The sequence below is a fragment of the Cricetulus griseus genome, chromosome 2 (assembly GCF_003668045.3).
Source record: "Cricetulus griseus strain 17A/GY chromosome 2, alternate assembly CriGri-PICRH-1.0, whole genome shotgun sequence".
Classification (NCBI taxonomy): Eukaryota; Metazoa; Chordata; class Mammalia; order Rodentia; family Cricetidae; genus Cricetulus; species Cricetulus griseus.
The window spans coordinates 160804440-160876528 of record NC_048595.1 but is presented as its reverse complement, the minus strand read 5'-3'; positions in this window follow the sequence as shown (position 1 = coordinate 160876528).

Below are 72089 nucleotides of genomic sequence, written 5' to 3'. Positions count from 1 at the left end.
CCCAGACAGTACCATCTAAACTAGTGTCAAGTCTTCAAATACATGAGTCTATAGTAGACATTCCACACTCAAGCCTTAATAAATTGCTGGATGAAATAATTAAATAACGGTACAATTTCTAGCTTGGGAGTGTGTTGAATTTGTGTGTGGGGAAAAGAAACTGTATAATGTAAAGAAGGTCTTACACTAAAAACGCTATATTTACACCAAAAACTCATTTAATGAAGCAATCAGGGATGATGAGGCCATGGAAGAGCAGTCATGCCTACTCTGAGGAGGAGACAGGAACTCAAACAAAAATTCTGTGGGCTTAAAGACAGATGAAGTCTATTTAGAACACCCCAGCTTGCTTCTGTGATAGTGGCAAATGCTCTGCAGGATACATCAATCAGGCTGAGTGGTCGGTGTGAGCTCCCTTAATGCAAGCAATAGAGTATTTTTCTTCTAACTAGACTTTCGTGTGTGTGTGTGTATGTGTGTGTGTGTGTGTGTGTGTGTGTGTGTGTGTGTGTGTGTGTGTGTGTTTGTGTGCTTGTGTGGACCCATGTGGACCCCAAGAGGATGGTGGATACACTGGAACTGAAATTACAGGTGGTTATGAGCGGATGATTGAGTCAGGTTAGTGGTAGAGCACCAAACATTCTTAGCAACTGAGCCATCTATGCATCTATACCCCATCTGTTTGATTTCAAATACAATTTTCTTTAGGGTTCCTGGTTTGTTTCTAGACACTATTGGGTGTTCTTGCAAAAGCCTGTGGAAATGGTCACCATGTGAAAGAGAACATGTTATACCTCCAAGCTCTACACAATAGGATTTCTGATTTATACTGTTTAAAATACTTTCCCATGTTTTACTTCATTTAGTGTTATAGAATCATCAATAATAGCTGGTTATAAAATATTAGATTTTGCAGGTGAGCAGACTGAAGCTCAGATGATGAATGATGTGGGCCGGGTGGAAGAAGAGTCATGTAACGATAAATTTCTCCGCCAAGCCTCCCGAGCCCCGACATCACCTTAAGCTCCCAAGTAACACACAGACACTTATATTAGGTACAATGCTGCTGGCCAATGACTAGGATTTCTTATCTGCCATCTCTCTGTCTTAAGTATCAACCATAATTATTAATCTATATATTTTATAAGGACTCACCTGATTGAGGACACCAATGGCATGTGTCCTCTCTTGTCAGGCTCACATGGAGGCTCCTGTCTTTACTACATTTCTCAGAATCCTCCTTCTCTCCTAGTCCGCCTAACTTGCCTTTCTATTAGCCAACAGTGCTTTCTTTATCAACCAATAAGACAAATATATACACAGAAGGACCTCCACCATCATCTCCTCTTTTCTGTCTAAAAAAATTGAAGGGGCTTAACATTAACATAGTAAAAATATAACAAAACAGTTATCAAGTAAGAACTATAGTTACAATATTTAGTTCATTAGTATTTAGCAATATTTAAAGAAAATATTCTATCATATATCCTATCTTTGTGAGTCTAAGGTCTTATATGTAATTTATCTTTTATAATAACTAAAGAAAACTGTAATCATAACTATCTGTCTTCAACTCCAACAAAGGATAATATATAAACTCTAGAACTGACAGAGATATCTCGCTGCCTGGACAGTCACCCGAAGTTCCTCTGTAATGTTGGGGCATCCATCTTCAGCCTATAGGCCACACTGTGTCTGGCAGATTTCTCCATAAAGCAGGAACCCTTCAGAACTGTGAGTTCAGCAGTCACTTTCTTGTGGGTCCTGTATGTCCAGTTTATACAGTAACAAACAGTCAGGGTAAGAGCAGTTTCTTGCCCAAATGGATAATCTTGCCATGTTGAAAGCAAACTCCATGAAGAGTTTCTTCGATGCCCATCTTCCTCTCAGACCTAATTGGTATGCCAGGAGCAGTTATGTCTCACGAAAAGCCCTTGAAAAGCCCTTAACCATTTAAATGCCATACATTTTGTAGGGCTTTGAAAGGTTTAAAGAATATCTATCCATCTCAAAAACATCTATGTATATCTAGAAAACATAACTAACCTAATTATAAATTTTGACTATTTTGACTATTATAGGTAACTATATAATCTGTATTTAATTATGTATTGCATTTTAAAAGGTCTGTATAAACACAATACCTAAACAAGAAGATATATATATATATATATATATATATATATATATATATATCACAAAATTGACCTTAAAGTTGTATCAATAAATGAAAAACCCATACCAATACAAAGTATTCATTTCTAAAGCCTATTCCACTTTTTCCTTTAAAAAGAGATTGACTGTGATCATTACCATTCATAACCAACCCCATTTAAATGAAAACAAACATTTATAAGCAATATTTGACAATTTGGGCGTCGTTCATTCCAAACTACTTCCTGCTGGTTGGGGGTGATGTCCATGCCATGGGGATCGTGATAAAACACAGAACTCTTGGTGTAGACATCTATGACTGCAACATCTCAGCTGTTTTGAATGTAGGATCAGTTGGGCCACTGCTTCAGGCAGTCTTGCTTGATCAAACCATATTAGTCTGGAAGGAATCTATAGCTTTACATTTTCTGTAGAAACAGAAGCAAAAACTCTTTTCCCAAATAATCTGTCCTTATATTTAAATTCAGAAATCAAAGCATTTTAAAATATGTGAGTTGGACTAATTTAGCAGCACTTAATAATCATATGTATTTTAGCAGTTGTGGCTCTTTCCTCAGCAATCAAAAACAATTTAAAGATAACAATATAGCATATAGTATCCAGACTCTCTGTGAATTTTCCATTTTTGTGTGGCTTTTTCATTACTCTATTTCTTTTACTTTTATTTTTTCCTTTTATGAGATAATGTTTCTCTGTGGAAATCTGCCTGCCTCTGCTTCCTTCAGCAAATCCTACTAGCATGTACCACCACCACCAGCTTCTCTTTCCTTCCTTCCTTCCTTCCTTCCTTCCTTCCTTCCTTCCTTCCTTCCTTCCTTCCTTCTTTCTTTCTATTACTTTATCCTGTTTCTTTTTCTCTCACATGCCTACATATATTTTTAAACACATTGTAAACCTGTAGAGGTTTTTCTTCATCTTAATCTGTCTTTACTGTAAATCTTTACCATTTTCTGGCTGTGCAATCTTTTATCTGCTAAAGAACATTGCTAAAATTAAAGCGGTGGCTGCTTTAGCTGCTGTCTTTCCGAGATGGCAGGGGTATGTTTACAGCCAGCACTGAGAGCTGTGCTCATTGCCTTAGACTATGCTGCCATCAAGGAGCACACTGCCAACTTGGAGATGTGGTCACTGCCACTGCCAGCTGCTTGTACGCACCTGTGTTTTTTTCCCCTTATGCTGAGTCAGGAAACCTCTCTTAGAGGAGGTGCTAGAGTCTCTGCTTGTCTCTAGCAAAACAGAGACCACCTGAAAAAAATCTGCTACCAAGAATTCGTGCTTGTCTCTCTTCTTTTTCTTCTAAAATCCCTTTTTAAGCTTTTGTGAAGTTTTTATGTGGAAGTACTTAAAACTATGTCCTGATACTATTTTGTAAAAATAAATCTTTATGCCTGCTGCCTGAACCCTGCCACCACTTTAGGTCCCAAGTAACACACAGACACTTATATTAGGTACAATGCTGCTGGCCAATGACTAGGATTTCTTATCTTCTATCTCTCTGTCTTAAGCACCAACCATAATTGTTAGTCTATGTATTTTATAAAGACTTATCTGATGGAGGACACTGATGGCATGTACCCTCTCTTGTCAGGCTCACATGGAGGCTCCTGTCTTTAATACATTTCCCAGAATCCTCCTTCTCTCCTAGTCCCGCCGAACTTGCTTTCCTATTGGCCAACATTGCTTTATTTATCAAACAATAAGACAAATATATACACAGAAGGACCTCCCCCATCAGAGTCCAGTATAGAGAGAGGTAAAATTTGGAGATTGATTACATAGCAGAGCTGGCTTGTTTACACGTCTATAAAGTTTTAAACTTTTTGATTCCTTTAGTAGTAATTCTATGTTGATTTTTAACAAGCTCAATACTGTGCAGTAGTTTAGGATATGACTCAAGATATGTCACACATTTAAACACGTGTGACCTCTTAAAATGCCCCCAGTGATCACCAGCCTTCACAACACATCTTGTTTCTGCTTTGGCAAATTTTCCTGAAATTGTTTATTCTTGAGGATCAACTTAGGCCTCTTGGAGATTGCACTGAAGACTTGGGAAAAAATGCCATGGATTTCACCCATGATTTAGTGGAACTAAGTGTTTGGGATAAATGCCGGTGATTGTCAGCTACCACCTCTCTAGCTTCAGGGATTATTAGTCTCCTGCACTTCAGTTATACTATCCACAGGCTGACTTCAGTAAAAATATATGCCTCGTGTGATTTAATAATTCACACTAAGTACGTTAAAATTGTGGGTGCTGAATAGATACTGGCAGTTATAATTTTAAATGATTTTTTTTTATTATTTTGAAATAGCTTTCTCTTTGTTATGCAGGTTATCCTGGAACTACCTTTGTAGTGTAGGCTGACCACAGACTCAAGGTAAAACCCCTGTTTCAACATCTTGATTACCACTATAATATATTTTAATCAGAAAAAAAAAATGAGGTCCCCAAAGGTCTCTTACCCTTGGTCATAATGAATTCAATAATGTAGTACAGCCAAAGCTCAGATAGCTTCCCATTTTTTCACTTATTTTCTTTACAATTTCCATTAAAAGATGACTTCCTGCCTGGTGTGGGTGGATTACGCCTTTAATCCCAGCACTCAGGAGGCAGAGGTAAGTGGATCTCTCTGAGTTCAAGACCAGCCTGGTCTCCAGAGTGAGTGCCAGGATAGGCTCCAAAGCTACACAGAGAAACCCTATCTCGAAAAATCAAAAAAAAAAATGACTTACTTTGTGGGATTCAGGAAATTTTTGTATTATAAGGTATAAGCAAAGTTGACCATCTTTCCAGTCACTTATCGCAGATACATATGGAATTCTGATTGCTACACTCTGAGTGCCACCATTTACATCCAATTTTGACAATTGTGCCCATTTGGTTTGCATAGGTTATGGCCTCCATGTGGGCTCTGCTTCTCTGGGGCTTCATTACTGTAAATGAAATTAGGGAGCCCATGTTATTTGCAGTATCTCCTGCTAAAACCTCAGAGGACCAATACCTCAGAACTTCCACTGCTTTGGACCTTTTATGACACAAAGACTATGAAGAATTGATTTTTTTTTATAGTAAATGAGGCTAAACTTTTCCTTCTGGGCCACATATCTTCTTTATTCATTTGGAAGTCTTGTCTCTCAATGGAGGAGTGCTTTCTCCAGAGAAACAGTGGTTTGATTGACTAAAGTGGAAGTTGAAGCTGACACCTGATATTTATGCCATAGAACAATGTAAAAAGTTTATTTTACTGACTAGATTGACTAATTTCTACCAAGGATAAAAACAACTGCTTTCCCACAATAGGATAGAGGGGGCTGTTTCTGAAGCTTTAGCGTTTCTGAGAATGTCTCATTGCTTTCATTCCCTAATATTAATGGAAATTCAACAACCAAAAAAGATGGATTATAGTTTGTGGGAATGACAGCTTGGTTTATCTCCCAAATAGAGGATTCCTATCAACTGTGGTGATGGTTGAATATGGAAAAACAGATAGCACTACATCCTGAGTGATGGATGTAATATCAAGCATAGCTGTGTGTTGAGTTACAGTTAACTTGATTTCTTTATCATTGCTGCATTAAACATTTCTCTCCCCCCCTACTATTTCATATAAGAAGCATCAATCACAGATAGTTAGAAAGTTTAGCATTTAGCTTGTAGAACAGGTTGAGACTAAGACTTAACTGTAAGTTCAAATATTGTCACCTGGAGATAGAAACTGTTGGAATTTTGTGTGATCCTTTCATTGGGCAAGAGTCAAAGTGTCTGAATCCACATAAAGAATGATTGTGTTGTAATTAATCCATTGGCATTGTTCAGAAGTCTAAACATAGAAAGGTCAGAGTAGCCATAGGGCAGGATTTATTAGGTTTTAACTGTCCTGTGTGTCAGTCCACATTCCCTACTCTGTATGTTGTTCTAGATTGTGAGGGTTCAGACAGCAAACTACATTTCTCAGTCTTCCCTGACAGCCAGTTTTCTGTTAGGTTCTCCAATAGAAGGGCATTGTGGAGAGAGAAGAACTTGGTGATAGTAACATCTGAATTTCCTCCTTCCTGAGCACAGGCTTGCCTTGAGTTAGATGTTGCATAATTTTCAAAGTCCTTCCCCTGAAGATGCTGCTCTCTTGCCATCATATCTAAGTTTTAATAGCATACCACTCCATGCTCAAAAAGCCTCTCTTTGTTCCCAACTTCCTTAATCTAATGCAGTCATTATCACCTGCTTTAATTCTTTGAGTAACAATTACTTGAAAAAATGTTATTTACCAACAAATCCTTTACATTTACTAGCATGAAAACTCCATGAAAGTAAGGGTCTCTTTGCTAGTCTGAGTGTCTGTTTGTCCTTCTCTTTGATATGCTGCTCATCAGTTTTTCCCTCCTTTATAAAATGTATTTATTCATCTGATAATGTGCATGTTGTACTCGTGTGTGCACATTTGCGTGCATGTGTGTGTATGCGTGTTGGCGTATGCACTAAATAACCTGGGTCTCGGCATGTGGAAGCTAGAGGTCAACATGGTATCAGATGAATTCTTCAATCTTTCTCCTCTTTATAGAATCTCTCACTGAATCATGAGTTCATCATTTCAACTGACTGGCAGGGGAGCACCCAGGATCTTGCTTCTATCTGCTTTCTCAGAGCTGAGGTGACAGTTGTATGCCACTGTGCCTGGCTTTTTTTGTGAGTGTCCAGGATTGTTGAGGCCCTCATGTTTTCCAGGTAAGTGCTTGGTCCAGTTTGTGAGCTGAACCAACCCCAACAGCCTTATCCTCCTCCTCCTTTTGAAAAAAAGAATAGGTGAGCACAGCCTTTTAGAAATTACACAACGAAGATACTGCAAATTTTTATTTTTGCAAATTTTTATTTTTCTTTACTAATACTTTCCTTTTTTTCTAGATTGAGTTAGCTTCAGAATTATCATCTTCATTGTCATGGACCTCAATAACAGTGGAAACAAAATCCAGGATGCTGTTGCTGGACTCAGAACTCTTGTACCAATAGTCTCTGAGTTACAATGAGATGTGGGAGAGAGAGAAATGGCTCCCTTACAACATGAGAAAGCAACTAGAGCAAGTGAGCATTAAGGTTCCAGGCTCTGAGGACACTGAAATTGCACTTAACTGATCAGGGAAGTTCTCCATTCAAGGTCTTTACTAATTTTCATATTATGGCACTAAAGCTAAACAGAAAGCTTCAGATGGGAGGCCTTGGCAAGCCCACAAAGCTAGGAAAACAGAAGTTTGAGTTAAGAGCTGTCAAGATAGTCGTGATTTAAGGGAATAGATCTCACACACAGGGCAAGCACAGGGAGGAGTGCTTGGACACTTTTTGCACAATTTCCCCTAGAGACAGTTGTTTACTCCATAGTAGTGCATGTGGGAGGGGGCACTCTCAATCAGGGTGCAAAATCCTGCTGCTCAGAGGCAGAAGTTTGCAGACTTTGACAGTTAGGGTATACTAGAGAGTCAACATTTGAATTTGAAACATATCAAGGAAGCTGGGCTCTGTTGAGCAAACACCCAGGTTTTAAGATGTGATACCTGGAAGGGCTTCACCCAAGAAGGAGAGCTTGCTTGATGAAGGCTAGTCTCTAAGGGACCACACATATATGACTACTTTTTCTGAACAAAGACATCACATTGGCACACTGTAATTCCTAATTAAACATACCTTGCTTCAGTGAAAGTTGCTAGTAAGAGAGAAGGCAAAACAACACTGAAAGAGTCAAAAATTCCTCCATGGGTTGGAACCTATATGATTTTATTAGGATTAATGTATTCAGTATAAAATTAGCAAACAATTGTGACCCGTAAAAGATAAAATGAAATACCAAAACTGAAGTACACAGCAATTAAAATGGAGAATATTATAGTAGAGTGATGTTTTTCAACAGTGCCTATAAGCTATTACAGATATAACAAATTAGAAATATCACATTAGAACCTACCCAAAATAAAGTACACATAGAATTTAAAATATGATAATATGGAAAGTTTTTTAAAGATCATTATAAAGATAACATATATGCAGGAGTGTGGAAGAAGACAGGGAGAAAGGAAGAGAGGGAGAGGGAGCAAGAGAGAGAGAGAGAGAGACAAAATAGGTGAAGAGATAATATCTGGTAATGTCTGAGCTTGACAAAGACATAAAGTTTTCTATCTAAAAGTACTAGAGAAAAACTTCAGAGAGTGCCTTTCCCGAATAGTACACCAGCTAGGGCGGTAGTTAAGAGCACAATGGTAAAGCTACATACTACTATGGGTTGAAAGTTTGGCTCTTAAATTCATATGCTGTAAACTGAATCTTCCAAGTGATATACTCTTGCTATTTAGAGGCAAGCCTTTTGGGATATTTCATGGTTTAATGGCATGTCAAGGGAGTGACTGCTATAGAAACCAGTTACTTCAGGCACAATTATCTCATACAACTACAAAATTCAGTGTCATGCACAGGGACATCATGAATATCTTTCTAAAATTCTATCTCATTATGAGGATACTGATCATATCCTTATTAAGGATGGGAGAGTGTCCTAATAACATCTTTGAAAACTTGATTACTGGGGGCTGGAAAGATGGCTCAGAGGTTAAAAGTACTGGCTATTCTTCAAAATTTCCTGAGTTCAATTTCCAGCAACCATAAGATGGCAAACAACCATCTATAATGAGACCTGGTGCCCTCTTCTGGCATGCAGGCATACATGCAAGCAAAACACTATACATAATAAATATAATTAGATTTTTAAAAAATAAATCTTGATTACCTCATCAAAATTGTATTTCAAAAGAAGTTATCTTCTAAGATAGCAAGGGTTAGAATTTCAATAAATCTTATTTGAGGAAAGAAGTCCATGCCACTACTTGCAGTTTATTTGAGTAGCAGAGAAGCAACAAACTGCAAAATCTTTTTTATAGCTCTATACTTTAAGTCCTGTGATTGTTTTACAATTTTTTTATTTAAGTTAGAAACAATCTTACTTTACATATCAATCCCAGTTCCCTCTCCCTCCCATCCTCCCATACCCCCCACTAACCCCCACATCCCATCTCCATCCACTCCCCAGGGAGGGTGGGGCCTTCCATGGGGGATCATCAAAGTCTGCCAAGAGATCTGGGACAGGGCCTAGACCCTCCTCCCCCTATACTAGGGATACTAGGCTGAAATAGTATCCCTCCATGGGGAATGGACTCCCAAAGTTCATTTATACACTAGGGATAAATACTGGTTCTACTGCCAGAGGCCCCATAGACTGCCCAGGCCTCCTAACTGACACCCACATTCAGGGTGCCTGGCTGGGTCCTATGCTGGTTTCCCAGCTGACAGACCGGGTTCCATTAGCTCACAAACTGAAAAATTTTAAAGCACACAGGGACTTGGTGTCAATTAGTGTGAAAGTGCTAATATTAAGGCAGAAAACGGCCTGTATGAAACCAGTAATGCAATGCCTGAGAGAAAATGGTTCTTAGCCTACAGTTCTATACATATCAAACACCTTTCAAAGATCATTATGAAATGAGAGATTGTTTAGGCGAACAGAAGCACTAGAAGAAATGCTACATCAGGCTTTCCTGAGAAGACTAATGCTGGTAAAGGGAAGTAAAGCATAACAGGAAGTATAAGGTATGTAAGTAGTTCTAACTCAACATAGATGGTGTAAAATCATAAGGATATCTGGTAATATGTGTCCTGAAAATTTATGGTAATAGTAATGTAGAACAAGGGGAACATATTAAAGCTTGCAAGACTCTTTGTATTATTAGGAAGTAATGCATGTTATAAACCCTCTGAAAATTACTTCCACAACAACAATAATAATAAAAGAATGAATAACACAGAATGAGATTATGGTATGGAATGGTAAAAATAGAATTCATTTAAAGGAGAGCTAGAAAGTAGTAGAAAAAGGAAGAAAATAATGGAATAAACTGAGATGTTAGCCACAATATTTAATATAAATAAAATAAGCATTTGAACAAATCTAAAACTTTTTCTCAGAAAAGACAAATGGCCTCTTCCATGGCTGGGGAAGGAAAGCACCAGGTAGGCTGAAGTCTTGTAAAGAAATGTTCAGAATATGCCAAGGCATCTAGAAAGGCCAAAAGAGCAAACTTGAAAGGTTCTCACTGGGAAAATATGAGAAAACTTAAGCCTAAAATTAATGATGATAGTTAATAATCATAGCCAAATAAAATAAGAATATACCTATAATATTGTGATAAAAATAAATGGACAATGTTAAAATGGAGTCTGGAATTGAATGTCTGACAGTTTTATCAACTGGTTTAAACAGTAGGCTAAACTCTGAGGGCTATCAATATTTTTGTATAGCCTCATTGTTAATTAGTTACAAGTGGAAATAGAAAAGCTTTATAGAGGAAAACCCCAGAAGACAGTCTCAGCAGGAAATTGGAAATGATGTCACTAGTACCAATTTGTACCCTCTATCAAGCCACATTGAAATGAACACAATAATATTTCAGTAGTAGTCTTGCATAAAAACAGACCCCAAATTTTTTTATCATTTTTTATTTGAATTAGAAACAAGATTGATTTACATGACAATTCCAGTTCCCTTCTCTCTCCTGTCCTGCCCTACCACCCCCCCAACTAAAACCCTACCTATCACATACCCTTTCTTCTATTCTTCACCTGATTTAACCTTTCTGCTCCCTCATGAACTTTGCATCCTTCCTCTTCTTCCCTTCTCATTCTCGTAGTTCCCTCCCCCCTCTTATCATGCTCTCATTTTGCTCAGGGGATGGTGACCCTTTCCCCTTCTCCAGGATACAATGTTTGTCTCTTTTAGGGTCCTCTTTGTTTAGTAGTTTCTCTGGTAGAGTGGATTGTAGGCTGGTAATCCTTTACTCTATGTCTAAAAACCACATATGAGTGAGTACATATCATGGTTGTCTTTTTCAGACCCCAAATTTAATCAATCAGAAAACTCATACAATCTAACACAGAATGTTTTGTTCTGTAACATTCAAATTATTATGGGCAAGCAAGAAATAATGGTATTGTACATTTACATATTTTCCTTATTCTTTCTTTAATTTTTCATGTGATATATATATATATATATATATATATATATATATGAAATTTCCTAACTCCTAACAAAAGCACAAAAAGATAACAAAAAACCCAAACAAAACAAATTTTTTAAAAAGCCTTCAAAATAACAACAACAAGAAAACATGGAGTTTGTTTTCATAGATTCACCTTCCTCTATCCCTCTCAGTTCCTCCCCACCTCCCCCATACTCTCTCACTCTCATAAGGAAAAGAAGAGTCATCTAAGAGATAGCAAGCAAACATGACAAAATAAAATATAGTAAGATGAAGCAAAAACCATCGTATCAAATTTGGACATAACAACCCAACGCTCAATGATTTGGTTCTCTCACATGGTGAAGCATTTATCTAATTATTCTTTATCAGTAAGAACTTGGGAGTCAGATATCAGGGTAAGAACACGAATGTTTAGAGAAGCATGCAGAAAAGTGACCAATGACCTCCTATCTCTGTCGTTCCTCCACCCATGAGGGCTGAGACCCTCTCTAAGCCTCATGCTACTACTTTCTGTCTATCTTCCCTCAGTCCTCAAACCTCTATGGTTACTGTGGTCAGCTAGCAGCTAGTTCTGCCCTCTGATTTCAAAGCAAACTTTATTGTCAGGATGCAATCAAAATGTCACACAACAACATAGACTTATTTGAGTGTCCAAAGTGTGATAAATCAAGTGGAAGATATCTTTGGTTACCCTTGTAGATGGGAAGGTGCCACCAAGACAATTTGATAGACTTTGTTTAAGCATTGTGAATCACTGGTAAAACTAAGATCAGAATCTGTATTGTAAGTCAAATGTTTTCATGTCTAAAATCTTGCTTATTTGCTGTAAGAAATAATACTAGTTTCCATCCATTGCCTAGCAATTAAAGATAATAACACATGAATACAAAAGGTATTTTACTGAAAATATTTTGGTGTGGTTAAATTGCCTTATCTAGAAACCAATAGAATATTTTTACAGTTAGAAATTCCTCAAGTAAGCCAAATAACTGTAACTCATGCACAGATATTTAGTCATATTTTCTTTGCAATTTTTAAATAAAAATCACTTTATTGTAATGAACTTATAATTAAAAGCATCACACAGACAGATCAAGGTGGCCACTCAAACCCTTGTCTAGTCACAAATTCTGTACACATCTGTGCAGTTAGAACACCAGGCTGAAGTTATAGAGCTTCATGTTGGACTTTACACTTACACTATCAATTATATTTTATATATTTACCCCCCAAATGAAAAGATCATGACAGTATTAAATCTAGAAAAGCAATTAGCTTAATAACTTCTTTCATGACTAGTGTCCATTTGTGCCCAGTCGCATCACCAAATATGACCTTTTCCAGGTCTCCTTACTGAATGTGATATTATACCCACACTCTATTAGAGTAGATTCTTTAACCTTATAAAAATTAGTGTGAGATGGTTCAAAGACCATAATTTAAAATTCAAGATGTTTAAAATACTGGAACAACATAGGAAATACCCTGGAAGACATTGGGGTGGGTGGGCAAGAACTTTCAGAAGAGAACTTCAGTAGCACAGGAATGGGACTCAATTATCAGTCAATGCAATTATCAGTCAGTGAGACTACCTGGAATCAAATTCTGCACAGCAAAGAAAAATATCAGCAGAGCACATAGACGATAGCTCATAGAAGGCCCACAGACAACCCATGGATAGCCCACAGATGGCCCACAGATGGTCCACAGAAAACCCACAGACAGCCCACAGATAACCCTTAGACAGCCCACAGATGGTCTAAAGAATGGGAGAAAGTCTTTACCAGCCACACTTAAGACAAGGAGCTAATATGCATAATTTACTAAGAATTTCAGAAATTAAATACCAAAGAAATAAAACTGACAATCAGTAAATGGGCTAATGAATTGAACAATTTTCTTTTTTAATTTATTTATTTGTTTGTTATTTTATATCCTGGCCACAGTTTCCCCTCCCTCCTGTCCTCCCAGTCCATCTCTGCACTTCCTCTCTGTTCCCACCCCCAATCCACTCCTCCTCTGTTTCTGTTCAGGAAAGGGCAGGTCTTCCATGGACATCAACAAAACACTGTATGTCAAACTGAACAGTTTTCAAAAAAATAAACACAAATAGCCAATAACTATTTTTTAAAAGTATTTGACATTTATAGCCACTAGGGAAATGCCAACAAAACTACTTTCAAATAACATTCACTCCAGATAGAATGGCTATCATCAAAAAAATTAACAATGAATGTCGGAAAGGATAATGGGTGGGGGAAGAGACCCCTTTTCACTACTGGTAGTGAAAGTACCAGTAGGCATTGATACAGCTATTATGGCAATCAGTTTGGGAGTTCCTCAAAATAAAAATAGAGCTACCATGTGACATCCAGCTATTTCACTCCTGAGCATATACCCAGAGAACTCCATATTCCACAGAGAGATATTTTCACCCTCATGTTTATTACTACTTTATTTACTGTAGCAGGGAAATGGGACCAACAGAATGGATAAATAAATACTGATACATACATATAATAGTATATTTTTCAGCTCTAAAGAAAAGTGAAATAATAAAATTTGCAAGGAAGCAACTAAACATAGACTGTGTAATATTGAGAAGTTATCTATAAATGAAGGTTTCTTGTCACACCTATCAGTTCCCGAATAACCACTTAGAGGCTTAATTTGTTTGGCCAATGGCTTATGCTTCTTACTGGCCAGATCTTCCTTAATTATTAGCCCATTCTTATTAATATGTGCATCTCTACATGGCCTTCACTTGCCAGTGATGACCAGGTCTCTTGACTACCTGGCTGCTACATAGCATCTTTGTCTTTCTTTTCCCTGCCTCTTTGTATGGAATTCCCGCTTAGCTAAATCTTGCCTGTCCATTGGCTAAAACAGCTTTATTCATCAACCAATAAAAGCAACACATATTTGCAGCATACAGAAGGACCTCCTACACCAGTCAGTTAGACTCAGAAAGATAAAAAATGTATGTTTTATCTCAGCAGAACCTAACCTATTGTGTTTACATGTAAACAGCTGTAGATATCTGCATAGAACTTTTTAAAGGCTGAATGTTATTATCATTTAAAAATAACTTCATTTTCCCAATCTGGTCTAGGGAAGCTTTTAGTTATTTACATTTTTATATATTATATTCTGATCATGTTTCCTCTCACCTAATTCATAGACAAGCCTCTCTGACTCAATACACACTCAAAACCATGTTCTCTCTCTCTCTCTTTCTCTCTTTCTTTATAAACACACTAGCAAATTTTGTATTTTACATACTGGATTATTCAGTGTACAATCCTTAACTAAGCAAATTACTTTAAATTTAGAAAGCAAAATAAAATCAATCCCCATTTTTCATTTTCTTTACATCTTGTATGTTCTTAAAACCCTCTCTTCATTCCCACAATTTCATAGATAATATGCATTCATGTTTTGAATATAAGATGCTCTCAAATGACCTGAGCACAGTGTTTAACCAAAATTCTAGCTGGGAAGTTTTGGCCCAGGGAAGAAACATATGTGTTATAAGGACACAGTGGTCTACCTCCGGGCCAAGCCGCAAATCTCTTCAGCCTTTGCTGCTGGTGGACACAGATGCAACACTGCGAAGAGCATCTGTCCCTATGGAATAGGTGAGGATGCTGAAGGAAAAACTGACTTGTATTGGAGCAGAGAGTAGAAGGTACCAGGAGAGATCCATTGATTACTGCTGCCCATCTTGGTTTTAAACTACCTATAGTCTTGAAAACTATGATTTAATTTCTGAATATTTGAGAATATTTTATCAAGTATGTTTTAAAATATTTGGCTAATGTAAAACTACTTTTTGTATATCTTAACCTACATACTTCTGAATATTTAAATCAAGAAGTTTACAGTATTGTTAAAATGTGATGTCCGTTCAGTAAATTTTTGACTAGCTTAAACTATATAGATAATGGTGACCATCATATTGCTAGATAGTACACAGTACATCTAGAGTCAGAACGCTAACATATACATATACTTAATGAAATAGTCAATTTTAGTGTGCCTAATTTTAACAAATTATTTTTTTATTATTGCGTGTGTGAATATGAATGTATGTGTACATGTGCCAGAGTGGGTATGTATGGGCCAAAGAATACCTTTCAGGAGTCAGTTCTCGCTTTCTACCTGTTGAAACAGTCTTTTTTGTTTCTGTCATGCTGTAGACATCAAGCTTGCTGGCCCTTTAGCTTCCTCACTAATCTCCCATCTTTACATGTTTATGTAGAGGGTTGCATTACACATGAACACTCCTGCATCTGGCTTTTTTATGTGTGTTCCAAGAATGGAACTCAAGTTTCCAGGCTTTGGAGTCTGGAACATTTACCAGTTGAGCCATCTCACTGGCCCTATTTTTTGTCTTTTATACCTCCTGGTAAAAGAGAAGATACTTGAAGTCTATCCCATTTGCACCTGTGCTGTGAGATAAATGTTCTATTTTCTGGCATACAGTTAAGACTCCAGCAATAATAGAGATGAATTTAGTGGTAAAGGAAATTCTAAATTGAAATTCAGCAACTCTGGATTGCTGTAAACTCTAGGGACGTGCATGAGCCCAACAAATAAGTGAAATAAAGTGCATTTGGCAAAAAGTGAGGAAATAACTTGACAAGAAGACTCCTGTTCTCAATTACCTCAGGAAGGAAGAGGATGTGTGAGAAGAGCCTGGAAGTTAGAGACAAGGTGAATGCGTGTGAGAGAAAGCTGGGGGGACTTCAAGAAGACATTCATGAATAACATGAACAGACAGGCTAATATGATTGTGATTTCATAGCTGGGAGAGAAAGTTTTATAAATGAACAGATATTAATTGCTTATGTGATTGAGCTAAAAAGTTTAAGGAGGCAATATGATTGTAACATAGGCAGCCTTAGGAGATTATAGGTTTTATGTCTTATTCTTATAAGAAAATGTATTTTGGAACAACATACCTCAGGAGAAAACATGAAGACACCAGGAAGTTCTTTAGTTCCTCCTCCTCATTCACAAGTGTGGGTAACTTGGGTTCAACCAGAAACATAAAATAAAAGGCTGCCTTCTTGTATATATGATGGGAGATGATTTGGGACAAATTCAAGAAAGACCTTGGTTGAGGGACATTTCTTTTCATACAAAAAAAAAAAAAAAACAGTATTCCAATACATCCAATTTTATTTTTCAAGAACACTGTGATGTGGAGCCATTCCCAGGAAGGCATTTGTGGAAAGGCAAGGATAAGAGGTTTAACCTCTGGCAAAATACTTCTTGTTCCATTTAGACACTAAGCTGGAGAATTTTGCCTGCTAAAGTCAATGCCATGACTCAACAGGGCATAAGAGGGTAAGGCGAAAGAAACAAAAAGCCGAGGCTGCCGATGGAGTAATAAGGGAAATGGCAGACGCACAGAGCAGAAGAGGTTTTCTTGGGCTACATGATGTGGGCTGCTCTCCACCACACCTTCCCGGAAACCATGGGCTGGAACCTCTGGAACCAGGAGCCAAAGGGAGTATTTGTTGTTTAAACTCTCCAGTGTTTGCCCACAACAAAATATCTGACAAATTCAATGTTACCTCCAGGGATCCTGAAAAGATTTAAAGGAGTAAATATATTCAGAAATTCAGTAAATATTAAATATCTTTTTCAGTACTGGGGTTTGAACATAGGATCTTGTGCATGATGGGCAAGTACTCTACTGTGTAACTATACACTTAGCCACATCTCCCCTTTTAGTTTCTATTTTGAGACAGGTTCCCATACACTTCTCAGGCTGTCTTTGAACTCACCTCAGCTTCCCAAGAAGCTGGAACTACAGTCCTTCACCACCAGGCCTAGATTACTAATTATTAAACAACTGATACTAATGCCAACACTGCACTGGACACTGAGGTCACGGAAAACTTACTTTCCCTTATACCTCCCTTAGAACTACTAGGGAATATAGTCAAGAATCTCAAAATTCAAGATGATGAGGTGAAAATACAGGCTTTGGAATTAGATATACCTTAGACTGTTTCCTAAATCTGCTATTCCTAATGATAACTACCTTCTTCTTATTTATTCATTTATAGCTGATTTTATATGCTTGAAAATCAGACATAACCCATATAAAATGAGAGGGAAATGTACACCATAAAGTGGTTCCCCAACAATGTGTAGCTTCAGGTTTAAGTGCAGAAAGGTCCCAAGTGCAGTTGATAATGCCTCAGTTTTGTACACTGTTGTAGTTTGAAGGTAATTGCCACCCCCCATAAGCTCATAGCGAGTGGCTCTTTTACAGATTTGGGTTTGTTGGAATATGTATGGCCTTGTTGGAGGAAGTATGTCACTGTGAGGGTGGGCTTTGAGATATCATATATGCTCAAGGCATGCTCAGTGTCCCAGTTTAATTTTTGCTGCCTGCAGATGAAGACATAGGACTCTCAGCTCCTGTTACATCATCATATCCCACCATGATGAAAATGGGCTAAACCTTTGAATTGTAAGCCATCCCCAGTGAAATGCTTTTCATTTATAAGAGTTGCTGTGGTCATGCTGTCTCTTCACAGCAATAGAAGCCCTAAGACAACCATGGAGGACTCCACAGTGGGAAACTCTTCTCATATCAGGCTGTAAGTAGGAATTGGATTGATGAGAGAGATAGCACAGTATTTGAGTCTATGTAGTATCCCAGATTCCTCCCTATCACATGAGAGCTGTTTAGGAAGGAAGCATCTTTCATGTTGAATGGGCATGTCACTAATTAGAGAGAACTTCACAAGGTGGATTTCAAGGTTATTTGTGATAGTACATGAAAAGAATGTATTTGAATTATAATTACAATGCTGGATAGTTTTATGTCAAATTGATACAAGCTAGAGTTGTTTTGGAAGAGGCCACCGCAATTAATAAAATGTTCCACTAGATTTGCTCCTTTATATTCAGTCTTTCTTATTCGTTCCTTCATACTGTGTTGTACCCATATGTACATTTGTTTGACATATATTGGCTAAACTTTGCATATGAAAAAGAATATGTGATGTATTTCTTTCTGAGATTATGTGAGCTTACTTAATAGTGTACATCCTGAGTCCATCAGTTTTCCTGAAAATTTTTAAAAATACATTTCTTTAAAAATGTTATCAAAAAATCAACAGTAACAACAACAACAAACCCATGCCATCTTCTGGACTCACAGGATAAACTTTTATACTCCAAATGTCTGTAATAGCTGTGGGGCTTGTCTTTTATTAATTTATTTACTATTTGTTTGGGGGCTAGGATATAGCATCTGGCTTTTACACATCTATTTCACTCAGCTGTACTGCTAGCCTCTGATTTAAAATTTGTATTATACTAGTTGTATGTGATATTCCCATTTATTGTTAATGAAGAAGCTGAAATATTTACAGGATTCACTCATAATTACAGAGCTGGTAAGTGAGAAGGCTAGAGATCCAGAGATCAACTCTTTGCTTTATACTTTGTGTATTTTGTGTGAAGAGAACACTTGAGTGGTACTAAAAGCCAAGTAAGTTCTTGGAACACACATCTGTGAGATGGGTGGCTACAGAGCAAGGAAACCAATAGACATGTGCCACTGAAGAATGAACTGTGGGCCCTGGAGTCTCCCTTTGGCTGCTTTGTCAACACACCTCTTGCAGTGTTTGCCTAACATAACTACAGCTTAGCCTGCAGGGTCTCATTAATTGGTGTGAAGCTCTGACATGTTTTGTTACTGTTAGTTAAGAAATAAATAAAATGAAATACACTCTACCTTACCACAATCCAAAATTAGCACAGGAGAACAGTGCTACCCTGTGAAAACCAAGGTGGAGACTGATGTCTTTGGTTTCTCAAGTAAAGCTATGCCAAATAAAATAATTCATTTTCCATATCCACCTCACTGATTCCATTTAGGCCCTCAGCACTTCTCCCTGAGACTGTTGTGACATCCCTTACTAGGTCTTGGAAAACAGTGGAACTTACCAGTCTTTAAATAAATATTGAGGGATGGGGATATGGTTCAGGGGTATAAAGCTTGATTAGATTTCTGGATTCTATCTCATTGCTACATTCTTTAGAAATAAATAAGTTCGACACCATATCATACAAAAAACTTAATTACCCAACTCCATCCATTGCTACTTTTCTTCTCTCAGGTTACATCCCAGGTAAATTGAGAAACTCTTCACAGGAAGTTTTATAATTTCTCAAAATCTCCATGATTTTCCTCCTGATTCTGCCTCTGAAATACTGTGAGCAGAGGGAAAGCAATCCTCTACAACTCACATTTTCACCATGCTAATTTATACCCACAGTCCATTGTGAGGTTTAAGTGTCAACTCCCTTGAAATTCCTTGCAGTTATACTCTGTTCTTTTCAGATAAGAGTTATACATAGGAACATAAGTCACAGGAACTTACATAATTGAAGCCCATGTAAACAAGGACTCTACAGCAGACAGGATCTTATGAATATGCCATCAGTTTTATGGCACACAAATTCGAAAACTATTGGCTTAAAGTTGTGTTTGCAAGTGCTATTATTGACACTGGAAGTGAAGTGTGATAGAAGGTTACTGTGTGATAGAAAGCACTGTGGGGACAGAAGGTAGTATGTGAGGTTTAAACACATCTCCTTTTATCAACAAATTAGTTACCTGGAAAAAGGCTACTAGGCAGAAACACAGATCTCTCAGCTCCTAAAACAGCCCCTATGTATACCAGCATAGGTCAATTATTTGTGTAAGGGTAATTAAAACTAATCATTAGCCTTCTCAGGGAAAGAAAAGCAGGTTTTTGAAACAGGAAAATGACTCTGTTTCCATGTCATTATTGGGTCTACCAATCGAAGTTCATCAACTATTCAATTCCATTAGACAACTAGAAATTCAGTCAGTTGAGTGGGCACATATCCTACATAACTCAACAGATTGAGGATTATGTAGCTAGACACAGCCTGGTTCTTTTGAAGGTAGGAGCCCCATAAACAAATATAAGGGACGCATATGCACAAAGGTAGGTTCCTCTATATTACCAGTCAAGCTGATTAACTGGTAACTTTGCTCTGTTTATGGACATGTTAGTTATAGGTGACATAGGCTTCACCATTGACAATCAGCCAGGCAGAAAAACCAATTAACTAGTGCATCTAAATCACCAGAAAGAGGAGCCATTTTCTAAATGACCTGGATACAATCTTGGTATTAAATTACTAAGTTAATTAATGAATAAATTCTAAGACATTGTTGGTTTGCAACTTTACTCATTGATCACTTTTTATGAATCAATTTTTTTCTGTACCAGTCATTGAGAAACGATTATAATTGAAATACATTTTTTTTATCAGGTTAGAGAAAGAGTTGCTCCAAATAATTAATTTCAAGTTGAATTTTCTGGATATCCTTCAAAACAAAATCCAGGGAGGTTAAAGAAAAAGAGAAGAAAAGAGATCCATCCATCTTTTGTTCACTTAATTGTATCTACTAGGTGCACCCTCATTCAGAAGATTTGGTTTTGGGAGAAAGGCAATTGACAAGTGACTCGCATGAGTAACACACGTGTTCAGGTAATTTCATTTTGTGTAAATGCCAATAAGCAAATTAGACAATAAATCCAGGCATTTGTTCTAGTGCTTTTCATAGTTTCACATGTATTTCATCTTACATGACTTTCTTCTTTATTTTAAGAAAGATAAGGCAAATACTGTTAATTCTGTTTTAAAGATGAGAAAGCAGGCATGGAAATTTTACCTTATGTCAAAGGCCATATACCTCAGTGTCCTGTGCAACATGCCACATTGCCTTATTCCACATACATGCTAACTTTATGTGGGCATACTTTTATGAATGAGAGACAACTTCCTTCTTGGATATATTCATATAAATGTCTAGGTTTATTTAGTGCAGTGATGACAGAACATGTCACAATCTTCTTGTTGATGGCTGATAAGTGATGAATCGATTTTTTTGAAAACACAGTGCTTTTCTTTCTTCTTCTGTATCCTTATCTATTAAGGTTCCTGTGAAGGTGACTGTGAAACATTTTTAGTTTCTCAAACACACCCTGCTGAGTCCATTCTTTGAACTAATAGCAATGTAAAAGGAGATTATTGAGAGTTAATAAATTGATGTTTGATATACTAGTTAAGACATTAGCTAGGACTTGAGAAATAAAAGATAAATAATGCCCAGATAGTGCTCAACCAGAGCTGGAAACACCGGAGCCAAAGTAACTCATGGCATTTTGCAAGTATTCTGATGGAATCCCCATGGCTATGTGGACTTTAAAGGGCAATTCTGCACATGGAATGAAGAAGGAAAGGATGTTCTGTGTTTGGCTATGTATCTATTCTATCTGTTCATGTGCCTCATCTCTGTAATCCCAAATAGTATCCTTAATGCTGGAAATAATGACTAGTTTCACCCAGGGAAATTTGCCTGATCTATTAATGATGAGTAAGTACAGGAATGGTTAGACCATTCAGCATTAATTCCGTTGAGCACCAGTTTCCTACCTCCTAAATTTAAGATGCCTTTGCCTGGGAGGCAACAATATGTTGAGTCATCAAAAAGACTTCTTTAAAAGGAACATTTCATTAAATGGATAAAGTCAAATATATTTATGAAAAACATCCACATGTTTTGTAGGATTGCAAAATCCTTATACTGTTCATTTCTGTGAGTGGGAGAAAATGGGAGTAAATAGAACACAGATATTAAAGAAACAAATGGATAGATCTTGGCCTTCCATTTTAATTGAGGAAACATAAAGGCATGACAGAGAAAGACAGGATCTAGTTTAGGCATATCAAGTAGTTATCTCTGGCTTAAGGAAGTCTATCAATGTAGGAAATATTCTTGGCATATTCAAGGAATTGTTGGAGAAGATGGAAATATTGGATATTGAATAACAGGTTGAATTTGGACAACTAAGCAGTCAAGGAAAGCTGTTAGGGAACATCCACATTTGTTTACCCCATAGTGCTTATAAACCAGAACCACTAATCTGGTTCCAATGTAGAATAGAAATCCACCCCTACTATTCCATCCTGTGGCCTTAAATGGCACCATTATGATCATTAGCACCAATGAAACCAATCAATTTAGTTACTGGGGCTCTTTCTTACCTGTCCACAATCTTTAATTGTGGGACATATCAGTCCAGCCCAGAAGCTGCCTGGTTTAGGAAGAAGAAGAAGGTGAGCAGGAGAGTCCAGATTTACCAATATGCCACTGTGTGATTTTAGGAAATACCCTTGAACCAGGATCCTATTATGTGTGTTGCTCACTTACCCATCAGGGTTCCTAAAAATGCACAATGTGTATGTTGTATAATATTATATATTTTCCCTAGATAGTTCATATATGTATACATGCATGCACATGTTGTATAATACATTTACATATAGAACATATTATATATTTTCCCTAGATAGTTTATATATGTATATAAACATACATGTGTATATATGCATATATATATGTTCCATAATACATTTATATATAGAATATATTATATATTTTCCCTAAATAATATATATATATATATATATATGTTTGTGTGTCATGTAATACATTTCCAAATAGAACATATATTTTCCATATATCTGGTACACTCACATTAAGAAAAGTTGTGTTGAAGTAGCTATTTCTTACAGCTAATCAGATGATGAGAGATATCTGTGATGTATATGACAAAGCGGTTTGAATTTCATTGGAGAGTGTGACACTTTTAAGTATATAGTAGGTGACCCGTCTGAATTTTCAGAATTAGAAAAACTGAAGAAATCTTTCTACTTACAAGAAAACAAAATGGATTAAGGTATGTTTAATTTTGTTATCATTCTAGACTCAGTATAATAATCAAAAATTTAAGTGTGCAATTCAAACAACACAGTTTGAATTTTGAACCCACCACCAAATAGTACAATCAAAGACAAATTATTAACCTCTGTAAAACTTAGTCTCTTCACATGTTGTGTGGTGCTAAAAATAATCTACTCCACGTGTAGTTTTAAAGACTAAATAATAAACATGGAGGACTTGGCATAGCATTCAGGATTTAATAAGTATTTAGCAAAAGGCAATTATGTACCTATTATGGCATCTTCTTTGATACATTAATTAATTAAATGTTTGGACTAAAATCAGAAAAATTCTCATGAAATCCGAACACAGTCTTTGAGGAGTTCACCAGGTGCGTGAAATGATGGAAACTGAAAAAGAACCACTAAATACGAAGACAGAGGGTCTGTTCAGAAACCCATATTAAAATGGAAAACATTGTGGTGGTGTTATTAAGTAAAATGGAAAATTAGAGAGTTCGTTAGATTATGAATTAGCAAAAGTTTCTCTGGAGCTAAGGGGAAAGGGACAGAGTTTAGCTTAACACATCCATTTCTAGCCAAGCCACGCTCCAAACACATGTTGTTGGAACCTCTTTTCTGTACTCTTGTTCTGAGGGACTGAGAATGAATTCTTCCTCCACTGGTAAAGTCTGGTGGTCACAGAGAATGCTCACAAGAACTTCCTGCTAAAGTTTTGTTCCCAGTAGGCTCTGAACATGGCTTCCTCTCTTTTGTCAAGCTTAAGGTTAGCAAACCACAATCAAAAAGGGAGATGGTGTTTACATGACTTGTTTCTAAAGTGGCTATGCAAACAAAATGAAGAGACTTGGGGAGGTTAATACGCTTTATCTGAAAACTTTAAGATGAAAACCATAGGGCTGGAGAGATAACTAAGTGGTTAAGAGCACTGCCTGGTCTTCCAGAAAACACAGGTTCACTTCCCAGAACACACATGGCAGCTCACAATGTTCTATAACTCCAGTTCCAGAGGATCTGGCACACTCACACAGACATATATGCAGGCAAAACACCAAATAAAATGTTTTGAAAAAGATCAAAAAGCATTCTATTCCCATTTCGAGGATAATAAGTTGTTTTACAATAATGGGATCTAAATGTGTGAGTCTGTCTTTATTGCATTTTAAAAACCACCAACAGATCATTAATTTATTCATAACTTAAGCAATCTGTTTTCTGTATTCATATTTCCACAATATGGGTAAGGACAGATGGAACGATGGTGATAGTATGCTGCTTTAGATATCAGTGACTTTAATAATGACTAGTGTCCAGGACTGGCATAGAAATTAGTAGGGTGACTTTTTGACAGTCATTCAGGGTTTAAAGTTAGTCACAACTCTGCCTGTGGTGGCAAAGACTGTTCTGCCAGGGTCAGCATGTGGAAGATGGAAGAACACGAAAAGAGACCGGGAGGCATCTTCAGTGGCCACATGTAAGAGTGATGATAGTACAAATTATTTAGATTGAGTTCCACTGGCTTACATCTCAGCCAAAAGGCAGAAGCTCAGTGTAAATGAAACTTGAAAACATCACCTGATTGTGTCTTCAGATGGAGAGGAGATAATGGCGAACTGGTGACAAGCACAACTAGTCTCTTCTGCTCAGGTGAGTGGAAGAACTACTTAACCATTTGTCACGTTAGTATATCAGCATCTTGTCTTGTTACTTAGCATACATTCCTCCTGAGTGAGAGTGTGTTGACAAGGGCAAAATCCTGTATGTGTCTCTAATGACACATTGTTTCAGAGAACAGTGGTTAGATGATATTGTCAGTAGAAGATTTTGGGAACTTCCTCTCATAATTAAATGGACACCCCTTTAAAATCTTTCCTTGCCCAAGTGCGGACTGTGATCTCATGTCCTTACAATATTTAGTCACATTTTCTAGAACCAGTAATGGAAACAGTCTCCCAGGAGGGCCATTGATTGTGAGTGACTGTTGAGGTTTTACAGTTTTTGAGACATTTAATAGCTACCCAGATTTTTTTGTTGTTAGTTTCAGACAAATCACCACAAATCTGAGGTGACTTTAATTTTTCAGTAAACATGAAACAAAAAGAAAATGCAACCACTTTAAAAATTACTAGCATTGATTTTCAGTATTTTATTGCTTATAGCTCAAAATTTTACAACAGAGAACAAGTGTGCTAGCAAACAGTGTTTACTATCAGGCTGGAACCTTCCCAGTGTCTGTTAAGCAGCTGGCACTTCACCTTAGGAAACAACAGTTTCTTTGGTGTAGCCAAAACCAAATTATACCAGAGATGGGGCACAGAAGTCCAGGGTTGGGTCTAGTTCTGGGTGTGATGAACTATGCAAACTTCAACTAGTGATGAGCACATGGTCCTTAATTTCTGCAGGTTCCACATTCTCTGATTTAACCAGCAACAGATGGGAAATATTTATAGAGAAAAGGTACCTGTACTGAAATGTGCACACCATTTTCCCTAGCAATGACTCTCTAAAACACTCAGTATAATAACTCTTTTCACAGTCCTTAAGTAGTGAAGAGATTATTGGAAGCATGTAGAACATGTCTTTAGGTTATATACAAAGGGTATGGTACTTTATAGACTTGAACATTGTGGATTTTGGTATCCTGGTTCTAATCTCACTCATATATTACCAAGGTCCGATTGCATTTTCTTAGCTTTAAATTTCGAATTTGTGTACAAAATGGAGTGCTTGAGTTACCTTTAACTATTCTTAAAGTGCTAGTATTTTCTGAGACAAAAGTTAAAGGCCTCTGACTTCATTTGGCTCTGATAGGCATCACTCAAGATAGTTAAGTACAGTGAAGACAATTTGTCAAGAAGAATTAAGATATAACTAGGGCAATGGAGAATGTGAAAATACAGCAAAAGGAATTATAGAGGTAAACCTTTAGATAAAGGGGGATATGAAGAAGTAATTTTGTTGTTTCAATGCATTTTACACACAAATTATATATAAAAGGTGTATATGAACTCTAAGACAAACTTTAAGTTCTGCATTTTAGTAGATTACATTCTACAGACGTTAAGATAGCACACACTTAACAGAGATACGTTTTGCCTCATTAGTAGATTGTAAATGAAGAACTGTGAGAGCTGGCTTTGGATATGTACAGGATGCCTGCTGGAAGTCTTTAGTCCCAGGTGAATTTGCCTTTTAGTATTACCCACTAAAAGTAGCATGCTAACTTGTGTTGTTGGCAATAACAGCAGAGCTGAGGGGAAGCAACAAGCAGGGCAGTAAGGACGCTTCAATTTTTATTCAACCTTCTGGCAAGGTCTGACATTAATATAAACAAAGTTGTTCAGAAATATACACAGTGATCCCAGAGGCCACTAACCTCTTCTTCTGTTTCCTCCCTACCTATCATTACTTACCTGCTCACCCATGACTGAAGAAAACGTCCTTGGTCAGCTTTAGGCCTGCAGTTGGAATCTACAACTACTGCTCAGCAGATAATTGCAATTGGCTAATACAAGCACATTGATCTGTTTCACTGAGTGGGACCACACTTGCTTCATGGCAAAGATTAGAGAGCAATTCAGCATTCATGAAAAAATGTAGCATCAAAAGGTTAGTGGACCAGTCCTGGAGGTAAAGCCACATTGGGAGTGATTGTGGAAGGAAACGGTCTGGATTTATTATCTACATTAAAGAAACTGTGGCTCCCATGGATACCAGGAGTGTCATGGAGACCCAGCTAATAGGTTTTCTATTGGATTATTGTCAGGCTGCTGCACGGGCTTCGAGAAGGAATGCTTGTCTTGTTTCCTGGCAGAGGCTACAGGCTATGAAGTTGTGAGTAATCACTGAGGTTGGAAATGGAACTTACTGTTCTAAAGAACGTTTTCAAGGGCTATAAGGCTGATCACTTAACTGTGGAAATAGATGAGAAAACTAAAAGTCTGGGAAACAGAAAATTCCATTTCCATGTTCATAGTTTGCTTCAGATCCTTGACATTTGTCTAAAAGAAGTTAGCTTAGATAAAACCCTTAAGCTCTGATTTAGTCAGTGAGTCGATGGGCTAAAGCCATTGATAGAATCATGTTTTGATGGCAATATTAGGAAGTGATGGAAATGAGGGGGTTGAGTATAGTGCAGGCTACAGATCACTAAAGGGTGTTTGTAAAGGGTATATCATGCCCTTGTCCCCTTTCTGTCCCCTTCAGCTTCCCGACTTCCATGTAAGCAGCTCCCTTCTCCCATCCTACCACTAAAGATGTTCATCTACCTTACCATCTCAGACACGAGACAATGAAATCAGCCAAACATGGACAAAAGTATCAGAACCCATGGGCCAAAAGAAAGTGTTCATTCTTTACACTGTTTCTCAGGTATTATGTCACACACAGGACAGACTGGGATGATTTCACTTAGCTTAATGCCTTCCAGGCTCTCCCATCTGGCAGGAAGCAAATTCTCTTTAACTTCATCATTTGATGTATGTCTGGGTCATAGAAACTCTTAGAAGATCAGTATCCTGAACGCAGAGCTGTAGCACTTCAAGAGGTCAGCTCACACACTTGAGCATGTTACTCTATCAAGCTGAGAAGCTTGAAGAGGAAGGAAAGAGCCGGTCACTGATTATTGCTCAGTGAGGCTCTCAACTTTATGTGGGCTCCTGATGTTTGCAACCCATACTGTCTAAACTGAGCTGCTCACATATTCCCTGCACAAGTGAACATTTAAGAGCCCCCTTACAAATTGCACTACCTGTTAGCCTGGTATATAGTCCCATGAGTATCTGCTCTTAGAATGGGGACAATTCCAAGAATACACACAGAGGAGAAGTGCTGGCAAAAACCCAGAGTCCTAACATCCTGTTCCTTATGACTGTGTAACTATGCAGTGCCCTTAGGGAAGATATCCAGCTATTTGGTGCTTGGTGTCACATGAAAAGGATAGTACACATTTGGTAAGGTTGTCAGAAAATTCAAAAGATAAAATAGCCATGTAAAGGCAGAGTGCACAAAAAGCATTAGATACAAGTAGAAGTTAGGAAATATTTAAGCAGAAAATGTTCCCCAGATAAATTTTAAATAAGCCAGATGTTGTGAGATCTGAAACACTCATAAGTAAGGAAAAACAAACATGCACATTGTCTGGGTCTATTGGCAGATGTAACCTGACTCTCTGTTCTTTGTGATTCATCAGTGTGTGCTGAGGAGAACTGAGGCCAGAGTTGGCCTTGTAGATCAGAGAAATGCTCAGATCCCCCACTGCCTAGTTTGAAGGGAATTGGAAACTATTTGTATCCCAGAAAGCCCAGGTATTCAGAAGGAAATCCTCTTCATGCATAAAAAGCTCCGGAGGGTTTTTCTCTTTTATATTCTTTTTCCTTTTTCCGTGTTTTTCTTTTGCATGACTTTAGTAGGGACATCTTCAGATAGTAGCTGAACACATACTAGGCTAGCACAAGGAAAGAGCAAAAGATAAGGGAAAAGATGGTTTACAGCAGGGCACAGGTCCTGGTAACCCCCCTTTTAGGCCAAAGCTCGGGACCACAGTTATAATGGCCCCAGTTCTGGCTACTCAGGTCAAATATTCAATGCAAAGTGTGAAAGGTCAGTCATAAACGCCTCTACCCATGGATTTCTTTTGCCATTCAAACTTAGCACCCAATTCATTCTAAAAATATGCAAACCTGGCTGGTGCTTTTTTCTTATCTTGCTGGTCAATTCTCATATCTCCCTACTCTCCCACTTAAAAACCTGTGGGGGCTTAGGGTCAGTGCTCTCCTCATACCTGTACCTACCTGTGAATCTCGTTTCTTGTCTCTTCTTTCTATTCCAAGTGCAATCATTGTAGGACAGCGGATCTTTACCATTTATTTGATCTATCATATTGAGAACATGGGGTGGAAAGTGGAGGAAAGGCAGGAAGCATGTCTAGCGCATGCTATGCAGCTCAAGCTTCATATGCCTTTGAGTTCTGAAGCAAGTCCATGATGGTACAATGCCACCTTCTTTTACTGTAATGTTATTGGATACTAAACAATGCACCCCTCTGCCCTTATCCATATGCCTGTCCCTCACTGCACACAGTCTGGAAGTAGCCCACTCTATGGTTTTGAGTGTTTCCTTATCTTTCTTCTCACAGGTGTAACATGCTGTGGGTGACTACAACATCCTTCCTTGACCTAACCTGGCTGCCCTGGCCCCTTCTTTGCCACTTTCCAAAGGTTCACTACTTACTGTCCTTAAGACTCCCTGCTTTTGTCCCCAGCATTTCCCTTCCCTCCCCTCTCTCCTGCACTCTGAACACTAACTCTGTTTTTTTTTTTTTTCTTAGTGGCTTTCACTCTTGTTTATTTCCTCCCAGGAGTCTTCTCCACCCTTGCAGCCAAGTCTGCTTCCTCTGTGAACATCTGTTGCATGCTCCACCTGGCCATCACTTCTTGTGTGAATGTCAGCACCTCAAAGATTTTCCTTTTGAGGAAATCCCTATTCCCCAATTCAGAGAACAAAGCATCTGTAAGGTAAGCTGAGCTCATTGGGAACGAAGTGGACATGGAGCTGAAGGTGAACAACCAGGATTTTCTATGAAATCTGTCTGGAAATGAACTGATACTTGGAATCCCACATGATCAGCACTGCTCATCTTGATAGCTGGTCCTGTTCCCTGTTCTCAGGAGAGCGCTCTGCTCTTGCCTTTCTAGGGCCTTAAGCTTTCTTGAAGCATCCAAATCATCCCATCCCTTTTACATAAAACACAACACATGTCCGGGATTGAAAAGAACTGTGGTCTACACGAGGGGCCTGCTTGGAACAAAATTTACATGATCTGCTTCTTCTCTGTCGACGTCAAATTCTGACGGGCTAAGCCCCTGCTCCACAGAAATTCTGTCCCCAAAAAGGGAACTATTCAAGGACACTATCAGTGTTTTCTTCACCTTTGTATTTCTGGCATTTGACCAATGCTGAGGGCAGTGAGGGTCAGTTAGTTCTTCCCCTCTCTCTTCACTTTGACCTGCTTGTGGTTATGTTTTGCCATTCTACGGCTTTGCCTTCGTTTTTACTACGGATTTTCCCTTTATTCATAAGTGCAGTATCCCTCTCCCTCATTTACAATAATTGTAATTTCTGTATAAGCATGCTTGTGCTCTCAAAGGCCTGAAGAAGGCATCAGGTCTGCTGGAGCTGGAATGGCTGTGAGCCACCCACCATGGGTGCCAGGAACTGAACTCCGATCTCCTCAAAAGGAAGAACTTTCCTCCCCCGCCCCTTTCTTTGCGAAGACTGTAGGTATTTCTATCTACAAGACTTTGCAACCAGGTCAAGCTATGGGATGTGACTTTACAGTGGCTACACAGTTTATACTACCTCAGGTGACGAATAGGGTCCCCCTTCCCCACATCCTCGCTAGTGCTTGTTACTATTCGTTTTCTTGATGCTGTAGCCCCCTTCGCTGGGAATCTGAGTGGTTTTGATGTTCATTTCTCTGCTAGCTTAGAATTTTGCATACTTAAAGATATATTTATTTGGGTTTCTTCTTTTGAGAGCTGTCTGTTCTATTAGCCCATTTATTCATTGGCAGTTTTGTTGGGTGGTAATACACACTATGACATTTTGGAAGAGAAAATGAAACTATGAAATTTTCAGGAAAACAGATAGATCTGGAAATTATTACATGAAGTAAAGTTATCTAGAATCTGAAGGACATAACCCACATGTTCTCCTTCATAGGGAGATGCTATTGTTAAGTTTTTATATATGTATATGTATATGTATGTGTATGTGTAGGTGTAGGTGTAGGTGTAAGTGTAGGTGTAGGTATAGGTGTAGGTGTAGGTGTAGGTGTAGGTATGGTCATAGGTCAAGAAGCTAGACATTGAAACAGAAAAGGTTCTGGGAATGGCCACAGAGTTCATGCAGTATGAAAGTAGAAAGGGGCCAGCACACTGAGAGCAGAAGGTACTATATGGGGTAGGCAAGGAGACAAGACAAAAGACCAGGAGAGGAAGAACAACTTAATAAGCTATGCACAAACTTATCCTAATGAAACCTATTACCTTGGATTCTATCTAAGAAAACAAAAATTAAAATTACTTCTGATGTCAACAAACAGAAAAAAGCTAAAGTATGGGCAAAACCAACCCACACACATTTTGTTCAGAACCTTAAGGTCCTACAGCAAATTGAAGCCCTTAGCTTTTGCCTGAGTCATTGGGGTGGAAACGTCAACCCGAGGGGCATGTGTTTTCCCTTTCACAACAATTTGTGGAGGTGCTGTACTTGCCACAAGGAGGGTTTTGAACAGGTGCTTTATACAACATTCTACATGAGATAGTTCCTGTGAGTTATAAGTATATTAATGGTTGCCTTTTTACTAATAATACTTTATAGATTATGTAGACATACATATAGCATAGGCATTTGCATTTGTGAGAGAGTTTCCAGACAGATTTAACTGTCTGGATGAGGAAAGACACCCCCTGAATGTGGTTGGTACTGACCATGGCCAAGACTGAATAAAAAGAGAACAAGGAAGCCAGCAATACCAGTCCTCCATGCTGTCTCTTGACAGCAAACTCCATGTGACCAGTTGTTTCCCCTTCCTCCTTCTGTGCCTTCTCCTTTCAAACTTTGAGCGACAATGTGCATGTCTGCATTAAATTGCTTTGGTCAGATATTTTGTTACAACATTCAGAAAAGTAACCACCGCAGATGGGATAGAGAGGGAATTGTGTATATTATGAAGATACTGATTGGATACAGAATTTACGTTTATTTATTATTTATTTTATGTTTATGTATATGGATGCTCCTGTGTTGCAGTGAATGTGTGGAGGTCAGAGGACAATTCATGGGATAGTGTTCTCTCCTCTTACAATGTGGGATCCAGGGATCAAACTCAGGACAGCAGACTTGGTGGCAAGCTGCTTTACTTGCTGAGCCAATTTGTCAGCCCCCAGCACATATTTTGAAACCTAAATAAAAACTACCGAATACATCACAGATCAGTCTTTCTCCAGTGCTTTGTGAAACATGCTGAGGGGAAAAAATAAAGAAAAACAAACAAACAAATGTGTAAACAAATGAATAAAAAAAAAAAAACCCAGGTAGAAAGCACAGATTCACGCTCGTGTTCAATACTCTCTTGCAGCTAGTCCATCACATTTTTGTTTAATGCTTGATCTGATGTTGCAAGGATGACAAGGAAACACAGTATATTACTAACCCCAAGATAGTTCCATCAATCTGAAAATTATCCTGATATTTCATTTAGAAAACAATTCTTTAAAATGTCTCTTCAGGTTTATTTATTCTATGTATATGAGTGTTTTGCCTACATGTACATATGTGTTATACCTGATGCCCAGGGAGGTCAGAAGAAGACATAGGACACCCTGGAACTGAAGTGAAAATGGTGTGAACTACCATGTTAGTGACAAGAGTCCAACCAGTGTCCTCTAGAAGAGCAGCAGTGTTCTAAACAGCTGAGCTATCTCTCAAGCCCTGTGAAAATAATTTCTAATAGTTTATTCTGTGGGAGTTTCCTAGTCCATTCAGATTTGTTGGGAAGACATTTTGTTTATTTATTTTTTGTCCTATTGACACAAAACATAGTGTTCAGAATAATGTATACTCTGACACCTCCCCTCTGCTTCACTTCCTCCCACTTTTCTCCTCTCTTCTCTCCTATTCTCCCTCTCCCCTCCCTTTCTCTCTCTCCCCTTCCCCTTCTCCATCTCCTCCTCCCCTTCTCTCTCTCCCCTTCTGACTCCTACTCTTCTTTTTCTTCCACTTTCTTTTCCTCCTCTGCCTGCCCTCACCCACTCCAAGATAAAGTATCATGACATAGCCTCTCCTATATTGTTATTTGTTTTGCAGTCAAATCTGACCCCTAAAACATGATAATCACCTTGCCCTAGTCTCTAGAGTGCTGGGATTACAGACATGTGGCACTATATTCAGATGCTCTGTGTCTTTTGGTTGTGGGTTCTGTGCATTTCTGCTGCGTTATGTGGGTACTGGGCTCTGTGGTGTGGCTGAAAAGCAAGGTGACCATCATATCAAGTGGATAGGTTTCTCTTTTCCTCTTGGTGATCTGGTTCAAGCAACACAGACAGAACATCTACAAACTGCTGTGAAAATACTTCCCAATGAATCTTTCTGTTCCACTGGAAGTTCTCACCTCCATGCAGGGTACTGGCATTTTCACAACCTCCTTGCAATATAGGCACCTCACTGCTTCTGTGCTCAGACTACAGCTTGCTGATTCACTTATATTGTTTGTATTTCAGATGCACTGAAAGGTAGGGGTGTGTGTGTGTGTGTGTGTGTGTGTGTGTGTGTGTGTGTGTGTGTGTGTGTGTGTTGGAATTCTCCCATTGTCCCGCGCGCTCTGTATTTCTCGCCAGCAAGAAATACACGCAGGACACTCGGATCCTTCTGCAGACAAGCTTTAATGCATCTTGTGAGGGGAGAGCATAAGCTTTCCAGAGCGGAGACACTGAACCAAGAAAACCATCCCTTATAAAGGCTGACCAGCCGCCTGGGAAGTGTTACCCTATGAATGGCTTCAGCTCCTCAGGCCAAATGAGCCACGGGATAGGCAGAGATCAAAGGAATGGAGATTACCCAGCGCCTGTGAAGTAATTTACATCTTGGTGTCTTTAGGCACCATTATTGTAATGGAGCAATGCAGGAAACGGCCCCCTACACTCCCATTGCAAAATGATTTCTACACTTCTAGGACAAATATGTTTTCCCTTTCCCCTCCAGTCTCCACTCTGTTCTTATCCTCCAAGCTTTACCTTTCTTGTGTTCCCTTCACTCTCCTAGTTTCACACCCACAGATAGGCATATCTCTCACAGCTCAGTTACAGAAATCAGCATACACAGTAAACAACTTAAGCACTAGGGGGTTTATGCAAGGGCACTATTAAATGGCATACTAAATTAGCCACTGAACAGAAAAAGCCAAAATACACATTAAGGTTCCAGGAATAGCTGCCGAGGCTACCATACTGTATTGCCCACCAAGCTCTTCATGACAACCAATGCTAGGGAAATCGTAAGGTGACATGACCGAAAGTGGTCATTACCACCAGTTAACTGCTATTATTAGGAAGACATTACTATTGTAGACCTAGGACCATAGTTCAACATGCTATAATTTGCATCAGGAAAATGAAAGTCCCCTCCCTGACTCTTGACATGCATGAAGCTATTGACTAGAGCCCAAGATCACTGCTAAATCCTTCCTTTAAAACCAAATATCTCTGTGACTGTGCTTGCCACAAAGCAGCAAAGGCAGGGAGTGAAGCCTCCATTTCATCTCTGCTTTTAAATATCATCTACATGCATCTCTCTGACCAAACCTATATTCTACTGAACTTTAGATGCATAGGCTTCTGGGAATTGTGGTCTTCAGCTCTGCTCAGCATACCAGGGTGGCATACTGAACAGGGTAGGTGGGTGGTAGAGACTGAAATAAAACCGACTTGCCAATCGAAATGTGGTGGTTTGAATGAGAAATGCCCCTCCCCACGTGGTCTCTGGTGTTTGAATTTGGGGTACCCAGTTGGTAACACTGTTTGGGGTTTAGTTGGTGAGATCTTTCTGGAAGAACAATGCCACTGGGGGTGTGATTTGAGATTGCTAGTTTGCTTCCTGCTCCTGCTGCCACACCTGCTACTTGCTACTGTGCTCCCTCCAGTGACCTCTGCAGTTGGAACCCCCATAAACTCTTTCTTCTGTAAGTTGCCTTGGACATAGTTTTTACATTTTAAAACATTTGTAATTATTTTTATCACAGCAAAAGAAAAGTAACCAGCAAACCACCACAACTATTACAGTTACTCTTGACTTCTTCCTCAATTATAGCTTTTAAGATGTGAGTGCCACCATTATTACCACATTGTCTTGATGCCTTCCAAATTATAGAGATTTTCTTTCTTTCTAGCTTAGTTCCTTAATCCTCAAGTCTATATTATTGTCACAAGCTTGTTGACTACTACTGTTGTTCTATCTTTTTATTGGTCCCAGTTTGTTTGTTCTAATACATGTTTTTTGATCAACTTATTCATTTAGCGCATTAATCACTTACTGACAGCCTACTCTGTGCTATTAAGTGTGTACTCTAAGTCCAATTAGCATAGTACCTGCTCTTTAGGATGTTTAGTCTTCTTGCTGTGCTGGTAGTAACACCATGGTTCTGAGAAACAGCACAAAGTTTCTCATGATGCATGTGGTCAGTGGAGGAAAACAGATAATCAACAAGCAAGCAAACAAATTATTTCTCTGCTATCAAATCAATCTTGCAGGACCCTCGGTGCTCTCTCCAAGAAATGGATTAATTCGCAAAGCTTGACCTTGACTTTCAAAGCTCCTTAATCTGACTTATTTATCTGCTTTAGTACTTTACTGTGAAACACAACTCAAAACAATTTAATCTTCTGCCTGGCCTATTAAATTTGCCTTTTAGGATGTCTATACCGCTTTATCATTTGTCTATAAAATCAATTTCCATATAATATTCACTATCCTCTCATAAAGACATTATTCATATCATAATGCTCCTGTGACTATAACATTCCAATGGCTGCTTATTAAAAACAGGACCAAAGTCACATCATTCTGCCCAGACCTCCTGTAGAGCCTTCCCCAGCTACCTTATGATCCAGTCTCATAGCACCATCTTCCTTCCTTCTCCTGTCTTGAACACCCAAGGCTCATCACCACCTTTCTGCCTAAGAAGCAGTTCTCTGAGAACTTTCCCTTTCCCTGAGACCATTTCTTTCCATCTCCCAAAGCCCGAGGTCAGGAGCCCCATTCTAAGAGATTCCATTGTCTTATTAATGAAAAATACAAAATGGTAGAAGGCTGCGAGGTTGTTTATATGCCTTATATATTATATTATTTATTTTCTTTGTAGTACTACAATCCACCTGAAATTACTGATTTGTTAACTTACTGTTTTCACAACTGCATGTAAAATCCACAAGGAGCAATGCTTTATTTCACTGCTGTGGGATCCAGATCCATGTCTAACACTCTATAAACATTTGTTGAATTAATAAATCAATAGCACCTACACAAATATGTTCTTGATCTCGTATGATACATACCCTTTGGAAGTGGTTCTCATCAGCCCTCCCTGCTACTAAGCTTCTGAACTTGCCTATTACTGATTGGGTGAGCCTCTCATTTGAGATTTCCTTCAGCTACTCTTGGGTATTATATCTGAATGCATGAAGTCCCAATGTCTTGTCATTCCTATTCCATAGATTGATTTTGGGGACCATCATCAAGAAGTATACTTTCATGTCATATACATGTAAAGACCTGTTTCCTAAAGCACATAAACCTACTGACCCTCTGAAGAGATGGGTGTCGTTCTGACACTAAATGATGATATTGCATTACTCCTCTGAGTTAAATTACTTCTAGAAGTTTTCCAAAAGACAAGAGAAAAGCTGGGTGCCCTGGAGAAGGACTATCAAAGTCATATCATTAGCTAGCTTATTGATTCAGAAAGTTTTCGACATATTTACTTTTCCATAGAAGTTAATTGTTATTACGGCATCCTGACTGCTAAAATGAGCTCTCTCTTGTCTTTAGTCCTAGATGCCTACAGAATTAATCCTTATAAACTTCTCCCTTTGACCTGGTACGAAGAGTAGATGACATCCTGAATGAATATGTACTGTTGACATGAGCAGGACCTCAATACCTCAGATTCATGAAAATGCCAAGCAAAACTTGGATCAGGAACAGAGGCATGACAAGGCTTTCCCTGGTCCAAGTATAGATGTTGACAAATTGACAAGTAGAAGTCAGAAAAAAAAATGCACACACATTTTGTTTGATGTGAATTGTATTTCTGTAAATATGACTCAACATTCCAAAATTAGAGTTTTACATGCAAACTCCTGTATTCAGGTGGTGTGGAGAAATTAGGTGATATGTCAGCCAGTAGTTCACCTTTCCACATGGTAACATAAGTCTAAAAGTGAGGAGAAAAAGCACTCTTTAAATGGGTCACACATCAATTTTGAAAGGCCCCTCTGATCTCAGAACATATGTTTAGTGCTTATGATCTGGTCCCTTGTGATCATGCATTTAAGACACTTGCACTGCGGCAAAGATATAGCTTTCTGATGGGGAATCATTAGAGGGACTCGCACAGGAGAATGATTCAAATTGTATTTTAAATATTGCTCCCAATGTTTTATATATAGAAGGCTGTACTAAGGATGGAAGAAGGGAAAAAACAATATCTAATGAAATTTATGAATGAAGATTCACAAGGATGCCTGACTGAAAGTCTCAGTCTTGTACTTGATCTGTGTAGCTTTCCTTCTTCATAGGTGCTCTGAGCCCAATCGCTGAAAAAAAATCGGTCTTCTTGATTTTATCAGCACTTTTTCCACTGGTGAATATGAAAAAGTTGCATTGTTATCACCTTTTTTGCTTATTCCCCCCTCAGTTCAGCTCTGCTGCATCACCTGGCTACCGCTCTTAACAGGGTATGTTAGTGTTCCTCTGCACTGGAGCTCACTGCAGTCTTGAGTTCCTTGAGCCAAAAGGGTATGGCTGCCTTTTATTCTTTACTGAGTAAGGTTCAATGGGATTCTTGCAACCTGGAGCAAATGTGATGTGATATATAGTTGAGATGGTCTAGTATTCCCATGTATTTTCCTTGTTTACCGTGGTGCATTGGAGTAATCTACTCTGAAACATGTGCACCAGTTGATGTGGGTCATCATTGTTTTCCACCTAGATGCTATCCTCAATGCAGAAAAACAACCATTTCTTGCAAAGTTTGCCTAAAGAGCTCCTTCTTGTTTTATTTAAGTTACTGATTACTGATTTCTTCCAGGGAATTCTTTACATTTCCTAGTATCAAGTGTCTTTCCCAGTATGCACTTAAGTACTCTCTAAACAAGGGTCATTCCAGAATTCTACTGCTTCAGTTTTATATATAGGCCATATCACAAAATTATTCAACCTGAGTAAGAAGCCCTTTCCTGTGGTATTATTACCTTTTATCTTAGGGTTAGAAATGCAGGCAGCCAGAATACTTAAAAAGACACCAAACTGCTGTATAAAAAGTACTACTTAATAATGATTAAAGCAACATTAATTAAAGTGAAGTAAGTTATACCCATACATATGGAACACAAAATGCTCTCAACTAACCCATTTTTATTAAATATTAATGGTACATGCACAGTGCAGAAGGCATGGAAGTTCTGAGAGAACACACCAAAGACATGGTTCCTACCCTTTGGGAACTTGTGATCTAAAGCAATTTAGATTTCAATTTGTGACAATATGCTCTAGCTGTGACTCTGTAGATAAAACAAAGACTCCAATTCAAAGCATCTCTGAGTTTCACTGCTCACTTTATTGCTCAAATTTCAAAACCTCTGCTTTACTCTCTCTAGTTAAAGAGAATACTCCTCCTGTCCTTTGGGTATCTGTGAGGAGCTCACCTCTGGGCAGCTTACACTGACCCTCCCAGCAGTGTGGATGCCTTCATCCATACTCTGAATAGAATTAGGTGTCTGTGATACACTTCACAGCATTGCCTTGTTGTTTCTATGCTTGTCTTCTATGACTCTGAATTCTGAAGATTTGAAGATGTTAAATTAGCATTATTTTCAACTATATCTTCATCTTAAGACTCTGGAAACTGCATGGTCACAATGCAATAATATAAAATCTCCTCTGGGTTATTACTAAGGATATATATTTGTGGACATAGGGGATTTCAGGCATATGATAAGCAAGTGCTGGTGTAATGGGCAATGATTATTGCATCAGAAATAGAAACAACACATTCTGACTCCAGTGTTCTGAAGAAGTTACGTTGCCAATGTGACATGGATATGGAAATTAAAGAAAATAAGACATGGGGTGAATTTAAAGACTATTATCTAGAAATTGGATAATATGCTCTCAAAGACTAAATAAAGGAAACAATTTTAGCTACAGTTGACCTGTTATAATATGAAACTCATTTCATCTCTTCAGCTTTAAGTTAGAAAACTGTTCTGCTTAAAAATGGCTTCTTATGGTTTATTAGTTTATTCTACTCTTTTCCATTTTTCAAATTGCATTTTAATTTTCATTTTACCTTTGCAGAACTGCATCTGTTAATTCTACCTTCTAATACTTCCTTGAGGAAATGGATTCTAAGCATATCCAAACACACTTTACCACCTGCAAAGTGATATGATGTTATAAATTACAATGTTTCTTTTAACCGCATATACAAAGCTTCAGTTTAATTGTGGAAAACAAAGACTTTTAATATTTCCTACAATCTACAATCCTTCATAGAATAAAAGTATCAAATTAGTATATCCCCTGGATTGAATTCTATTAGAAAGTTTAACTTTAAAAATTGATCTTTGAACTTCCCACTGCATTTCATTAAAAGATAAGTGAATTTTCACTTGGAATTAGATCAGAATGTGCAAAAACATTTGAAATGGCTCTAAAAATACTTCTGCTATGTTGTACTATATACTTGTGTAAAGTGGAATTCTCAGCATTGATAAGTATAAAAATCTCTATTTTGATCAACTTTGAAAAGTCCTCTGTGTCCTGAAGCAGCAGAAAGTCAGCCAAGATTTAAGTATTTCTGTAAAAATAAATAAGCACTGTTATCACATTTGTTTGAAATTTTTCTTTATTCTTCAAAAAATGGTAAAATTACATGTATCCAAGTATTGTTTTAAAATAGGCTTCTTTCTTATTATTCATAGGTGTTTGTCTTTTGTGTTTACTGTATGTACCTAAATATGCAGAGCAGCAGAAAATTTGGAGGGGGTGATAGAGGTCATGAGTGAAAAGGTTTAAGAAACTCTATACTAGACCATGCATATTACAAACCCAAGGTAAGGCTATTCTTGAAGCCACACAATCCAGTTCCTAAGAGAAAGCATCTTCTCTGTTTTGTTTAGTCAAATGCCTAAGGACTCTGGCTCAGATTACATATGTTTTTATAAGGAAGGCAACAGTTATTTGTGTCTGTCTTCATAGACTTAAACATTCATCTGACAACATTTTAAATTTTCTATGTGAGACTAATTACAGACCACCTCACAACAAGTGTAAGTATCCACCTTGCCATTTTAAAAAGTTATTTTTTATTAGCTTATGCTAATAACACAAAACATCATTTCTTATGGACATTTTCATAGATGTACATAATATCCTTTGATAGTATTCTTATCATTTGTGAACTGAGAAATTTCAAAGCTCCAAAAAGTTAAGTGATATGATTTAGGCAATAGGCAATGTGAGTCCTCTCCAGCTTCAGCCAATCTTATGCAGGATATCCCCCACTGGACAAAAGAAGCCTATGTTCTCTGAGGGTTCTGAGAAAGAACTTCCCCCTGGCTAGGCTGTAGTTGAGGTTTCACACGTTGTTCCCTCTTGCCCTGAAAATGGTTGTGAGTAAAGCTCTTTCCAAATGATTCCTGTAATAATTTCCGTCCTGAATCCCAGAAAAATTGAGAACATGGGGTGGGGCTCTGTTGCTCCAGCAAACCTCTTGGCTTGTTGCTATTTACTTAATGATTAATCCTTCAGCACTGCTTCATTAAATGGAAGGGTAATATTTTCCTTCTGTCTGGACTGGACAAGCTCCCAGCTCAGTCAGGTACCTTCAGGCCATGGAGATGACGACATAGAATATACTTTTTGTGTTAGCTTTTGGAAACTGAGCTCAGGTTGGGGAGGGTGGGAATGAAGGATTCTCCAAGCAATGGATTTCCTTCACTTTTTCAGTTCTAGGGTCAAGTGGAGGACTTAGCAAAAACATTTAGAGATTTAGCATGGAGAGAAATGAGAGAACCCAGAAAATCAACACTAGGCATTTATATCTGTTCCCCAGAGATACCTTAGGCTAGTGTACAATCAAATATCCATTATTACTACTTTTGTTATTCTAGAATTTGAAAATTATTAGTTTAATAGGATAGTTATGAGTATTATTGCCAGCATCTATAGAATAGTTGCATTTGTTATAAATAATCCAATAAAAACGGAATCCAAATCTGCCATTGTACCTTAAAGTTTAATTGAATTTTAATTGGAAGGTGGAAGAAGACAGAAACAAACAACAAAACCAAACTACTGCCATCTCAGGCAGCTTGGAAACCTTAGCTAACATGGAGAAAGGAAGCTGAAAGCTTGGTGAGAGAAAAGTTTTCCTAGTACAGCACATGACCCTTTTAATGCATGTTGTTTTTTCACCTTCTGTAAGAGTGCAAAATTTGAAATGACCCTGTTGTTCTTATATGTATGTATTTGAAGAACTGAGTTTTTGACAGGTTTGTTTGAATATTGTGTCATTGTGGCCTTTCTATGGTCTCTGGTATCTATTACTTTAACAAACATGGGAGCTGTTATGAACTAAAAATTTCTAATTCCAATTTTCCCTTTAAAATATTTATTTGATTAACTGTGTATGTATGTATTTATTCATACACAAATGTGTGAGTTTATGTGTGTCATGCATGTAGAGGTGCCTATGGAGGCCAGAGGACATAGATCCCTTGGAATTCGAGTTAAAAGTTGTTGTGAGCCACCTAATGTGAGTTCTGTGAACCAAACCTGAGTCCTCCTCAAGAGCAGCAACCACTCCTCTAACAGCCAAGCCATCTCTCCAATCCCTCCTTTTTCTTTCATATCTTGTTGATTAAAGTCAAGTAGCAAAGTTTCCAAAGACTTCTAAGAAATCAAAATTTAAACTAAACCCCAAATCTCTACCACCACAGAGGAAATCCATCTGTGGAACCATGTGTTGTCAAACTATTCAATTTACAATGAAAGAGACCAAGCTTGTCACTTGGGTTTCAGTGTGTATACCTCTAGAATGGAGATGGTTGGTAAGGAATACATCATCAAACGTGATACCCTTCTTACCAACACCCACTCTCCAAAGAATCCCTGTCCACAGTCAGATGCCTCTCTTTGATAGAGCTCTTAAAACCCTTAGAAGTCATACTCTACTTCTCTATCCCTACTGCATATGTGCTGGCATTGTTTACTTAAGAAGTAGAAGTATGGCAAGAAAATTTTGTGTCTAAAAATTTGTGTCTTCTGCTTTTCCAGCTCTTGTGAGCATTGTAATCATCCAAAATTCTTTGTGACTTCATGATTCTGTTGAGCTCTGTGTCATTAAGACAGTGTTTAGGATTCCAACTGTCATCAATGAGAACTTGTCTCATTCCCCAAATTTGCAAGAGATTGTGTAATATGTCCAGACACAGAAAGAAACAGAAAGCCTAATCCTGTGCTTTGAGATGTTTCTAAGGGGCCATGCATTCTATATGCTTTTCCTACCCTCAGAGAAGTACTAGTTGTACTCTTTGTCATGGAATTAATACATTTTTTTAAATAAAGTTACCCATTATTACTATTGGGTCAATATTTCTTTTGCTAGCCCTTGGATTTACTTAACAGGGTGAAATCGAGTCTATTTTAATGAAGATGAGAATAAACACCTTCAAGGAAATAATTAAGTATACTAATTGTTTTGCTTTTGACATGCATAGATATTTGATGTTCCACTGAGTACCCCATGCCATGTACTGTATGTATTATGTTATGTTGGAAAGCAATGCATTGACTACTCTCTTTGGTTTCCCTTTATGGAACCTCCATTCACACAGCCTGTCAGAAGACAGAATGGAAACAATGAGAAGATTTTGCTAAGTGTTTTTGAAACTCAGTTATTGAGGAACTCTTACTTGAACATCAGGATTATTATTAAAAGGAAATGAAATAGATGGATGCCAAGCTCATGGAGAAGTTTTTTTTTTAACTCATAAGGCATTGTTTTCAGATTTTAGTAGCCACTCTACTAAGGAATGGGTGATGTCTTTGTCTCATGAGGCACAGATGTTTGGAACTGACTTGACCGTAGGACCTGCATTTATGTTGAATCCAACTTGTGGGATAGACATAAAAGAAAGAGAAATGGAGGGGAAAATAAATGCTTTCTTTTAAAAAGTCTATGGCCTGTTTGTTTTGACAGAGTTCCTTGGCATGGATCTCTGATGGGCTGGGTAAAATAAGACTGCTCTCAACTGTACTTAGGGTTTTTAATAAATCTATATTTTATTAATTATTAGAAATCTCATACAACTCAATTCATCTCATATCCATGCTCATTTTCCTAGATTCATGTCCTCTTTCCCCTCCTCCAAATAACCTATTGAGTATAATTTGTGTTGCCCATCTACTCCTAGATGTGAGGCCATCTTCTGCAGCCTGGTTGGCCCACAAGTGTCCACACTCTTGGTGGAAACTGATTCTTTCAGTCATAGAAGCTATCAGCTTCCCATAGTGTGTACAGTTAGGGGTGAATGACTGTGACCCCCTTTCTGCACCATGTTAAAATGTTGACTTTCTTGATTTTAGTGTAGGTCTTGCACAGGCAATCACAGCTGCTGTAAATTTGTGAGTGTAGTGGTTTTGTCATGTATAGAGGACACTGCTTTGGTCTGATTGTTTTTTACCTGTGATTTGTAAATTCTTTTTTACCCTCTTTCTCATGATGGTTTCTCAACCTTAGGGAGGCTCTGATACATATCTCCCATTTGTAGTTGAGCATTCCACTGTTCCTTAATTCTCTGCACTTTTGACAATTTGTGAATTTTGTTGTCAAACACTAACCACTGTACAGCAAATCTTCCTTGGTGGGGTCTGAGGGATGTGTTTATCTGTGGATACAGAGATATGAATTTAGAAGTCAGTTTGATACAGTCCATTTAGAAGAATAATAATCGTAGACTCACCTCTAGGGCCTACGAGCTCCTAAGCCTGAGTTCTTGGCTAGATATACAGTAGTAGGCTTGTGTTTCTTTCTATGTAATAGGTCTTAACTCCAGAAGAAAGCAGATGCTTAGCTGAATAACACTCAAGTTGCTAATGTATCTATGGGCAGTGCTTTAACAAACTTCCTGAATATTAGTTATCTTGCCCCTACCCTCAAGGCCCTCCTCTTCCATACCTCCCATTTTATTCCCATCTTAAAATTTTCTGTCCAGTATTTCCCTTTCTCCCTTTATATTACCCATTTTCTAGCAATATTTCCTTAAGGTCTTTCTTCTTTCTCTCCACCAATAGTTGCTTTCTTGTTTCTTTGATAGTATATGTACTTCAAATTCTGTTGTACATAGGTTCCACAATTTCATTAGCCATCCTCAGTCAATAGATATCTAGGATATTTCCATATTCTAGTTTCTATGAATAGAACAGCTACAGATGAGCATATGTCTCTATGGTTGGAAATACAGTCCTTTGTGTATACCAGAAGTCGTATAATTGGGTCATATGGCAGCTTTATTTCTAGATTCTTAAGGCATCATCACACTGATTTACATAGTAGCTGCACCAATTTACACTCCTACCAAGAGTGCATGAGGGTTGTTCACTCCTCCCATCTTCTCTAGCAATTATTGTCCTTAGTTTTCTTATTTTCAATCTCTATTTTAATTAGGAAATGAATATTAAAATTATTTTTATTGAAAGTATTTTTCACACAGTATATATTATATCATGTTTTTCTTGTTTTTTCCCTTGAATGCTTCTCATGTTTCTTTTTTTCAGATTTTTTTATTTGAATTAGAAACAAGATTGTTTTACATGACAATCCCACTTCTCTTCTCCCTCCTGTACTCCCCTATGACCTCCCCCCAATTAAAACCCTACCTATCACATATACTTTCTGGTCCCCCTGGATGGTGAGACCTTCCATAGGGTGTCATCACAGTCTATCAGGTCTTTTGGGATAGGGCCTCGGATCATCCCTGTGTGTCTTGGCTCAGGGAGTATCCCTCTATGTGGAATGGGCTCCCAAAGTCCACACCTATGCCAGGGATAAGTACTGAACTACGACAGAAGGTCCTGTAGATTTCTGAGATTTCCTCAATGATATCCATGTTCCTGGGGTCTGGATCAGTCCCATGCTGGTATCCCAGCTATCAGTCTGGGGATCAAGAGTTCCCTGATGTTCAGGTCAGTTGTTTCTGTGGGTTTCACCAGCCTGGTCTGGAACCCTTTGCTCTTTACTCATCCTTCTCTGCATCTGGATTCCAGTTCAGTTAAGTGAGAAATTGTGGGTGTCAGCTTCTACTTCCACCAGATGCTGAATGAGGGCTATGAGGTGGCACATAAGTCAGTCATCAATCTCATTTTCAGGGGAGGGCATTTAAGGTAGCCACTCCTCTGTCGCTTAGATTGTTAGCTGGTGTCATCTTTATAGATCTCCAGACATTTCCCTAGCATCTGATTTCTCTGTAAACCTAAAATGTCTCCCTCTATTATGGTATCTCCATTCTTGTTATCTTCTATTCTTCCCATGACTCAACCGCTGCTCCCTCGTGTCCTCTGCATCCCTCCTCTTTTTCCCTTCTCATTCTCTAAGCTCCCTCCATCATCTTCCCCAGCTCCCAATTTGCTCAGGGGATCTTGAACCTTTACCCTTCTTCAGGGGACCATGTATAACTCTCTTAGGGTCCTCCTTGTTTACCAGCTTCTCTGGCAGTGTGGATTGTATGCTGGCAATCCTTTACCATTACTATGTCTAAAATCCACATATAAGTGAGTACATATCACGTCTTTTTGTGATTGGGTTACCTCGCTCATAATGGTTTCTTATAGTTCCATTCATTTTCCTGCAAATTTCAAGACTCCATTTTTCCATCCAATCCACTACTATTCTGCTGGGTAGTACTCCATTGGGTAAATGTACCACAATTTCTCTCTCAATCTTCATTTGATGGGCATCTAGGCTGCTTCCAGTTTCTGGCTATTACAAATAGTGCTGCTATGAACATTGTTGAACAGATGTCCTTGTACGAATGTGCTTTTGGGGGTATATGCCTAAGAGTGGAATTGCTGAATGTTATGGTAAACTGATTCCAACTTTCTTGATGAGTTGCCACACTGATTTCCAAAGTGGCTGTACAGTTGGCACTCCCACCAGCAGTGGAGAAGTGTTCCCTTTTCTCCACATCCTCTCCAGCATAAAGTGTCATTGGTGTTTTTGATTTTAGCCATTCTGACAGGAGTAAGATGGTATCTCAGAGTTGTTTTGATTTGCATTTCCTCTATGGCTAAGGATGTTGAACACTTTCTTATGTGTCTTTCAGCCATTTTAGATTCATCTATTGAGAATTGTCTATTTAGTTCTGTACCCCACTTTTTAATTGGATTGTGTGGTGATTTGGAGACTAGCTTCTTGAGTTCTTTGTATATTTTGGAGATCAGCCCTCTGCCAGATGTGGGTTTGGTGAATATCTTTTCACAGTCTATGAGCTGCTGTTTTGTCTTGCTGACTGTGCCCTTTGCCATACAGAAGCTTCTCAGTTTCAGGAGGTCCCATTTATCAGTTGTTGATCTCAATGTCTGTGTTACTGGTGTAATGTTCAGAAAGCAGTCTCCTGTACCAAATAATTCAAGGGTATTTCTCACTTTATCTTCTAATAGGGTTAGTGTGGCTGTTTATGTTGAGGCCTTTGATGCATTTTGACTTATGTTTTGTGCATGGTGATAGGCTTTGGTCTATCTGTAGTCTTCTACATGTCCTCATCCAGTTATCCCAGCACGATTTGTTGAAGATGTTCTCTTTGTTCCATCATATGAATTTGGATTGTTTGTCAAAAATCAGGTGCTCTAAAGTGTGTGGGTTAATATCAGGGTTTTCAACTCTATTCCATTGGTCTACCTGTCTATTTTTGTGTCAATACCAAGCTGTTTTCAGGACTATAGCTCTGCAATCGAGCTTGAAGTCAGGGATGGTGATTCCTACAGAAGTTCCTTTAATGTACAGGGTTGTTTTGGCTATCCTGGGTCTTTTGTTTCTCCATATAAAGTTGAGAATTGTTCTTTCAAGGTCTGTGAAGAATTGTGTTGGGATTTTGATGGGGATTGCATTGAATTGGTAGATTGCTTTTGGCAAGATTGCCATTTTTATTATTGATCCTACCTATCCAAGAGCATGGGAGTTCTTTCCATTTTCTTGTATCTTCTTTAATTCCTTTCTTTAGAGACTCCAAATTCTTATGGTACAGCTCTCACTTTTTTGGTTAGTGTTACCCCAAGGTATTCTATGTTGTTTGTGGCAATTATAAAGGGTGATGTTCCTCTGATTTCTTTCTCCACCAATGTGAAATCAGTATATAGTAAGGCTACAGATTTTTTTGAGTTATTCTTGTATCCTGCCACTTTCCTGAAGGTGTTTATCAACTGTAGGAGTTCCCTGGTAGAGCTTTTTTGAGTCACTTATGTAGCCTATCATATCATCTGCAAATAGTGAAAGTTTGACTTCTTCCTTTCCAATTTGTATCCCCTTGATTTCCTTTTGTTGTCTTATTGCTGTAGCTAGAATTTCAAGGACAATATTGAAGAGGTATGGAGATAGTGGACAGCCTTGTCTTGTCCCTGACTTTAGAGGAATTGCATTGTGTTTCTCTTCATTTAATTTGATGTTGGCTGTTGGCTTGCTGTTTATTGCTTTTATTATGTTGAGGTATGTTCCTGTTATCCCTGACTTCTCCAACACCTTTATCAAGACAGGGTGTTAGATTTTCTCAAAGGCTTTTTCAGCATCTAGTGAGATGATCATGTGTTTTTTTCCCCTCAGTCTGTTTATATGGTGGATTACATTGATGGATTTTCTTATGTTGAATCATCCTTGCATCCCTGGGATGAAGCCTACTTGATCATGATGGATGATTTCTCTGATGTGTTCTTGGATTTGATTTGCCAGTATTTTATTGAGAATTTTTGCATCAATGTTCATGAAGGATATTTGTCTGTAGCTCTCTTTCTTAGTTGTGTCTTTGTGTTTCTTGCATATCAAGGTTATTGAAGCCTCATATTGGTTATGCTTCTATTGTGTGGAATACTTTGAGGAGAATTGGTATTAGCTGTTCCTTGAATTTCTGGTAGATTTTCTGCATGGAGCCATATGGCTCTAGGCTTTTTCTCATTGGGAGACTTCTGATGACTGCTTCTATTTCATTAGAGGTTATAGGTCTATTTTAGTTGCTTATCTGTTCTTGATTTAATTTTGGTAAGTGAAATCTATCCAGAAAATTGTCTATTTCCTTTAGATTTTCGAATTTTGAGAAATATACTTTTTCAAAGTTTGATCTGGTCATTCTCTGGATTTCCTCTGTGTCTGTTGTTATGTCCCCCTTTTCATTCCTGATTTCATTAATTTGCATGTTCACTCTCTGCTGTTTGGTAAGTTTGGGTAAAGGTTTGTCTATCTTGTTGATTTTTTCAAAGAACCAACTCTTTGTTATATTGATTCTTTGTATTGTTCTCCTAGTTACCATTTTATTGATTTCAGCCCTCAATTTGAATATTTCCTGGCATCTGCTTCTCTGGGGTTTATTGGCTTCTTTGTGTTCTAAAGATTTCAGTTGTGCTGTTAATTCTCTAGCGTGATTATTCTCCTGTTTCTTCATGTAGACACTTAACACTATGAACTTTCCTCTTAGCACTGCTTTCAAAGTGTCCCATAGGTTTGGATATGTCATGTCCCCATTCTTATGGGAGTTTAGGAAATCTTTAACTTCTGTTTTTATTTCTTCCTCAACCCACGAATGGTTCAATTGTGCATTATTTAATTTCCATGAGTTTGTAGGGTTTATTCAATTTATGTTGTTGTTGAATTCTAACTTTAAAGAATGGTGGTCTGATAAGATACAGGGGATTATTTCAATTTTTTTTTTTTACCTGTTGAGGTTTGCTATGTTGCCAAGTTTGTGGTCGATTTTAGAGAAGGTTCCATGTTGCGCTGAGAAGGTAAATTGTTTTGTATTTGGGTGGAATGTTCTGTAGATATCTGTTAAATCCAATTGTGCCACAACTTCTATTAGTTCTTTTGTTTCTTTGTTAAGTTTCTGTCTGGTGTTCCTGTCCAGTGGTGAGAGTGGGGTGTTGAAATCTCGCTCTATAAGTGTGTGGGGTTTTATGTGTGATTTGAATTTTAGTAATGTTTCTTTTACAAACATGATGCCTTTGTATTTGGGGCATAAATGTTCAGAATTGAGACTTCATCCTGATGGATTTCTCCTGTGATGAGTAGGAAATGACCTTCTTCATCTCTTTTGACTGATTTTAGTTTAAAGTCCAATTTATTGGCTATTAGGATTGCTACCCCCACTTGTTTCTTGGGTTCATTTGATTGGAAGATCTTTCTCCAACCTTTAATTGTTAGGTACCGTCTCTCTTTGAAGTTGAGGTGTGTTTCTTGCATGCAACAGAAGGATGGATTCTGTCTTCTTATCCATTCTGCTAATCTGTTTCTTTTTATAGGTGAGTCAAGTCCATTACTGTTGATGGATATTAATGACCATTGATTGTTCATCCTTGTTTGTTTTTGATTTAGTGATGGTGGTGCAATTATGTGTGGGATTCTATCCCTTTATCCTTTTGGTTGTTGGTAAAGTGGTATTATCTATTGCCTATATATTTCTGGTTGTAGTTAACTTCCTTGGGTTGCAGTTTTCATTCCAGAACTTTCTGTAGGGCTGGATTGGTGGATATGTATTGTTTGAATCTGGTTTTGTCATGGAATATCTTGTTTTCTCCATCTATATTGATTGAAAACTTTTCGGGTATAGTAGTCTGGCCTGACATCCATGATCTTTTAGTGCAGGCAGAATGTCTATCAAGGATCTTCTGGCTTTCAGAGTTCCCATGCAAAAGTCAGGTGTAATTCTGATAGGTTTGCCTTTATAAGTTACTTGACCTTTTTCCTTTGCTGCTCTTAATATTTTCTCTTTATTCTGTATGTTTGGTATTTTGATTATTATGTGGCAAGGAGAATTTTTTTTTGGTTCAGTCCATTTGGTGTTCTGTAGGCTTCTTGTATTTTCATTGGCATGTCTTTCTTTCGGTTGGGAAAGTTTTTTCTATGATTTTTTAAGTATGTTTTCTGCACCTTTGATTTGGTTTTCTTCACCTTCTTCTATAACTATTATTCTTAGGTTTGGTCTTTTCCTGGTATCCCATATTTCCTGGATATTTTGTGTTAGGGATTTGTTGGACTTAAGATTTTCTTTGGTTGATGAATCTATTTCCACTAGTGTATCTTCAATTTCTGAGATTCTCTCTTCCATCTCTTGTATTCTATTGGTTATGCTTATGTCTGTTGTTCCTGATCATTTACCCAGCTTTTCTATTTCCAGCATTCCCTCAGATTGTGCTTTTTTTATTGTCTCTATTTCAGTTTTTAGGTCTTGAACTGTTTTCTTGAGAGATTTGTTGATATCTTGTATTTTTTGGTTTAATTTTTCTTCCATTTCTTTAAGGGATTTTCTCATGTCCTCTTTGAGGTTATCTATCATTTTTTGAAGATGTTTGAAGGTCATTCTCTTCTGCTTCATCTGCATTGTGATGTTCAGGTCTTGCTGGTGTATGGTTCCTAGTCTCGGGTGGTGTCATATTGGGTTTTCTGTTGTTGACTGTGGTTTTACATTGTCCTCTTCTCATCCTTTCTTCTGGTGGTTGTAGCAGGTGTCACTTTCTCTCCTGGTGGGTATTGGACCAAGGTTTCCTTCTGGTAGATGCAAACAGATCCAATACTCTGATGTCTGTCCTCTTCTCATGGATGGAATTGGCACTGTTACCAGGGCCTTGGCAGTGTCCAGGTGTGTTGGATACTACTGCCAAGTTCGGAACCCGTGAGCAGACCCCGGTATCAGATGTCTCTGAGCAGGGCCGCCGAACCGGAACTGGAAATAGCCCCTGGCATACCTTGGCCAGTGGATGGAGGTGGAACTGTATTGTTTCATTCCTGTTGAGACCTGCCATGTGTTAATGTGTGCTCTCTGTTGGAGAATCATCTATGATGTGTTCAGAAAAAAAATTGCATTTTTCTTGATATTTGGTTTGAATGTTCTATAATTTCTGTTACATTCCTTTGTTTTGATTGATGATGTGATTGAATTTCAGTGTCTTTATTCATCTTTTCTGCAGGTGATCTGTCTCATGGTGAGACTAAGGTATCACTGTTCCTATCTCCTGGTTAATCACTATTTTTAAATATGTTAGTGTTTGCTTTTATAAAAGAGAACGAGTCTATAGTTAGTGTGCACATTTAGAATTGCAGTTTCCTCTTGTTGGATGAAGTCTTTGATAAATGTGAAGTAACCCTCTTTATCTGTTCAGACAAGAATTGCTTTCAAGCCAATTTTATTTTCAGATATTACAACAGTAGCACATGTTCATTTCCTGCTTCCATTTGCTTGGGATATTTTTCTTTTTCCTTTCACTATAAGAAGCCAAGCTATCTTAGGTGGTAGATGCATTTCTTTGAGGGAGCAAAATGGATTCTGCCTTCTAATACCATCTGTTGGTTTGTGTCATTTGATGGCTGAGCTGAGACTATTGATATTCAGAGGTATGATCGAAAGGTGTGTATTGTTCTATGACTTTTTGGTTAACTTTGTGTTGTTTAGTAATTTCTTAGTCTTATTTTTTTATTGGATAACATAGCATGATTTAGTTTTTTCATCCTGTACTCTCTTGAGTGGATTTATGTTTCTCTTTAAACTGAAGTATTCCTTCTAGTGTCTTCTGTAGGGCTGGTTTGGTGATCATGAATTCCTTAATGCTTCTTTTATCATGGGATGCTTTACTTTTGCTATCAATTATGATACATAATTTTTGCTTGGTATAGAAATTGGGATCTTTCAGATTTAGAGACACATATATCAGAATTTTCTTGATTTTTATATTTTAGATTGAAAATAAGTAGCTATTCCAATGGACCTGTCTTTGTATGTTACTTGGTCATTTTTTCTTGCTGCTTTCAATTATAGTTTCTTTATTCTGTACATTTAGTGTTTTAACTATAATATGATGAGGAAGGTTTCCTTCCTGATCCCATTTTTTTCTACCTCTTTATGGAAGTCTATTTTCATATCATGGATTGACTTCATTATTTAATTCTGCTGGTATTTTGAGTTCCCTTGGAAATGATTGGAGTCCCATTTGAGTAGTCTTATCATTTGTAAAATCATTCTCTTGAATTCTACACCTGGATCATTGTCTAAGTCACTTTGAAAAGCTTTCCTTTCTCTTTTCCATGTTAAAAGATAAAGAAAGAGGATGAAGGGGGAAAAAGACACACACACACACACACACACACAGAGAGAGAGAAAGAGAGAGAGAGAGAGAGAGAGAGAGAGAGAGAGAGAGAGAGAATGAGACTAGTGAAAGTCAGCAGAAAGTAATGAACAAACACAAACACTATTGGCCTGCTATAGCTACAGTGTTACACTTTCTTATATAAGAATTTTACTAATCACTGTTAAGGAACAGCTATTACGGATTGATAGAAATATAGGAAACATTCATTGACCTGAATGTTGATTCCATATCTTGGTATATGCATTACTTTGCTCATTGACCCAGATCTAGTCAGTACTCTGTGTTGATTTTTACTTGTCTGTTCTTGGCTTGTGTTCTTCCAGTTCCTCTTGCATGTGGTGTCACATGACCCTGTTCTGTGGGCTGTGGGTAGTGGAGCCAGTAAATTACATTCAGAGTAGTTGATGCTTTCCCACCGGGTTGGGTTGGTGGATGTGAAATCTCTAATATACTGTTTAGATTTTTGTTAAATCCTATGGCTTTACTTTTCTCTGCAGTGTTATGGTGGCCCTGGTGGTGGCTCCTGGGAGCCCCTTCTATGAAACACTTACTGGTGCTTCTTTTGTAGATTTCTTTTAGTTAAGTTTGCCTGAAAAAATATAACACTAGTGTATGGTTGGTGGCAGCTACAATGGATGCAGTTGGAAAAGCAAGTTCAGTCCGATGGCAGAGGAAGTTGTGGCTCTGATTGTAGACAGGGTTTATTGGGGTGTTTGCTGATCAGGTTAGTTCCAGGAATGAGGACATTTTAAATTTTAATTAGAAACAAGATTGTTTTACATGTCAATCCCAGTTCCAACTCCCTCCCCTCCTCCCCTCCCATCCCCCCAACTAAAACCCTACCCATTGCATATCTTTTCTTCTCCCCAGGGAGGGTAAGGCCTTACATAGGGGGTCATCAGAGTCTATCATATCCTTTGGGATAGGGACTAGGCCCACCCCCGTGTGTCTTGGCTCAGGGAGTATCCCTCTATGTGGAATGGGCTCCCAAAGTCCATACTTATGCTAGGGATAAGTAATGATCTACTACAAAAGGCGCCATAGATTTCCCAGGCCTCCTCACTGACACCCACATTCATGGGGTCTGGATCAGTCCCATGCTGGATTCCCAGCTATCAGTCTGGGGACCACGAGCTCCCCGTTGTTCAGGTCAGCTGTTTCTGTGGGTTTCACCAGCCTGGTCTGGACCCATTTGCCCATCACTCATTTTTCTCTGCAAATGGATTTCAATTCAGTTCAGTGATTAGTTGTGGGTGTCTGCTTCTACTTCTACAGCTGCTGGATGAAGGCTATAGGACGGCATATAAGTCAGTCATCAATCTCATTATCAGGGGAGGGCATTTAAGGTAGCCTCTTCTCTGTTGCTTAGATTGTTAGCTGGTGTCATCTTTGTAGATCTCCAGATCTTTCCCTAGTGCCTGATTTCTCTATAAACCTAAAATGTCTCACTCTATCATGGGGTGTTCCTTTCTTGTTTTCTTCTATTCTTCCCTGACTCAACCATTCTGCTCCCTCATGTCCTCCTCACCCCTCCTCTTCTCCCCTTCTCATTCTCCTACCTATCTCCCTTCACTTCCTTGCTCCCAATTTTCTCAGGAGATCTTGACCCTTTCCTCTTCTCCAGAGGACCATGTATGTCTCTCTTAGGGTCCTCATTGTTTACTAGCTTCTCTGGCAGTGTGGATTGTAGGCTGCTATTCCTTTACTCTATGTCTAAATACACATATGAGTGAGCACATACCACATTTGTCTTTTTGTGATTGGGTTATCTCACTCAGAATGATTTCTTCTAGTTCCATCCATTTTCCTGCAAATTTCAAGATTCCATTGCTTTTTTTCTGCTGAGTAGTATTCCATTGTGTAAATGTACCACATTTCCTCTATCCATTCTTCAGTTCAGGGGCATTTCGGTTGCTTCCAGGTTCTGGCTATTAAAATAGTGCTGCTATGAACATTGTTGAACAGATGTCCTTGTTGTATGAATGTGCATCTTTTGGGTATATGCCTAAGAGTGGAATTGCTGGATCTTGTGGTAGACCGATTCCCATTTTCCTGAGGAGTTGCCAGCCTGATTTCCAAAGTGGCTGTACAAGTGGGCACTCCTACCAGCGGTGGAGAAGTGTTCCCCTTTCTCCACATCCTCTCCAGCATAAACTATCATTGGTGTTTTTGATTTTAGCCATTCTGACAGGAGTAAGATGGTATCTTAGAGTTGTTTTTATTTGCATTTCCCTGATGACTAAGGATGTTGAACACTTTCTTATGTGCCTTTCATTCATTTTAGATTCCTCTATTAAGGATTGTCTATTTAGTTCTGCTCCTCACTTAACAGCACCCATGATGAAATTATCTATTATGGAGTTTAAAATGTGAACAGCAAACCTTTATGTAAAACCTGAACCACTATTAGACAGGGACACATTATTTGGAGATATTTGCTGAACCATGAAAATAGAAAAAATGAATATAGAGAACAATGCCATCAAAGGAAGTTTTATACCATGGTCCTTTACATGAAAAAACAAAACAAAACAAAAACAAAACCTAAACGTTTTCAGAATTCTGCAATTAACCTTTCAGTTTAATTAAGTTTAGTTATAGTGTTTATTATGGCAACAATAAAAGTTAGTTCCAAGAGTAAAGACAGAGTAAGAAGCAAAGACACATATTAGTCAGGGTCCTTGATTGCAAACAAGAGACAAAGTTTCAGTAAATTAATCTGAAGAGAAACTTATTGGAAAGGTACTGGACACATCCAAGGATAACTGGAAAGGCTTAAAAACAAACCTCAGAAAGGTAAAGTGGACAAGAAAATTGTGCCTGAATTATATACAAGATGTTGTCACAGAGAGAACCTGACCCATGCCACTGGGTATGATTGCTCCTAGTGCTCACTGCCATGAATGCCAGGAGATGCATGCCTTTGACCATGCTTAGAGGCATTCCAATTTGTGCCCTCTTCCTTTGCTCTGTTTGATCCCGGTTAAAGTCCCAGTGGAAGCGTCTAATTGACTGAGCTTCAGTGAAGTGCCAGAGAGTGAGTTCCAATACCATGCAGCACACCAGAGCACACCTCATTTTCACTGCCCTCTCTTTCAAGTGACATGTCATTTGAATGACACAATTGTATAGTAAAACATGACAAATCAAATATACTCTATATACTACAGGCCAAGTGCATAGTAAGCTTTCCCCAATACAATCAGTTCCCGCACAACTTGACCAAAGATTATAGCTACAATCTACTCAGTAGTTTTAGTGCAATTACCTGTTGAAACATGTTAAGGGACCAAGGCTAAAGCATGTCCTGTAGGAAAATGTCTCTAACTTCCATTTGCCAATGATCTCTTTCTCATGTGGATGTTTTATCTTGTCCTTCTTCCACTTATCTCATAAGGAGGCAGAACTCTGAATTACATTTGTGAGATGATGAAATAATGCAGAGAATGGATAATAGAAGTACTGTTCAGTACATATTAGTTAGGTGACAGAGGGATGTGGAGCTTTAAAACAAATTGCCATATCACACAAATTATATATATATTTCTTAGCTCTCCCATACATGTAAAAATTCTAAGAAGGCTGAGAGACGATAATTTGAAAAGAACATTTTGGACAGAGATATTGGTGTAGCTGTTCCTCACGTGGATTCGAATAAGGAGGAATTTGATGGCAGTAGTTGGAAAACATAAGGAGGCCTGACCACATTTACTTCCCCAACTTCAGGTTCTGTGTTTGCAGTACTCTGAAGGTGATGTATGTCTTGGGTGGTATAAATTTAAAGGTAGGTGGGAATTTTATGGGATCCTATACTGTTGTTACCACACTGGTAGAGTTTTGTGCTGCTAGAGGTGACTAATAGTAACTGGTATAATATAAGAATGTTTAGTGAAGCCCTGTCCCCAGACATATTCAGAGACTAGTAGAGGTGGTGAGGTAATAAAGGGCAAAAGAATAAAAAATGATTTATGAATATGTTCTGTAAATACATTTTCCCTGATGTTGTAATTATCTTTGTCATGAAAAAAAAATCTGATAGTGACAGCTGCAGAACTCTGTGGATGTCACCTGGGCAAAATGCTTTCTTCTTAGGGGCATGAACTTTTGTCTCACCTTCTATATCTCCCATGTAGCCCTCACTGTCACCATTATTCTGTTCATCTTAACCCCACAGAGGATGCTTCTGTCAAAGAATGCATTAGATTGCTGTTTTGAGAATTTCCATTTCAGACAGAGAATGAACTCAGTCTAGGATCCTCCATCTCAATTAGTTGATTCTGGCTCAAGATGTCCCTTCCATTAAGTGTAACTTCCAAGTTTCTGACATAATTGTCTTATTTCTTGTTTTTCCTTCTGACACTAACTTCTGGTTTTAATTTTCTTAAGAAGAAACCCTTGTATTTCCAAATGCCTCCATGAACTAACAAATGTTCAATTCCCAAAAGGCAGAAATAAAGTTGTTTTCAATTATTCTCTCACACAGCCAATCATCTAATTCATGTCTGGTCAAGATTTACATGGTAGTTAATGTGCAAGAATTGTTAGAGGTCAAGAGGCCATCTGCTCTCAACCATAATGTTGAGACACACAGAAAAAATACAAGGTATGTCAAAGTCACTAAAAAGGGTTAAATAATTACATGGTTCATTCTTCCCTTAAATATAATACAAATATGTAAAGGTTATACCAATAAAACAACTATCCTAATTTCTTGGAATTCATTTATTTTTAGTTGACTGGAAATGAAAGGAATGAATGACAATCTACCTTCATGAGTAATAGTTTGAATCTTATCCATGTTTTAGGCATAATACTGGCTGATATTGATGAACCCTTCAATCAAGTGGTACCATTTTTATTATGAATCTCTCCTCATGCAACACTATGCCTGATCATTTCTGTCTTTCCTTGTTTTGTGATAATCTATCTTGCTATATATTGCTATATATTGCTAAGATAGATGTTATTTTACTTACCCTGGCTCTCCAATATCAATTAGCATTTGACATTTCTATACATTGTCTTTAAATAAATTTAAGATTGGTTAATTACTTCAGAAATTCTAGGGTAAACATATTTTACCCTCTTTAATTTTATTTATAATTCAATTTCAATGTGATGAATAGTTATATGGACAAACATCTCATGAGGGAAGGGGTAAAAATAGATTTATATTTCTCGACATGAATAAAATAAAATAAATGAAACCAGAGATTTCATTATAATTTAGGAAAGTTGTGAAAATAAAAACAAACAACAACAAAAAGCAGGACCTCAGCTATACCATCCATGGGCATATATTCTCAAAGGACTCTGGGTCCATTTACTGTTGCTCTATTCACAATAATTAGGATATGGAATAATCCTACATGTCCATCAACTGGTGAATGGACAATGAAAATGTGGTTCTCTACATAATAGAATTCTATTTAGCATTAAAAAGGAAAATTATGAAATTTTCAGAAAAATAGATATGGAACTGGAACATATTATACTGAGTAAGATTTTCTTGCTTAGGTTGGAGTGATGAAACAGTAAGCCAGAAAACAATAAGGAAACCACAATGATTAATGCAGAAGCTCCCAATTGGTCAAATTTCAGACAGTAATTATCTGTGAAGTGTTCAGCCACAAATGGAGCATGTATATTACATCCTCTCACCTCAAGAGTCAAGAGTCATCTAGGCAGATATAGTAGAAAGATTATAAGAGTCAGATGTGAGGAGAGGCTGAAACAGTGTCTTCTAGATGTGACTGGATGGCTGAATTCAGGAGCTCATATCCATTGTGGTTGCCTGAACAAGACCTGCACAAGATCAGACCAATCAACATTCCAAGGCAGAGTCATCTAACTCATGTCTGGTCAAGAATAAGGGAATGCTTAATATGCAAGAATGGTTAGAGATCATGAGACCTATTGTTCTCAGCCATAATACTGAGACACACACACACACAGGAAATATAAGGTATACCACAAGTCAATTTGTAGAGAAGGAGGAGGGGTTTACAAACACTTATCCCCAGTTGAGAAGCTACTGATCCATAAAGGTCTCTGAAGGATAGAGATTCAGTTTTCTTTAAAATATGACCCTGGGAGCTCAACTATGTTCCAGCAGATGATCCCACATCCATGAATATATAGGTAACAAAGCTTGAGACAAAGAGAGGGCATAAGTTGGGGGCTCTCTGAGGAGTTAGGGGGAACAGAGGGAACAAATATAATCAAAATGTACTGCATAGATGCATGAGAGTGTCAAAATTAATAAAAGCATATTTTATCAACAAAGAGAGAAGTCATGAACTGTGGCGAGGGGGAAGACTTTTTTTTGTTTTTTGTTTGTTTGTTTTGTTTTTCAAGACAGGGTTTCTCTGTGTAGCTTTGGAGCCTATCCTGGCACTCACTCTGGAGAGGAGGCTAGCCTCGAACTCACAGAGATCTGCCTGCCTCTGCCTCCCGAGTGCTGGGATTAAAGACTTGCACCACCAATGCCCGGCTGAGGGGGAGGTCTTATGGAGTAACATGAAGACAGAGAGTGTGGAATACTTACTAAAGATGGAAAAGATTAAATGGCTACCAAGGTGGAATGTATGATTTGGATACCAGGCACAGAGAAATCAAGCCACCCTGGCAAGTGTTCACAGCAAGGTGCTACATAGACTGAGGCATAAAATTCATCAGTGATCATATTCACTTATGGACCCTATCTGTTACAATAATAATGCTCCGGGAAAAATGTAATAGTGGCATGACAGCTTGCAGAATAACCATGTATATTCTGAATACATATGAGGCTCACTCCATTAGAGTGAAGACATTTCTGAGTCTATAAACCTGGTGAAAAGTTTATGACTGGAGAGGTCACAGGCCCCTAGAAGTAATTTTATTATTGATGTTTTGCTAAATGTGTACATAGTCAAACTCTCCTCTAAATCTGTAACTTGAGTTCTTTGCCTTGATTAATTAAGCTTTTTAAAAGAGGGTGACAGTGAATATAGAAGCTCATAACTGGTCAAAATGCTGAGAATAAATGACTATTTAGTTCTCAGATTTTAATGGGACATCTATCACACCCACTTCAAAACCTAGTGGCAAGATCCATACTTCTATCCTAAGGCTTGTAAACTGCACGTTACATTCCTGTAAGAATGAACTCTGACTTCTAGTTTCTAATAACATTTGCATAACACATATAGCAAGATCACAGACATTAACAATTCCATCATGAACATACATTAGGGTGAGTTAGCTTAGAGACATGAGGAATCTATGATTCTGTAAAATTTGGCAGATGAGAGGATACGGTGGCCACACCGTTCATTCATAACTTGCATACGTCTCACATTTCTCCTTTTGCCTAGGTTATGATCAGTTTGTTGAAAAGAAAAATCCCTAATTGAAATTTCTAACATAGTAGCTATAGTGAATCATTGAAATATGAGCATCCAAAATTTGAACAATTCTAAGCTTAAATATGTTGCCTTTTCTTCTCTATAAGTCTCAAAAACAGGTCAGCCATGGTGGCATCTCCCAAGGCCGTAAATTACCCCGAGGAGGCAGGCTGTCCACCACCCCATCTGCCATTTTGTCTAGCCTGCCACAGATGCCTGCATGAAGTGGCACCAAGCTGCTGGCTGAGGCCTGGCAGACCACAGCCACTGCCACAGCTGACCTTGGCCTTAGCTCAACTATGCCCTCTGGGCCACTGAAAAATCTGCGGCTGTATTTTGGTCACAAGCCTGATCCCTTATTTTCTCTTTTGTTGGGACTCTGTCTGACCTGGTGCTCTTCCTGAACATGTCCAAAGCAACCTCTAGAAGGCTCTGTGCATTTCTTCCTCCCTATGCTTTGCTTTCTGTGTAGGAATAACTTATTTTTAACTGAATTTCCTATAAGGCAGCTACCATCGCTAATCCCTGAGTGTAAGCTAGGTCCACATCTGAAAAATTCTTAATGAACTCTCCACGTCAGTCCTCTTCCTGTGAGGCCTTAGCGTGGTCTAGCATGCAGTACCAGCATTCTCATAAGCTAGCTGTTTCACAATCAAAGTTCCAAAACCTGTGTATCTAACTTTTTGTATAATGTCCATACAGGCCTAGAAAGCAATTCTGAACTAGGTCCCTGACTGCTCTCTATAACAAATATCTTCCTCCTGACCGTCAGGCCTTGGTTACCCGCTTTCAATTTCCTAGGGGCGAGGCTTCTACAGCAATATTCCCTATCAGTCTCTGTTGGTCCATACTGGACACAAGCCATTTTTAGTTCCTAGAGCTGTTTGAATGGTATTGGCACATGTATCCTGCTATGTTCCCCTGAGCCACTCTCTCTCTGATCCAGGAAACCTGTAAATTTCTTATCTCCTATAAGCAATTCTGCTAAAATTTCCAAGTCTCTTAGCTCTTGCTGAATTTTACCATTGAGTATTTGCCTTTCTGTATTCTCAGCTTAAAATGAAGGAGGTGAAGACTCTCCATCTTGGTACTAATTAACTCTCTCTCCCTGCTCATCCCAATCATTTGTCCTGTATATTCTTTACTATCCAGCTGCCCCTAAGTAGGCACGGAGTTTTCTGTTCTCCATTACATCCCTAGATATGTCCCGAGGGCCTGCGTGTATGCGAGGCTGCATTTATGTCTTCCCAAGCCTCTGCACAACTCATGCTGCATCATGGCAGTGGCTTTTGCATGTGGGAAGGATCCTTTTAAAACGTTTAAACTCTAAAATCTCCTGTACTTGCTTTCACTTTGTTTTAGCTCTCCTAGCTATTAAACTATAACCAAGTAAATAAATATACAATCATCTGACTAACAATTACCTGCCTGATTTCTCTAACTATATACATTTTTACTTTCAAGGCTAATTTACTCCTCTTTACCATCTGGCTAATATTCCTGTTTCATATTTACAATTACCTTCATTTTTCATTCTGGAGTTTAACATATTATATTTTACTACTTTATCACCTGACTGACATTTCAGTCTCACACCTACTGTGTGCATTTTCTCTTATTTTAAGAGTTAAATAACCCGCTTTACCTATTTTCATCAGCTGCTGGCTGACGTCTTCCTATTTTATATTACATATATCTGTTTCCTATTTCTACAATTATATACAGTTTTATTCCTGACTTAACACTGTTCACTCACCACATTCGGCCACTTCTTTCTTCCTTTTGCTGTGCATGCTTCTCCAATGGGTTCGCCCGAGATGACTATCTCTTTGAATTGTCCAAGCCTCTGCTTTGCCCGTTTCTTCGTGGTGTCCATGGCTTTTTTTCCCGTTCTCAGGCCCCACGTTGGGCGACATTTTGTCGTGACCCAGCTTGTGTCAGCTTTAACCCACGACAGCCATGAGGTTTGGCCTGAGTTGGGGTGTGTGGACCTGGAAGCTCCCAGCAACCCAACGGCAATAAGGATCAAACAAAGGCATCTTGTCATCTTCAGAGAGCTCTCAGTTCCATGTTGTAGAACTAGAGTCATTTCTTTATTAGCCATCTTTTCTGCTGTTTCTTAACCATCCTGCCAATACCACTAGGGAACCATTTCTCTCTTTGTTCCCTCTCTGCTCTGGCCACTCACCCCTAACTTCTAACCTTCCTTCCTCACAAGTTACTCACACACCTCTCATCTCCCTGCCCAGGTGCAGGCCTATTCAGATGCTTAGGTGCATAGATATGCAAATTAGGAGGCATATTACCCTGAGGCCATGGTAAACAATAGTAGCCCTACTGGCATTAACAATACAATAGTGGGCTGGAGCTTTCTGGTACTCCATGTTTAGTGAGGCCAAAGGCTGGGTCTCAAAATATTCCATAGCAGAAATACTTTGGTCCCCCACACAGACAGATAGCAAAAGTCAGAAAATGGCAAGGTGAATTATTCAACAGTTCTCTGGTTATGATGTATGTTATAATTTGGTTGATTGATTGATTGATTATTTGATTGATTGGATTTTTAAGACACAGTTTCTCTTTGTAGCTTTGTAGATGAGGCTGGCTTCGAACTCACAGAGATCTGCCTGCCTCTGCCACCAACTTTTGAGTGCTGGGATTAAAGGCGTGTGCCACCACCATTGCTCAGCATATATGTCATAATTTTTTAAAAGTGGTACACAAGAGAAAGACAACAGAGTTCAAGTGGAGGGTTCTGTTTTTTTAGTTAAGGGAGAGGGATCATAAAAAGCAGAAAGGGGAGGGGGGAGACCAGCCTCCAGGGACAGGTGCAGGGGGAGAGAAGAGAGGCAGAGAGAGAGAGAGAGAAAGAGAGAGAGAGAGACAGACAGACAGACAGACAGACAGACAGACAGACAGACAGAGGGAAAGAGAGAGAGAAGGATGGAAGATGGGCAGGGCTCTTTTAAAAGGGAACATATTGAATAGGCACAGGTGGTGCTCTTAGTGGCTGCAGCTGAGGGTGTATCCTGTCAGGACTTCAAGGGCAGACCAGCACAGATGCCTAAATTACTAACAATGTGGCCATCACAATCTTGAGCACACTGCAACAGAGGCTACCTGCATGTCAGGTATATATGCACACACACCCATACACACACATACATGCATGCATACATGCACATACACACATACACATACACACATATATACATGCATGCACACATACACACATGTATATACACATAAATACATATACATACATCACACAAAAGAGGAAAGGACTAGGAAAAAGGTGATCAACAGGAATGGGACATTGATTACAATGCATGTTACACATATGAAAACGATGAAAATAAATACTAAAAATCTAAAAGGAAAGAAAAGGAATCATAATCTTCTTGATAAAATTTCAGTTGCATGGATAACAACATGCTTTTATTTTCTGGCCTTTTATTTCTTTTATATCTCTCAGTTGCATCTGCTTCTTGACTCATATTAGTAGCACTGAGTTCTTTTTGTTAAAGTGTTTACATGTATTTATTTGTGGTGTGTGTGTGTGTGTGTGTGTGTGTGTGTGTGTGTGTGTGTGTGCATGAGTGCATGCGTGCATATAATGTACATGTGGAGGACAGAGAACAACTTGACAACTTCTAGGAGTAGGATCTCTTTTTTCCACCATGAGGATTCTGGGGATCAAACTCAGGTCTTCTACTTGTCAGTAAGCATGCATCATAAGAGAAGTCAGTGTTTGGGGCCTCCTGATATAATGTACTATGATGTGTACAATATCATGTCTGAATCTAATCTAATTATGAAACACTATTTGATAAACCCAAGTTGAGGGACTTTTTATCAAATAAGTAAGCATATTATAAATGCCGTCAAGGACAAAAGACTTGTGAAATGCTATTGAAGTGTTCATAGTTATAAACAGTTATCACACGTGATTATTTTAGTGCTTTGAATTAAGTTTATTAACATTAAATAAAATAAAATCAATTTATAAAACTTATTGATAATTAAAGTGTTCAGTGATCACATACATGAGGCTAGTCTTTACAGTGAAAATAGTCAGCATTTGCTGTTGTAACAGCACAACAATTCTGTTAGACAGTTTTGTTTTAGATTAAGAGACTAATGGAAAGTGATACTAGTGTATACTTGACCTAAAATTTGATTTTACCATAAGGGAGAAAATCGTGACAATCTGGATAGTGTACGATGTGTATTGTGAGTTGATAATAGTTTTATGGCTATTCATACATTAGGAGCTATGTCTTAATAAAGTATTTAGCAGTGAAGAGGCATCACTTCAGAAAAGTACTCTCAGAATTTTGAGGGGAAAAAAGTTGTATGATCCATATCCACACATGGAATATCTATAAATACATATAGGATGAATTTGAATATATGAGAAAGGTAAGAAATCTATATTATGTCTTGTAGAATATGCCTCAGAAAGACCATGTGGTAAGACGAGACACATTTCCATTTTGTAGGCTAAGTACTGTATATGTTACCTCTAGTAATTACAAGTTTGATCAAAATGCAATAGATTTTCAAATTTAAACTTCATTTAGAAATTGATATTATAGAGTTAATAGAAGAATGCAAAGGCCTGTAGCAGACCACATTACATCTTAGGAATGAAGAATAAAGTTTGACTATTAAGCTACTTCATTACAGTTCTTATTACAAAGAACTATAATTAATAGTCACATTTGCCTAAGAACAGGTACAATGATGAGACAGTAGAGAGCCCCAGATGTAGAGGTACATAAATGCCACCAATTGACTCTCCATAAGGATGCACAGACAGCATAGTAAGGAACTTTGAAAGCCTTGTAACAAACGGTGTCAGAACAATTAGATAACCTTTTGGGAAAAGAGAAGTCTTGATTCCTATCTCACTCCACACACAACAATTAACCCAAGATGTTTCTCAGATTCAAGCATTAAAAACGACACTACCAAAAATAAAACAAGAGCTATTATTCTCATGACCTCCAGAGTAGACAGAGTCTGTAGTTTCCAGAAACAGCAAACACACGAGAAAATCTAATAAACTACATTAAATCAAAACTGAAAAGTTCTGCCTAAAAGAAATTTTGTCTCACATCAAAGAGAGTTAAAGGGAGACATTTGATTCTCCTGACACAAAATAAAGGAGAGACTGATATGACACAAGTTTCTTAGTTTTATGTCATCATAAGAATAGGAATGGGTATTTAAAGTAATTTTAAATATTAATTAAAAACAGTTTTCTACACACTTGACTTTTAAATTATGTAGATTTTGTACCCATTATACAAGCTAAGAGAATTTGAAAAGGAAATAAATTGAAGAATTGTTCAAGGACTACCACTTTGGGGCCCAGGACATGCATTTCATTTCTGGAGAAAAAAAATTGTGTCAAATTTCTGACTTGACATTCTGAACATATGTGGTCTGTTTCCTAAGTACTTGTTCCTTTTTATAGTTATGAAACAAGGACAATTTCCATCATTTTCTTGGTAATGGGTATGTGTGATTAGTGTTTGTAGCATCATTTTCACAAGTTCTTTTTAAGTATTCATGGCCTGATCTTCAGTAATACAATGTTTTTAATTTCATCCCATTGCACAAAGACCATGGTCATAAGAATACTAAAGAACGTTTTACTTTTTTCTTACTACTAACCGTGGGAAGATTCCTTAAGCTTCCAGAACCTCAACAGCTTTTTTTTGAAAATTGCATTATTTTTCCTGGACTGACATATTTTAGGGTTTCAGTGAAAGTAAAATCCAACTGTTGAGTTCATTTTTAAAAGTCTGAATCATTTTATGGCAGAAATGGTTTCTTTCCTTTTGGCTGCTGTCAGTATTCATCTACCCAGACTGATCTTTTGGCTGAGGTTTGATTGCTTTGGGCTTGATTCTGTGCTTACAAAGCTCCTTCCGGAAGCTGGCAGAGGCTGAACAACTGTGAACCTGTGTGACTATTGTTTTTTGTAGAATCCAATGATACAATATGTCTTCCATTCTCATCATTCTCCCCTGTTAGGTCATTTATGTAGCAGACCATTTTTCTTCTCACAAAAACCTGAGGTCTTTTGTTTTGGAGGCACTGTTTCTTCTGAATCATTGCTTTTGGTTAAACTCTTTCAGGTCAAAATGATTTTGTGATGGGTGAATACCCTCCTAAGGACTCAATACCACATTAGGGTCTGAAAGAGTTAATTGAGATAATTAAGTGGATTTTTAAGTCTTTATTTTATGTTTCATTGATCTGAGTTCAGCTCATCTTTCATTCAGTCTGGTAGTGTGAACAGTGGATTAGGTTTCAAATAGGTCCAGTGGTTGACATTTCAAGGTGGGGAAAATACACCTCTACCCATTTCTGAAAGAATGTACTAATTTTCTGTATGTATCCCCTGCCCTCTACCACACACCATATATAATTTTTCCTATAAGGTATCAGGGGAGTTCAATGTCTTTATACTTACTGCCACCATTTGGAGAATTAGGTCTGGTTTCCCCAGGGTGTTTTCTATTAACTCTCACATTGGATGTGCACAATCCTAGGCAACAGGGATAAAATAACGTTATTCTTTTCAATATTGGATGAGAAAGCTGAATCTCCAAGAGTTTTCTAACTGATAAATAATGGGTGGGAGAGCTATAAATATTAGGGACCTGGATCTTTGATTCCTGGTCTAGGAACTCTTTGTTCATAATGAACAGATTTTAATAAAGGAGGAGGAGGAGGAAGAAAACAACACCTAAAGAATTTTTTATTTTTAAGTTCTAAGATGGTAGCATTCTAATTTGAATGCAAAGGCAAACAACATAATCCCAGTAACAATGTGAGGACTTCAGAAACTCTTTGAGTAAATTGCCTGATTAAATTTGGTAACTTCTTTCAGATAAATAAATCTCGTTTTTACCCGGCTCCTTAAGTGCCTTTCTGGTTTAGTCTCACGAATGGCATATTCTACTCATACAAATCGCACTGAAACACTTGTGATTTTCTCCCCTGACTCTCATGTTTCCCTCTCTCACATTTTTTTTTATGATTATGGCAACATTGACAGCTGTGTTCATTGCGATCTATGGCTGGCTGTACCTTTAAGTACCTAGCTCGGAAATCATTTTTGTCCCTCTAGATTTGAAAAATTACACCCCATCTCCCAATTCAAGATATGCGGAGACAGAGCTGTGCTGTCTGCAAGAATATTAGTTCTGAGAGTAGGATTACTGTTTGCCCCCCACACTCAGCTCTCTCGCCAGCAATAATCAAAGCACACTGGTATTTCTTTAATGACAAAACCTCCCGGTGTGTTAATTTGGTTCTCTGTGACACTACATCTTGTCAGAGTCGAGAAATGGGAAAACATACATTAATACCACTGTCAGATGACTTGTTCATTTTTTCTATGTCGTTCATATCTAGAAGGAGAAGGCCTTTAGCTATTTGCCCCTAGGAAGATAACTGGATTTTGAGAGTGCAGTGAACTCATACCTCCTGTTGTATCCAAGGGGAAAACTTTTCCAATGCAACTCTGCTCTGGCATACAAAGAAATTCACAATTTCCATCATGACAAATCACCCTGCCATGGAGCATTTCACAGTATTCCTTAAATACGTATTATCCCATGGCATAGGGGAGTACGCCGTTGAGTTGACCTGGCCCCAAATGACTTTCTGACGATAGGAAAGTCACTCCAACCTGAGAATACTCATTGGTAAAATTATGACATTGATACCTGACTCACTAGACTACTGTAGATGTTAAGAACAATATCTAAGTGCTTTGGTTATCACAATTCACCCCCTTCTTTTTTCAGGTATGAGAGTGGCCTGTGAAGCAATGGGATAACTTGGCTAAGAGGTAGTCTTAAATGTGGTTAAACATGCTGTCAAATTGTGGCTAAAATGGGGAAATGTCTAAAAAATGTCACATGCTAAGGATTCTCTTGGACCAACCTGTAAATTTCAAGACCAGTGGTGACAGTTCTATCCTACTGAAATTATTCTTATTGACATTTAATTTTAAGCATCACAATTTTCTGGAGTTCTGAAGACAGCTTTCTTCTATGTTGTATTTTAGAGAATTTCTTATAGTATCAAGCCTGGGCTTCTTTTCCAGATGTCAATGCTTATACTGATGGGGGTTGTTTCAAGAAAGTGCTATTATTCCTTTGAATTAACAACTGCTCCCCTAAATAGCTTGTTAAAGGGGAACTGACACTTTCCTTTCCTCTTTCCTTTCTTTCTCATCAAGATGCTCTGAATGTACAGCAGCCACTGGAGCCTGTCAGCATGCCCTCTGTGCTTGCAACTGAGCCCAGCCTTTGCGAGAAGTTCTCAGGGCCTGTGTTTGGTTTACCTCTTCCTGTTTGCCTTGTAGCTTTAAATAACGTGGTTGCTTCACGACCACTTGTTTTTTGAGTAGAGAACAGGGCATATTTTTCTAGCAGATAAAATGACTTCCCACCATTCACTCTTTGTTATTTCCCCTTTCTGAAGGGTGGCCTGATGAATGCAGGGCTCTGTATAATGCATGTTTTCCTGTTTTCTGCTCTTTCTCCATTGGGCTTGTCATTTAGTCATAGGCTTGGTCCTGGAGAGGATGTGGCATTCATATGAGAAGGAAGTTTCAAAGAATTTGTGTGTGTGTGCATATATTGCATTTCTCACAGAGTGCATATTCTTGTTTAGGAGTCAAGTGTTACTGACAATTAACTATAACTAAGATGCTACATGTACAAGTAATACAACTGGAAACTATCATTAGTAAAAGGAGAAGAATAGAAACCAGTTCCTGAGATGTCATACCATACCCTTATGATAATCCACTGATGCATTGCATTGTCATACATTAGGGCTAATTATACGTTTAAAGTCTAGACTTCTTTAGGCAAGTACTCCTAGACTATCTGCTATTTGTGACCTCACCTCTTACAGCCCAAGTCCTTCTGTGTCATTAGCCTCATCTTTGCTGAAGGTTCACTATCTAAACAGCACCCCTTCTGTTTATTTCGATATGCCTGTGGCCCTCAGTTTCCTTGCTAATTGAGAGAAGTGTGCTGTTGGCTGCCTGTACCTCACTAGTGGTACTCAGGTGTAGTAGTTGTCTGAACGGCAGCTATAGGCATGACCAAGTTTCTCCTAAGTTTTTAAAGACTTATCTTTTTTTTGCAAATGAAGGTTGTTTTATTGTTTTTAGCAGAAATAAGCATGACAAAAGAAAACAAAATGTGAGTGTCTGGATTAGAGCTATTCCAGGCTTTGAGAGTCCTTAAGTTCATGGACATCTTAAATTGTGTCATGAAAAAAAAGGGAGCAACCACTACAGGAAACAATAAAGGAGATAAAGGAGGTCACATGTTCTAGTCCAGTGGAATTTTTTGCTGGGATGCTCTGTGGCATCCACAATTTCCCAAGCTCTTCTCCAATGTTACCATCATCATCTCCATGAGAATCTCACAGAAGCCACAGTTAGTAGATGAAGAAGTTGCACAAGAGTTTACTCAAGACTGGAAAGAGCATTGGTCTCTGTCCAGGCAGAGCCTGTAACTTTATTCATCCTGCTGTGTGACCACAGAACTGAATGTCAATCTTCACATACGGGGTGGGGAAGGACTTAGCACACCACTTATACAGTAACCCAAAACAGTATTCTAGGAGCAGCTTGCATTCGTATGTGGCAGAGAGCATGCGGATACCTGACAAACTCAAGTCACTTTATTCTGGTAGTCACCAGACTGAGGACTTGAACAGTACAAATAAGAAGTAGTTTGTTGAATAATGATAAAAATAGTGTTGAAAAAGGAAGCATTATTGCAACCTGAAAAAGCAACAGAAAAATCCTTTAATTTGTTTTTGACATTTTTAAAACAAAAAGAACTCAGGAAGGACAATAACACAAGAATGGATAAGAAGAAAGGCAAGTTAGTTCTTCTCAATGCCTCTCTTAATTGACAATTTTACCATCTAAGGAACTTTCTCTGACTTGATGGAACCCAAGTTTTGATTCCTTTTATTCTTCAGCTGTGAACAATTCAGTAACTCGGAGATTGCTTGGCTGTCTTTCCTTTTCCTTCAAGGCTAAGTTTATAAATCTTGCCCAGGGAGACAAATTCCCCTTTTGGACACCTTTCTTGTTTGCTAATTACACTATTCTCCTTTGGTCCACAGTTTCTGATTATGTGGTAAGGTTCAGTCTAGCAGATCTTGGAGCATCTAAGATAAGAGACAATCTCAAAGCCACAGTAATGAACATTAAGCAGAGAGGTTATCCCTGGGAAAATGAGAACAAGAACGAATCATTTCATAATTGAATTAAATTCAATGTGAAGAAAGAAACATTGCCTAGAGCACAAAAATGGGCCACATAGGTAGATGGTATTGGAGAAAAGTTAAAGATGCCAAAATAGAACAAAATGCAGTACCTAGCCCTTCACTTACAATGTTTAGAACAAGCATGTTTGTTATCCCTTAGGAACATTAGATTAGGGAATTCTTAAACTAATCATCAGGTTGAATTAGATATTATTATTTCTTCTAGAGTTAAACCTCTATTATCTCAAGCTTTAGAATAATACTTTTTCTATCCTTTATGTCTGAAAATGTATAAACAGTTAATTTCCTACTTCTACTCTAGTTGTATTTTGTGTAACTTATATTTTATATAAAAATACAAAACTATGAAGAGAGTCTGGAAAACACAGACAACATGTAAAAATTCCATGCACATGTATGTGTGCTCTGTAAGAACAGACTAGGAATTCTCTAATAAGAAAGGGGAAAATTACTCTCCAACTAATGCTATAACATTAAAGATAAGGCTAAATGAAATAGCAGGCATAGTCATTGTGTGTAAGTAGTTAAATTTTTTGAAAAATAAAGTGGGGGTTAAGAATTGTGAGATAGGATTTAATTATCTCTGTCTTCCATCCAAGATCCTGGGGGCTGGAACATAAAGATGGCTCAGAAGTTAAGACTATTTCTGTTCATCCCAAGGACCCAGATTTGATTCCCAGCACCTATGTCATGGCTGAAAAGCATCATTTACTCAAGTTCCAGGCTATGCAATGCCCCCTCCTAACCTCCATGACACACCAGGCACACACATGGTGTGTCTACATGCATTCAGGCAGAACAGCCATTCGCATAAAATAAAAGAGTTAAGAAAGAATTTCAGATGACAGAATTCCAAGACTAAAGAGCATGGATCTTGGCTCATCAGTTGTTAGACTTTGCAATGAAGCCACACAAACCCTGTGTGGTGTAAAGTCATTGTCCGGTGCTACTGAATTCTACAGTTGGTTTGTTTGAGCAGCTAATAATACTAGATGACTCAGAAATGGAGAAGTCTGATGTCCAGTGATTGCTGCATACTTTTGCTCCATAATCTGAATTAGGAATCCTTCTTCTCCCAGGAAATCTTGATCTTAACACCCATATCATATATTATGCTCACTTAGTGGTCACCTGAGTTTTATGTCTATTAGACTATATACTTCAAACATGGATAATAATGTACTTTTTATATCTTTATGTCTCTTGAAATCAAGCCTGAAATATGTTACAAGGAACAGGCAAGAAATATTCATTTAATTGTAAAATGCAAATATGCGATGGTAGACTTTTTTAAAAGTATAATAATCAATTCATTTTTCTCAGAGATGAAGAAATGGGTTCCAGAAATAGTAACCACTTTTTCCAGTATCTTATACCTGGGCAGTAGAGGTGGTTACAATGAAACACATTCATTCAATGCTATTTCCCCTCTATTATGTATTTCTTCCACTGAGCTGGGAAACAACATCCATTTCAATAATAATAAAAAAAACGGTGGATTTTTCTCACTTTGAAGGTTTCTGTGAACTGCTAAGTCTGCTCAGTAACACCCCTTAAAGTTCCCAGGTTCCCAGAAAGAGGGAAGAGAGGGTAGTTGATTGAGCACCACTGACAGCAATTGAGTCTGGTGCTTTCTTGAAGCTTGGCTGCTGAGTGTGTGCACCTGCAACCAGGAATCAAAGAGACTTTTAAAACCACAATGAGGCTCTGTCTTATTCTTGTTTCCTTTTTTAAAAATGTTAGTTTCTGCCACAGGTTATGAGCTAGGAAGAATGAAATAGCTTCCAGGAGACACTTCTTGGACTAATGAAACCTTAGAGCTGCAATTCGGTATTTGTCATAGAAGGAGGGCCTAAGACAGCTCTGTCAATGCTGAGATGTGACAGGAGGCTTTGATGAAAGGAAACAAAATTAAGAACAAGAGCCCTCTGCCTTTACCACCAAGCCCCACTGATTTCAAATCCACTGAGTAAGTGAGCAATTTAAGAAAACATCTGGCACATTGGGGATAGATGAGGGAGCCAGAGCAACAAATGAGTTAGTTTGCAAATGCATCTGTTGGGGCTTGAATATAATTAAGTCAGGATGTCTTCGGGTCCTATA